Here is a 72,089-nt window from a genome sequence, read left to right on the forward strand (position 1 = left end):
CTTACTGATGGTCCAACTGTGAATAGGGTTGCAAAGGACCTCAAGTAAGTCTAAACTCCTGTGCTCTGGTATGGATAGAGTTCAGGGTTATCAGGCAGAAGTTTAAAAGGGCAAGACTTTGAACTCTAATGGTGAGTCACACTTATAAAGAACATGATCATATAGAAATGACAGGATTGCATAAATGACTCATTCATTCATTCACCAAGTAATTATTTACTAAATGCAAGGCATTGTGAGAATACAAAAATGAATAAAATAATCTCTGAACTTAATTCTGGGTCTCTGGAGCCATTCCAGAGGAATAATCCATATAAACCAGTGTTATTAATAGCAAAATGGCTAGGCAAAACAGGATTGGGTTGCTTACCCACAGACATGCTCAGCTTCTGCTCTTCTGAGTAAGGTAAGAGCCCATTGGCATACTGGGAGGGCTGATCCAGTGGGTCAGATTAACTTCTGGAAGGATGGTTCTCTAAGCCTTCTGGTGCTGCCCCTACTTTTACTAACTTTTTCTTTCTTTTTAAAAACATTACTTATGCTTTATTGTATCTTTTTTTGTTATATATTTCACAATTATATTTTAATCAACAAATTTGTTATATAGGCCAGGAAAAGACTTATGGTGGTAAATTTCACCTTCTAAAAGAATCCCTAGACCCATTAGTATCACATATAATTGACAGGAACATTTCCTAGTAAAAATACCTGCCACATGCAGTTTTACTTCTTGGTTGATACAGTGAGAATTTCAAATAAACGGAAATTTTCATGTATAACACAATTCATATAGGCTTGCGAAATTTTCTATAGAAATAATTTTTATTTGTTAGTTCATAGGTTTAACACCTTTTAAAAATAAGAAACTACAACTTTTGAAATACAAATAAAGCAGCATCAAAAGCTTCAATATTTTCCCTCCCAAATTCCTCCCATTGGCAGTCAAGTTATCTCATTTAATAATTTTATTAAATTATTTCATGACATCACTTTCATGAATCACAGGGTCATAGGGAAACTCAAGATAGATACTGAACTAACTTTAACCTGAGGAAAAAAAGAAACAAAATGCTATCTTTAAAACTGAAAAAGAAATTGTTTTAAACAGCTTTTAATTTTTTTTAAAGAAAAACTGCCAAAGTGAGCAAAGTCAAGAAAAACGATTTTCACCATCTTTCTTTAAATAATTAAAATCATGTCTCAAGTTCAGTGTGCAAATAACAATCAGTATGCTGATAACAAAAAAGAAAGAGAATGGCTAGGTTGAAAGAAGATAGTCAGAATTTAGCTAGTCCAACTTAAACAACAAAAAAGAAACTTCTAATAAGGGTTGATATGATAAATGTGTAAGCTTCATAAGTTTGCAAGTCTTTGTAGCTGCATCCTGGCAAGATGCCAGGCATGAAGATCCTTCTTAAAGTTAGTGGGAAGAAAACAGCAATGGAATTCAGTTTCCACCATCACAAGGCAGCCTTGCTTTGTCCCACCTGAGAATTCAAGTTCTAATAAAAGTTGCATCTCTGTAAAATCAATTCCAAGACTCTGTCTGATGTCCTGTGGGCACACCTTCCATAAGCAGGGTGGTTTCTTTCAAATCGAGGTTAAAGCTGCATTCCCAAATCACTCTCCAGTTTCACAGCATTTAGTGGCAACTGAAATAACAGGTTTCTTTTTTAGGTGGTAAAATAAATAGCAATTATACTGTACAAACTTTCAATGCAGACAACTGTGGCACTCTATTCATAAGTGATTAGTGGCATAAAACATGTAAACATGATGACTATGATGTTTACATTCTAAGTTACTTGCCCTTTTAAAAAAACTTCTCTCTTTATATGGGAAAGTCTGAAATTTTGGCATTACAACGTCCCCCAAGCTCACTCCTTTTTTATTAAGATGCTCAATTGTCTCTATGTCCAAATTATGGATATACCTTTATTTATGGAGCAAATCCATATAAAAATGGCATATGAATCACATGCTGGTTAGATATTTCAAATGTCATATAAGTTCTGCATATAATAAAACTTGTGGTAATATTTCTTCATACAATGAAAAATTATTTTGTAAAGAGAATGACATATACATATATATATGTATATATAAAATCCTCACTAATATCTTGGTCTGGCAAGTTGCATTATTTTAAAGCAAGGTATTTCCTAATATTTTACCTTCCTTCATCAGTGAAATGAGGATAATGCTTGCATTATCTCCTCAAGAGCTATGAGGAAAGCATTTTGTAAGCCATAAAATACTACACAAATATGAATATTATTAATTATATATGTATAAATATTAACAACTATATAGCCAGCTCTATGCAAAATAGTGAACAAGCAAGGTGATATTCAGGCATATGAAGTAAGTAGTTATTAAAAGCTATAAATTTTGAAAATTAGAAATAAATTACCATTACATTTAGATTTTTTAGGCATGTTTAATTCATACAGTGAGAATATTTCAAGTGGTAACCATCAATATACCTAGTTCAGAGCATAGCTTGATAAAAATATTCAAAACTGATTAAATACCTGTTAGCTTACTGTTTAAGTTGCAAAGCTGTAAGCATCACTATTACAAGCTTCTTGTGTCTCTAAATGGATAGCTACTTCTTTACAATTTTCATTAGTATAATAATTGCTAAATAGAAGAAGAAAAATACAAGAGAAATTATTCATCAAAAATTTTAGTTTTGAAAGGAGACTAAAGTTACTAAACTATTTTTAAGATTTGGCTACATGCCTACTTTAAAAATTTTAAAGTCAACTAAAAACCACACTCAGAAAATCTTAAAAGTGCTTGCCCGGTCAATTTTATTAAACTTATTTTCCCAGTAGCTTGTAAAAACTCACTTGGAAAGAACCTGACAGTTACGATCATCCAAAAGATACAGTGTAGGAAGGCCTAAAGAGCTTCTAAGACCAAATTCAGTTTTTCAAAGGAAAAGATTTTATCATACTATCACCACAATTTAACCTATTCCAAAAGGCCATAAAATGAATGTAACAGTGCAGGTGATAATTTTGCACAAGTTGGCCCTTCCTTCTTTTCTTCCTTCTCTCTCTCCCTTCTACTTTATTTTTTTACTATCTTATAACATTAGAGGCTTTAAAATTTATTTGTATCTAATGAATCTACTTAATTTTTAAAAATAGCTATTTCCTTAAAAAGTTCTAGAATAGATTTCTCTAAATTAAGCTATGTTAGCTTTCTTATAAAATTAGGGATGGGTTTCTATAGAAAAAAGTTGTCTGAAAATAACCCTCAAATTCTCATTTAAAAAACAAAAACTTTTCTGCATTTATGGGGTGTGTATGTATGTGTGTGTATGTGTGTACCTATACATATACATATATATGTATATGTATTCCTTTAAATATCTAGGTTCAAGAGCCTTACATATTCTTCAGTCCTACTCCAGTGACTCATTGTAGCATGCAGGTGTCCCTAGGTTCTCTAAGACTATGCCATGATGTAGAGGAGAGGATTCTGGGTAGATGGAGGAGTAGGTCAGAAAATTCCAAGCTCTCCAGATTTTCTCCACAAACAAGACAAAATAGTACCTCAGGGTGAATGTAGAGTGGTAAAAATAAGGAAGAGGTGGGGCAGAACAGTGGTCCTTCTGGGATAGCTGGAGAAGACCTGAGATTTGGTTCCTGTGAAATATAAACACCTCCAGCCAGTTCTGCTGAAACAGTAAGCTGTAAGCCCTGGGGCTAGTTGGGTTGGGAGGTAGCCTGTGCCCCAGCCACAGGAATTTTCACCTCCTGGACAGTGTGGGGAGGGCATCTGAGCCAGAGAACACTGAGGGAACCTCAGCTGAAAAGAGACACCAGGCTCAGCTGTGCTGCTAAAATGCAGCCCTTGGTGAGAAAGAAGCAGCAAAGGACTAGTGAGTGCAGAAACAGTGGCGGGGGAACCCCGTGGGCTGCGGGCATTACAGGAGGGCAGAGTTCTTGGTTTTGGTTTCAGGCTAGAGGGGAGAACAGAAGGAGAATCTGAGGCCAGAGGCATCATCCCCCATGCCCCCGAACTAGAAGTGATTACAAAAAATAAGCTGCCACAAATTAAAAAAAAATGAGCAGGCAAAGGAGAAAGAATCCCAACCATAGAAAGTTACTATGGGAATAGGGAAGACAGGGGTTCATCTTCAGAGGAGGAGACTGAAGCAAAAAAAGGGCCTCTCCTACCCCAAAAAGTAATGTCAAATGGTCACCTGCCCAAAAAGAATTCAAAGAAGAACTTAAAAAAGACTTTAAAAATGAAATGAGATTGAGGAAAAATTAAAAAAAAAATCTAAGAAAAGCAAGAAGATTATGAAAAGAAAGTCAACCAACTAGAAAAGGAGATCCAGAATCTTAAGGAAGAAAACGTCTCCTTGAAAATTAGAATTGGGCAAGGGGAAGCCAGCAGAGTTATAAGAGACCAAGAAGTAATAAAACAAAATATAAAGAATGAAAAAATAGAAGACAATGTGAAACATCTCATAAGAAAAACAACTGATTTGGAGACCAGGTCAAAAAAAGAAAATATAAGAATAATTGGACTACCTGAAAGCTATGATCAAAAAAAGAATCTTGATACAATACAAGAAATAATTAAAGAAAATTGTCCTGAAGTTTTAGAACAAGAAGAAAGTAGAAATAGAAAAAATCCACTGATCACCACCTGAAAGTGATCCTACAAGCAAAACCTACAGGAAGAGCATAGGTAAATTCCAAAACTCCCAGCCCAAGGAGAAAATATGAGAAACAGTGGGAAAAAAAATTAAAATATGGCAGAACAACAATTAGAATCAAACAAGACATAGCAGTGGCGACACTAAAAGACTGCAGGTCTTGGAATACTACATATTGAAGAGCTGGGTTGCAGCTGAAAACATCATACCCAGCAAAGTTAAGCATAATCCTGAATGGAAAGAAATGGACATCTAATGAACTGCCAGACTTTCAGGATTTTATTGCAAAAATACCTGAATTTAATAGAAAATCTGACACACAAGATCCAAGAGAAATACAAGGTAAACATCAAAGACTAATTACAAGGGACTCTGTAAGGACAGACTGTTTACTTTTCATATGAGGAAATGTAAACTGCAAGTCTAAGATTATAATTAGTAATTGGGTAGTTCAAAAGAAAGACTGGAGTAGAGTTGCATATGATGTGATTCTAAAAAGTAATACCATCTAGGAAAAGGTAAAAAGAGTAATTATGTTATACAAATGAGATGCAAGAAGAACTAACACAGAGCAATTAGATGGGGGAAGAGGGCTGGTAGTTCTGGAACCCTATTCTCATTGGGAATAGGTTAAAAAGGAAACAGTACATACACACATACATACATATGTACACATAAACACACATATGCATGCACATATGTATAATACATAAATACATATATGTACACATATATACATATGTATGTATGTATCTAGAAGGATATAAAAGTCTTCTAAATTCAGAAGGAAATAAAAGGCTAAGGGGATAGGGAGGAGGGAGAGGATAGTGAGGGAATAAGATAAGGGGGAGGATAGAACGGTGTCTAGATGAACAAGAATAGGATAAAGAGGGAACAATGTATATATTTGGAAGGCTATAAAAGTCTTCTAAATTCAGATAGAAACAAGAAGTCAAGGGGAAAAGGTGGGGCGGGAAGGATAACAGAGGGATCCTTGGAAGGCAGGTAGGTTAAGCAACAGGAAGGCAAGGTAGCAGTTAGAAGTAAAGCAGAGGAGTCAGGAAGGATAGGAAATAAGAGGTACACATAAACATAAAACAAAACCAGGAGCAGAATTTATTAGGAAAAAAAAAGTAGGGGCAGTAATCATGATCTCAGACAAAATTAAAGCTAAAATAGATTTAATCAAAAGAGAAAAATAGAGAAACTACACTATATGTCAGCCACATTCATCAATATTGTTTTAGACTATTTAAAATAACTACACAGTATAAGGTTGGAATATTGCTGTGGTGTAGGAAATGACGAGTTGGTGGATATAGAAAAATATGGAGAGACTTGGACTTAGGAAGGAAGATGTTATCTACCTTCAGAGAAACAAGGGATAAACAAGTATATAGTATGGTCTTACATAGATACAGATGAATGTATATGTGTATATGAATATAGGTATCTATGTATGTGAGTGTATGTATGTGCATATGTATGTATACGTGTATATATATGTATATGTGTATATACATGTATGTGTGTGTGTGTGTGTGTGTGTGTGTGTGTGTGTGTATCGGAGCTTAATTGTAGCCTTCTTGAGAGAAAGGAGAGGAAGGGGGAAAAAGAACAAAGTAAAAAATGCACAGCAGAGACAAAAGAAAACCTACAAGGAAGCAAAGGAAAGATGGATATCTCTGAACACAATGGGTAGCATTTATTTTACAGGCCTTCTTGAAATGGAAATTATTGCTTTATATTTTGAATCCTCTCTTATGTTCTGCTTTGCACAGCACAATGTTTTTTTTTCTTTTCTTATTTTGCATTTAAGTTTAAAATAAAAAAAATATTTAAAAATAAATAGAGTGAGGAAGTGGAGGTAAAGGGGGAAAAAAAAGACTATGCCAGCAGAAGACGAACTCTAGAGGGTACTGACAAGATGGATAGGCTTTGAGTATGGCCCTGGTACTTTCAACAGAAATAGGGAAATTTGGAAGAGGTATGAGGAGGGGATGAGTGGGAGAAGATGAATGGTAATGAGTCTAGTTTTGGATATGCTGAATTTGAGATGTGTCTGGGATATCCAATTGTAGTGAGTGAGTGAGTGTGTGTGTGATGTTCATAAACCCAAGGGAGCAAACCAGGTTACCAAGAGTGTAGAAGGTGTAAAGAAAAGGGTCAAGGGTAGAATCAGGGGGAACATTGATAGTTTGGGGACATGATATGGATGATGAGGCTGTAACTGAGAAGACAAAGAACTGATGATCACCCAAACGATCACTCAACAGTGTAGATTTTGGTTATAAATATATAATGGATGTTACTACAAAAACAGCATTGGTTTAGATAACCTTAAGCTAGAACAATAATAGTATAGGAAAGAAAAGAAAAAGTAAAAAGAAACCAAGCTTGCTCAACCTCAAAACTTTAAGTGGATTTGAATAGCAAATGGGAAAACCAAAAACAGATAAACTAGGTCAGATGAAAAAAGAAATATAATGAAATAACATCAATGACTGTGCAGTATGGCTAATATAGGAAATTTAAATGAAGGTGAAAAAGAGATATTATACATCAGTGGATAAGCACAAAATGATTTATTATAACATATTAGTCAAAATATCACAACCAAAGATGGTTCACAGGGTTCTCTTGGAAAAGCAAATAAAGGAAACTGACAAGTTAGTTTTATTCTGTTTCCAAAGAACAGCAAAGAACAACCCATGGGTGGCTTGGTGATCATGTATTGCACATTTATTTCTAAAAAAATGATGTAGCCAAAGACTTAAAGGTTCACAATTATATCATGATAATGTTCTTCAAATGGAATCCAACACAAGACATGGCTAACACCAAACAACATCAGAGAAACATTTTTCATTGTCTTTCCCTGCATGTAGCTTTTCACTGAGGTCACCAAGCATCAAAGTAAATACTGATTAAATTTGAAAGGTCTTATCAAGTTCTTTGTACAATTTCTCTACATCATCCTCACTGAAAGATTTTTGGCAAAAATAAGCTATAATTAATTTAATGATACTCTTTTTGCAATATGGTGTAATATAAGATGACACATTTCCCATCAAATTGTTTGTTTGGTTTTTTTTTCCTTTGGCTACATAATAAAATCAATTCCATTAGTTTACTTATTTAAAGCCTTGTCAATGAAAATTTGTGAGCCAGCTTTTCATTTAACTGAGACTTCTTTTTTGTTTTCTGGTTTCATTTCTCAAGACTGGTATGTAATGTGTCTTCTTGCTGCTAACTGGACCAGGATCTCATATTAAGAGTACAAACTGGTAGGGTGATGTTTATAGCCAGGCTGAAAACTGTGATTCTTAGCGCACTTTTTTAAAAATTTAATTAATTAATTTAGTTTTACTTTTCAACATTCACTTCCATAAAATTTTGAGTTCTAAATTTTCTCCCCCTCCCTCTCCTTACCTGTCCCCAAGATAGCATACAATCTGATATAGGCTGTACATATATATTTATATTATATTTCCACATTAATCATGTTGTAAAGAAGAATTAGAAACAATGGGAGGAACTATGAGAAAGAAGAAACAAAAAAAAAAGAGAGAGAGACAGAGCAAATAGTGTGTTTTGATCTGCATTCAGACTCCATAGATTTTTTTTCTAGATGTGGATAGCATTGGCCATCATGAGTCTTTAGTCATGAGATAATATCTGTAAAGCACTTTGCAAAACTTAGTGTTATGTAAATGTTAGTTATTATTACTGTTATTATTATTATTATTAATTTTATTAATTTATTTTGATTTATCAGCAATCACTTCCATATGCTTTTGAGTTTAAACTTTTTCTCCCCCTTCCTCCCCACCACCCTCCCCAAGATGGCACACAATCTGATATAGGCTTTACATTTACCTTCCTATTAAACATATTTTCACATTAGTGAAGTTGTAAGTAAAAATTAAAGCCAATAGGAGGAACCATCAGAAAGAGGAAACAAAACTCAACAGAAGAGAGAAACAAAAAGATAGCGATTCAACTTTCATGGTTATTACTATCTGTGTCTTTTTCTCCATCCTTTTTTCCCTCTGTTTATGCTTTTCTTTCTCCTTTCTCCTTTTCCCCCTCATTAGTGTTTTGCTCCTTTGCCTCCTTCAGTCCCTCCTCCCTTCTATTATCCCTTTCCCTTTTCTTCCCCTTTGGCCTTACTGCTTCTTCCCTCCCTTCTATCTCCCCTACCTTTACCTTCCCCTTTTCTCTCCTATTGCCTATAGGGCAAGTCAGATTTCTATAACTAACTGATTATGGTTTTTTTTAAATATAAATTTATTTATTTTTAGTTTTCAACATTAACTTCCACAAGATTTTGACTTCCGTATTTTCACCCCATCTTGGCCCTACCCCACCCCAAGATGGAATGCATTCTGAATACCCCTTCCCCTAGTCTGCCCTCCCTTTTATCTCTTATCCCCTTCCCCTTCTATTTTCCTGTAGGGCAGGATAGATTTCTGTACCTCATTTCCTGTATTTCTTATTTCCCAGTTGCATGTGGAAACATTTTTTTTAAACATATGTTTTTAAAACTTTGGGTTCCAAAATTTCTCCTTTCCTCCCACCCCACCCACCCTCATTGAAAAGGCAAGCAAGTCAATACAGGCCTTACATGTGCAGTTATGCAAAACACTTCCATAGTAGACATGTTGTGAAAAACTAACACTTTGTGTTTTTCTTTGTTTTGTGGGTTGCCATGGCCAAAGAATTCACTGGCACCTGCCCAGCCTCTTGGTGATGATACCCTCCAAACTTAACTAGGATAGATTTCAGAAAGTGGTATGTTGAAAAGAAAAAAAAAGGCAACCATGAGATTTGACTTTTCAGAGTACAAAAAAAAAGGTTAAAAAGTGACAATCATAAAAATACCCAGGAGATTAAAAATATCAGCTGAACATGGAATACTAGAAGATGGAATTGAATTCATATGCAAGATTAATATTACCAATATTTAAAGATCTCTGATTTTGTCAGTGTGGATCCTCTCTATGCCAACGCAGTCCATCTCTGACTTAAGAGTGCAGCCCTAGGGAGTTGCATGAGACATAAGCTGAAGTGATGTATGCAGAGTCACACAACTGGTGGCAGAGATGGGATCTGAATCTAGATATTTCGGCCTACCAGCCCAGCACTTTATCCACTATGCCTACACAAGATTAGTTTTTGTCTAGGCCTATGACTTCACTGATGTCTCCCAGGAAGATAACTTCTACCAATCCATACTAGAACCTGTTCTGCAACTATAGTAGTCTGAGAACATTGCCTGGGACATCAAGAGGTTACGTAAGTAGCCCAGGCTCACTCAGCCAGTATATGTCAAAAGCAGATTTGAAGCACTTTGCCTCTGCATAAGATTAATGTACAGTTTAACTAAATAATAATTAATACATATTTAATCAATACTGTTAGAAAAATTGCACAATATAGAAAAATTATAATTGTATTTTCATACCACATACACTAAGTCAGCAATCTCCAGTGGCTTACTACGATACCTAAGATCCATTTCAAGCTCCTCTACCACTTAAGTGCTTTATAACTTGGAGCTATCACCCTCTCCATGACTTGAGTCCAGGTACACTGGCCTCTGTCTACTGCAGTGGCTGTTGAGTATGCCAGGAATGCTGTCCCTCTTTCCTCTGCCTCTGAGAATCGACTGCCTCTTTGTGCTTAAAGGTTCTTTCTCCCAACTGTTCACATTTAGAACAGTGCCTAGCATATAGTAAGTGATTTAAAGAGCTTGTTGATTGACCTGCTTTTTATGTATTTTTATATGTACATGACAAATATATTGGAAAAAATTCAACAGATTGGTATGTTAGAGATGGGTACCAGACTGCCACAAAAATGACAAACAGTAAAACTTTGCAGGAATATGAATAGTTTCTATAAAGAATAATGCAATGTGAACAGAAAGCTGGATGTAGTGTACATGTACTAGGTTAACTAAGTAACTAAATAACTAAGGAGAAAATATATTTGTTTGCTCTTAAGGAACTGAAGGCAAAAGATGGCACTAACGTTTGTAGGCATAGTTTATTTTTACTGTAATGTTAATTACGTATAAAATAAAGGATATAATTTTATATCCTCTTAGAAATTATAGAAAAAGGATATAAAGAAACAGCCATCTGAAGAACAGTGAGCTTTGTCTTTTGCAAAATTGAAGTTAAATTAATTAGCCAATAAGCATTTTTTTATGTCTCATTCTATCAATAAGCATTTTTTAGGTACTAAGCTAGGACCACAGGATACAAATTCAAAAACTGAAATTCCCTGTCTTCAGATTCTATCACAATAAAAAAAAACAACAACCTGACACAAATACATAGCTAAAATAAAAACAAAATAAATATAATGCAGCTTTGGGAGGGAGGGCACCAGCAGCTGGAAGAGAGGACCACAAAAGATTTCATGTCAAAGGTGGTATTTGAACTAAGTTTTGAAGGAAGAGCCTCCACTCCATTTCATAGCTGACCCCTAGCCTCTAATTACACAGTCATGACACTAATTTAAACTTTTCTCACTTGTATCCTGGACCACTGCAATAACTTTCTAACTGATCTCCAGGGTTCTAATTCCTCCCCTCCATTCTCCACCCAGATGTTAGAGTGATGTTTTTCTTCAAGTCTAGGTGTGACATGGCACTCTTCTGCTGAGTAAAGCTCTCATGGCTCCTTACTCTTCTCTTTGGTATCTACAGTTCCTGACAGTTTGGCTCCAGCTGACTTTTCTAGCCTCATCAAACATTCCTCCCCTTCACATGCCTCTCTTTCAGTTCATCTGAACTGGCCTTCTGTCTGTTCCTCATACAGAACATCACACTTCCTGGTGCTGTGACTTTGCACAGGCAAACTGAAAGTGAAAGCATCACACAATGTTGCTGTTACTGTGTACAGTATTCTCCTGGTTCTTCTCATTTCACTCAGCATCGGTTCATATAAGGCTATCCAAGTTTTTCTGAAATCTGCCTGCTCATCATTTCTTTTTTTCCCTTAGATTTAATTAGTTTATTTTTAGTTTTCAACATTCACTTCTACAAGATTTTGAGTTTCAAATTTTCTCCCCATCTCATCCCTACTCCATCCCAAGATGGCACACATTCTGAATACCCCTTCCCCTAATCTGCCCTCCCTTCTGTCTCCCCCCCTTCTCTTATCTCCTTCCCCGTCAATTTTACTGTAGGGCAGGACAGATTTCTATACCCCATTGCCTGTATATCTTATTTCCCAGTTGCATGTGAAAATGATTTTTAACATTTGTTTTTAAAACTTTGAGTTCCAAATTTTCTCCCTTCATCCCTCCCCCATCCCACCCCCAACCCTCATTGAGAAGGCAAACAATTCGATACTGGTTATACATGTGTAGTCATGCAAAACACTTCCATAGTAGTCATGTTGTGAAAAACTAAATATATTTTCCCTTAATCCTATCCCATCCCCCATTTATTCTATTCTCTCTTTTGACCCCATCCCTCCTTAGAAGTGTTTGCTTCTGATTACCCCCTCTCCCAGTCTGCCCTCCTCTCTATCGTTACCCTACTCTCTTGTCCCCTTCCCTCCCTATTTTCCTGTAGGGTAAGATAGATTTCCATACCCAATTGAGTCTGTATGTTATTCCCTCCTTAAGTCAAATCCAATGAGAATAAGATTCACTCATTCCCTCTCACCTCCTGTTTCCCCTCCAAGGTAAAAGCCTTTTTTTATCTGTTTTATGTGAGATAATTTACCCCCTTCTACCTCTCCCTTTCTCCTTCTCCCAGTATAATCCTCTCTTACCCCTTAATTTTATTCTCCAGATATCACCTCTTCTTCTTCAACTCACCCTGTGCCCTCTATTTATCTATGTATCTATGTATACATACATACAGTTTTTTCCCTTGAACTCTCCTAATACTGACAAAGGTCTCAAGAGTTACAAATATCATCTTTCCATGGAAGAATGTAAACACTTCAACCTTAATAAGTCCCTTATGATTTCGCTTTCCTGTTTACCTCTTCACGTTTCTCTTGAGTCTTGTATTTGAGGTCAAATTTTCTATTCACCTCTGGTCTTTTCATCAAGAATGCTTGAAAGTCCTCTATTTCACTGAATGTCTATTTTTTCCCCCAGAAGGATTATACTCAGTTTTGCTGGGTAGGTAATTCTTAGTTGTAATCCTAGCTCCTTTGACCTCCACAATATTATATTCCAAGACCTCTGGTCCCTTAATGTAGAAGCTGCTAAATCTTGTGTTATCCTGATTGTGTTTCCACAATACTTGAATTGTTTCTTTCTGGCTGCTTGCAATATTTTCTCCTTGACCTGGGAACTCTGCAATTTGGCTACAATATTCCTAGGAGTTTTCCTTTAGGGATCTATTTCAGGAGGAGATCAGTGGATTGTTTCAATTTCTATTTTGCCCTCTGGTTCTAAAATATCAGGGCAGTTTCCCTTGATAATGTCTTGAAAGATGATGTTTAGGCTCTTTTTTTGATCATGGTTTTCAGATAGTCCAATAATTTTTAAGTTCTCTCTCCTGAATCTATTTTCCAGGTCAGTTGTTTTTCCAATGAGATATTTCACATTGTTTTCTATTTTTTCATTCTTTTGGTTTTGTTTTACAATGTCTTGATTTCTCATAAAGTCATTAACTTCCAGTTGTTCCATTCTAATTTTTTTTTAGGTCATATGCCAAATTTATTGCAAAAAGACCCACAGTCCCAGAAGTTGCTTTATCAATAGGATTTCTGGTAGTGAGCCCAGGCCCCAGGACCACCAAACTTCTTGGACTCGCAGTGACGAGGGTCAGCCACTAGCAGAGTTTGGTCTTACCAGAGAAGGATGTCTTTTATTTCCTTCTTGGAGGCCTCATCCACATATTTCTGGTAATAGGCCACCAAGGCTTTGGAGAAGAGTCGACTGCTGGATAGCATAAATCAGGGCGACGTGGCCTCTTCCTTTCACACGGACTCAGATATCTACTCTAGCAAAACGTTTCTTGCCTAATGGGAGGATAGGCTTCAGCAGCTTGTACTGCAGGATGCGAGGCTCAGTCATCTCCAGTGGTGGCCTATTCACCTTGATCAGCCCATTGCCTCTCTTGCAGAAGGCCACAGCGGTGGCAGTTTTCTTTCTCCCAAAGGCCTGGACAGACTGGAGTAGCCCCTTGGATGGCATGCTGCTGGCAGGTGGTGCAAGCCCAGAGCCAGGCTGGAGGCAGAGGAGGAGGCGGTGGTGGTGGCAGTGGTGGTCCAGAGACTGCAGCTCATTACCCACGCGGCACCAAAGCATAAAAGGGCCATGCTAATTTTTTAAGGAAGTATTTTCTTCAGTAAACTTTTGGACTGCCTTTTCCACTTAGCCAATTCTGCTTTCGAAGGCATTCTTCTCCTCATTGGCTTTTTGGACCTCATTAGCCATTTGGGTTAGGCTATTTTTTAAAGATGTTATTTTCTTCAGTATTTTTTTGGATCTCCTTTAGCAAGCTGTCAACTTGTTTTTCATGATTTTCTTGCATTACTCTCATTTCTCTTCCAAGTTTTTCCTCTACTTCTCTTACTTGCTTCTCAAAATTCTTTTTGAGCTCTTCCATGGACCAATTCATATTTTTCTTGGAGGCTTTGGATGTAGGAGCTTTGACTTTCTTGTCTTCTTCTGGTTGTATGTTTTGATCTTCTTTCTTACGAAAGAAAGATTCTGTGTCTTTTTTTTTGCGCAGTTTACTCATGATCCCAGCCAATTACTTGAGTTATAAACTCTTTGTTAAGGTAGGGGTCTGCTTCCAGTGTGGAGAATGTACTGTTTTAAGCTTAAGGGGTTTTGTGCAGCTGTTTTCAGAGATACTTCTAGGGATCCATAAATTTTCAGTTCTTCCAAGGTGGTTTGAGAAGGGACGAGGTATTTACTCCTTTCTTGGCCTGTTCCCTGGTCTATGAGTGACCACAAGTACTCTTTTCTGCCTTGGAACTATGAGGAGGATTCCTTCTGTACTGCCACTACAAGCTCTACCACGCCAGCACTCTTCCTCACCCCAGGACCGCCTCCCAGAACTATGACCCAGATCCAAGTGTGGGCAAAGCAAGAGAATCCTGCCTCAGTACCAGCAAAGAGATCCCTGTGATCCCCCTCTGATCAGTCACTTGATTCCCCCTCAGTCTGTGGGCCAGAAGCTCAGGAAGCAGCTGCCACCCTGGGGCTGCACCAGGGACTGGGGCTGACCAAGCTTCACAGACTTTTCCCACTGACCTTCTAAGTTGTCTTTGGCATTCATGGGTTGAGAAGTCTGGAAACCACCACAGCTGCCTGTGATTCAGTCCTCTGAAACCTGCTCCAGCTTGGCTGAGGACTGTTTTGCCTGCATGCCCAAGCTGAACTGTGTTCCTCTCCCTGCCCAGCGAGATAGACCTTTCTAATCAACTATTCAGGTTGTCTTGGGCTGGAAATTTGTTTCACTCTCTTTTTCTGGATTCTGTTGCTTTAAAATTTGTTTAGGGCCATTTTTTACAGGTATTTGGAGGGGTTTGGGGGAGAGCTCAAGTAAGGCACTGCTTTTATTCCACCATCTTGGCTCCACCCCCGTGCTCATCATTTCTTATAGCACAGTAGTATTCCATTACATTCATACACCACAACTTGTTCAGCCATTCCCCAACTGATGGGCATTCCCTCAATTTCGAATTCTTTGCCACCACAGAAAGAGCTGCTATAAATATTTTTGTACATGTGGGTCCTTTTTAATGATCTCTTTGGGATATAGACAAGAGGTAGGACTTTGAAGGAAAAGATAAGAAGTTCTGTTTTGGACAAAGCAAGTTTGAGATACCTATGAGCAACATCCATTTTGAAATAACCAAAAGACACTAAATGATTCTATCACGCAATATCCTTATCTACATGATAATTTTTTTCCCTAGAGAATTTCCCACTTTCATATGAGAACCTGATATAGTTCCCTTTGTACTTTAGTCACCAATAAGCTAAGCATTTATTGTAAACATTTCTCTTATCGATCTTAGCTTCTGATGAAAAGCATATACAGCATTATATATTTTGTAACACAATATAATTGAACTCACCCTTCTTTGTGTTTTGATATTAATGCCAACGTGAGACCAACAAATAGAATAAGAAGTACTGTCCCCAAAACAATGCCTAGGCAGAAAAGTAGGAACGTTAAATACCAGGAAAAATGTGACCAATAGGTTTCTTAACTTCTAACTTACGACTTACTAGCAATTCCTTTTCAGCCATAGTTGAATTCTTTCATATTAACATACATCAATTTATTAACAAGCTGTATTAATACATACCTACACAGGGTGCAAGACTGAACCCTGAATGCAAAAAATCTAAGTATCAAAAAGTTTCATCAAATGGTTAAAGAGATATCCACTTGTGGAGGGGACACATGAGTACAAATACCTTTATAACCTACTATCTTGTCTCAGTAGCAACTTTCTAGTTGAATAATTAGAGCTAGACTGGAACCAGTATCAATTTTTTTTTCCTTCCCTCATATATATACAGATGAATGTATTTTGTACTAATGAGTCTTCTATTTCTTCTGGCCACAGGCTGCTTCAAATAGACTATTACTACCAGTTGGACAGAGTCATCAGAACAGGACTACACTAACATAAAACAAATTTTTCTAACATCAAAGCAAGGGCTTTCTTTGAAGTTTTTCTTCAGGTGTATAAAGATCTGAATTATAATTCTAAAGAGTATTACTTTTATATAATGGTTCAAAATGACAAACTGATATTTAGGTAGAAAAAAGGGGACTGAATTGATTCCAGATATTGGCTCAAAACAACCATTATTGCTTTTCTAAAGTTAATCGTTGGAGCAGCTAGGTGGTGCAGTGGATAGAGCTTCGGCGTTGGAGTCAGGAAGACCTGAGTTCAAATCTGATCTCAGACACTTGACACTTACTAGCTGTGTGACCTTGGGCAAGTCACTTAACCTTGACTACCTCACCAAAAAGCAAAAAAAAAAAAAGTTAATTGTTGTTAAAACTTACCACTGAGAACAACAGGACCATGGGAGTCTAGAGGGGAAGAAAAATTCACTGAAAAAAAAACAACCATGAAAATATCCGTTTAAGAGTTTAACACAATCTCAGAATAGATTCTTATAATGTCATCATTATGCTAATGTAAGAACTTTCGGAAAGATCTGACAAAACAGTCATTTTAATACATATATTTGGTCATATGATTTTTTTAACATTATTCAAAAATATCATGACAAGAAAACTATTATAGGGAGACAGCCAAATGAAATGTGTTCAACTTGCAATTTGGAGAATGTAATTTTTGGCTATATATCAGGTAGTCAAAATCACGAATCAGAGATGGAGAGCTGGAAGGGACCTCAAAGATCACCTCCAATCTCCTGCAGATCAGGAGACTGAGGCCCAGAAAGTTAAGGTTACTTGCCAAAGATTACACAGTAAGTGACAATAACGAGGTTGAACCTGTGTCCTCTGATGTGTCACCTTGTATCACACAGCTCCTAATTAAACTGATATATATAACTATCTGCTGATCTGGACAACAACACATTTTAAAGAAGAAATGAAATGGAGGGGGGAAAGACTATCAGTTCAGATTGTGAAATACAAAGTTACTGGTTTTGCATTGGAAGCAAAGTCTTCTTGGGACAGAAAACGTTACCTGCTACCCTAGCACTCTTTTATGTGAACTGAGAGATGCTTCTTTACAATTAGATAACAAGTAATTATCAACCACAGTCTGTGCTAAGGACAGGGATACAAAGAAAGGCAAAAGACAGCCCTTGGCCTCAAGGAGCTCACAGTCTACTGGGGGAGTTAACATGAGGATAACAAGTTCATCCAAGATCCATAAAGAATAGAGGGAGAGTCAGCTCCGAGGGGAAGGCACTAGCAGCTGGGGAGAAGAGGATATGAATCTTGAGGAAAACCAGGGAAGCTAAGAGGTACAAGTGGGGAGAGAAACCATCTTCCAAACAAAAGATAGCAGTGCAAAGGCCCAGAGATGGGAAATGGAGGCTTGTGGGCATTAGTAGTAGGCCAGGTGGCAAGGACTCATTGGCTGATAAATCAATCAATAACATTTATTAAGTACCACATCTAACCACTTTAAAATAGAGATATGTCGGGCAGCTAGGTGGTGTGGTGGATAGAACACCTGCCCTGGATTCAGGAGGACCTGAGTTCAAATTTGGCCTTAGACACTTGACACTTACTGGCTACGTGACCCTGGGCAATTCACTTAACCACATTACCTAGCCAAAAAAAAAAAATGAGATATGTGAGATTTAAACTCCATGTCATATAAAATTAAAGGAAACCTCCCAAAATGCTATCTGAAATTTGATCAGCTTACTTTCAAATATTCAGTGAACTGAACTGCTCCTTCCGTGAGTCTTTCACGAAAAGAAAGGGCATCTCTGATACAGTACAACACTAGAGGACAAAAAACGTAGTCTGATGTGACAGAAGTTCTTATATCATACTTACGTGATTTACAGACTGCCAAAGGAGGGTCCCATCTATGATCTTCCTGACACTGGCTCTGAGGACTGCCTTCTAGCATATACCCTTCATCACACTTCAGAGTAAAGATAGCTCCAAAATTATATATTTTTTTAGTTGATACATTCTGGGCACCAATTATGAACTCTGGGAGGTTACAGTTTGCTTCTGAAATCAAAGAAAAGAGACTGAGATTATTACTATCTTCTAACTTCTTTCATAGAAATACAATACACGTAAGGGTTTTAAATCTATGACAAAAGGCCACCTTTACCATTAGCATGCATCATCTCACTGAAAAGAAAATAAACAAGAACTGGTGATTCTTAAATCATAATCTCTGACATCGCAAAGTGTTTTTAGTCTCTGTGGTACAGATTACTTTCTTTTTAAAATGTTAGAAATACTAATTCTTTACCTGTTTCCTTGGAAGCTGCCTGAGTTGAACAAAATCAGAGCATTTTGGAGCTGGAAGGAATCTTGGCAGCCATCTGGTACAACCTATACACCAAGGAGGTCCTACTATGATACTGATTGTGCACTCAATGCAGCCTCTGAAGGCTAAGATGCAACAAAGTATGGATTGATTCTTGCTGCTTGTGCTAATTTTCGCCTCATAATTAACACAAAGAAAACAGAGGTTCTTTACCAGGCAGCACCACACCATCCACATGTGGAACCATCAGTTACAGCAAATGGAGAAGTTCTGAATGCTGTGGATAAGTTCATTTATACAAGGATGTACACATAGATGATGAGGTTGACACACACACTGCCAGAGCTAGCACACTATTTGCAAGGCTCTGAAACAACATAGGAGAGAAGAAGTATTAATCTGACTACGAAACTGAAGGTCTATACAGCCTTTGTGCTGACTTCATTGTGTGCCTGTGAAACCTGGACAGTATACAAGCACCATGCTAGGAATGTGAATCACTTCCACTGGAACTGACTTAGGAGATTCTGAAGATCACCTGGAAAGACGAGGTACTTGACACTGACATCCTTTCTTGAGCTAAACTGCTAAGCATTCAAACTCTGTTGCAGAGAGTGAAAATCCAATGGGCTAGCCACACTGTTCAGATGCCAAACACAAGTTTGCCTAAAAGACTATTTTATGGAGAACTCACACAAGTCAAGTGCTCATACAGAATTCAGAAGAAGTGATACAAGGCCATTCTCAAGGTTTTCCTGAAGAGCTTTGTATTCGATTGTATGACACAGAAGACACTAGCAAAGGACTGCCCAGTATGGTTTACCTGCATCAAAGAAGGTGCTGTGCTCTGTGAACTAAACAGATTTGCAGTACCTCAAAAGAAAGGTGAGATGTGCAAATTTAGAGACATCTCCACTCCAAATATTCATATGGACCATTTGTGCCCGACCTGTGGTAGAGGATTGTGAGCTCATATCGGTCTGATCAGCCACAATCAGACACACTCTCTGTACCTTGACTCCAACATAATGACTTCATTTTGGTCCTCTTCAAGAATGAAGAACAACCAACCAACTATAATGTACTTGACAAGTAGCCATCCAGACATTGATGGAAGATTTCCAAAGAAAGGGAACCCATCATGCTCATTCTACTTCTGGACGGCATTAATTGTTCAAAAGTTTATCTTGACATCAAACCCAAATTTATCTCTTTGCGACTTCCATCCAATTCTCTTGGTTCTGCAAAATTTCAGAGACTAATAAATCTAATCCCTTCCCCAATGGCAACCCTTCAAATACCTGATGACATCTATCACATTCCCATTTCTTCCCCATAGTCTTCTCTTCTCTAAGCTAAGCAAATGCATTTCCTTCAAACAATCCTCATACCACATGAACTCAAGGCCCTTCACCATCCTGGATGGCCTCCTCTGGATACTTTCTAGCTTTTCAGTATCCTTTTTAAGGCATGGTCTTCATAAGTGAACACGTACTCCAGATGAGGTCTGGTGAGGACAGAGTTATCAAGCCTATCATCTCCCTATGCATGGAAGCTACACTCCATTCTTTATTCAGAGCAAGACTACATTACTGTTTTTTAGCTGCTGTATCACACTGGTGACACTGAACTTGCAGTTCACTAAAACCCCAATATTTTTTTAGAACTGCTATCTAACCATGCTTCTCACATTTGTGAAATCAATCTTATGTGCCCAAGTACAAGAATTCACATTTCTCTCTACTGGAATTGCATTTTATTAGATTTAGCCTAATGTTTTAGCCCACCTAGATTCTTTTGGTTCCTCCATCTGTCACTTGCTGTCATAACTATCCTTCCCAGCTTTGTGTCATATGCAAATCTGATGAACATACCATCTATCAAAGTCACTGATAGAAAGGCTGAACAGCACAGGGCCAAGCACAAATTCCTGGGTACTCCACTGAAGACTTCCTACCATACTGACACTAAGGCAGCAACAATTATTCATTGAATCTTGCCACCCAACCAGTTCAAAACCCATCTTATTTATTGTTTAATTGTCTAATCCATACCTCATTTTTATACACTAATGAATATTGTACATTATGTTTACTTTTTCTTACTAGATACTGAATGCCCAAAAGACCTCTCAAACCTAACATTTGCAACATAAAACTTATTATCTTTTTCCCCCAAACCCATCTCCTCTTTCAAACTTCATTATGAGTGTCTAAACCACTTCCATTCATCCAGTTTCCCAGGTTCATTACTTTGGTCATACCCTGGATTCCTTAACTTTCTCTCATGCCACACAGCTGATCAGTTGCCAGATCTTGCTGTTTCGACCTCAACATCTCTTCCATCTGATCCCTTCTCTAATCACACAGTTACACAGGTCCTTATCACCTCTCACCTAGATTATTGCAGCGGACTCTAGTCTTTCACCACTCCAGTCTATCCTAGACACTGCTGCCAAAGTGAATTCCTTAAGTACAAAACTGATTAGATCATCCTTCTATTCGATAAAGACAAATGGTTTCTATTCCCCAATTGATAAATGTTCAAAGGATATGAATGGGCAGTTTTTCAGACAAAGTAATCAAAGCTATCTATAATCATATGAAAAAATGCTCTAAATCACTACTGACTGGAGAAATGCAAAAGAAAACAACTCTGAGGTACCACCCCACACTTACTATATTTGCTAATAAGGCAGAAAAAGGAAATGACAAATGTTGGAGGGGATATGGGAAAAATGAGACACTAATGCACTGTTGGTGGAGTTATGAACTAATTCAACCACTCTGGAGAACACTTAGGAACTATGCCCAAAGAGCTATAAAACCCTTTGACCAAGTAATATCACTACTAGGTCTGTATCCCAAAGAGATAAAGAAAAAAATTAAAAGGAAAAGGACCTATATGTACAAAATATTTATGTCAGCTCTTTTTGTGGTGGCAAAGACTTGGAAATTGAGGGGATGCCCCATCAATTGGGGAATGGCTGAACAAGTTGTGTTATATGAATGTAATGGAATACTGCTGTGCTATAAGAAATGACAAGCAGGATGCTCTCAGAAAAACCTGGAAAGACTTACGTGAACTGATGCAAAGTGAAGTGAGCAGAACCAAGAGAACATTATACATAGTAACAGCAATACAGTATGATGTGAACAACAGCTATTCTTTGACAATACAATGATCTAAGACAATTCCAAAGGACTTCTGATGAAAAATGCTATCCATCTTCAGAGAGAATTGATGGAGTCTGAATGCAGACTAAAGCATGCTTTTTAAAAACTTTCTTTATTTTTCTTGGGTTTTTTTTGTCTATGTTTTTTTTCACAGTATGACTAAAATGAAAATATGTTTTGCATGACTACACAGGTATAATCTGTATCCAATTGCTTGCCTTCTTAAGGAGGGAGGAGAGGGGGAAAGAAGGAAGTGAATTTCAAAAACTTTTAAAAAATGAATGTTAAAAATTTTTACACGTGCTTAGGAGAAAATAAATATTAAATATTAAGAAAAAAGAAACAATAAGTGGTTTCCTATTGCTATTAGACAAAACAGAAACTCCTCTATTTAGCTTTACAAGTCCTTCACAACCTGACCACAACCTATCTTTCCAGTTTCATTGTAAATTTTCTCCCCTTCCTGTGCTGTGATCCAGCAAACCTGGCCTTCTGTCTGTTCCATCTCCCATATCTGTGCCTTTGTACTAGAATCCCATGTGTGCACTGTACTTTCCCCCCCTCCCACCACCTCTTTCTTACGGCATTCTTCTCTTCCTTCAAGACTCAACACAAATCACCTCCTTTGTGATCAAGGACTACTTTTTTCTCATTGCCTCAAATGCAAGTGATCTCCCTCCCAAACTACCTTTTATTTAACTACTTTTTATTCATTTTTATTTATCTACTTTATCCTATATATCCATATATATGTATATATTATATGTATATATATATGTATATATATATATATATATATATGCACATATGTCTATTTCATTTCTACTGTTCTAATGTGATAGCTCTTTCAGAGTAGGGGCTGTTTCTTGTTTTTGTATCATCAGAACCTAGCACAGTGACTTTGTGTACTAGTCACTTAAAATGTATCTTGAATTTGATGCTCATACACACCTTAACAAATTTGAGCAGGAAAATAAAGACACTTTTGCAATAAGGGAGAAATTCCAGGATAATTCTGAGTCATAACAAGAGAAAGAAGGCACTGAAAAGCAGGTCCCCAAAAGAAAAATGGCAAACTATTAACAACCACATGAAATGCTTCAAGTCTCTAATAAATAATAAGAGAAATACATATCAAAACAACCCTGAAGTTTCACTGCACACCCTGAAAATTGGCAAAGGATGACACCGGTCAATGTTGAAAGACCTATGAGGTTGCCACGCTTGTCACTGTTGGTGAATAAACGTAATAATTTTTGAAAGTGACTTGGAATTATGCAAATCAAGTCACTAAAATATCAATGTTCTTTGACCCAGAGATTCCACTACTACATTTAAATCACAAGGAAGTCATGAATAAGAAGAAAGCTCTTACGCATACCAAAATATTTATACCTTCAGTTTTTTGAAAGCAAAGAACTGGAAACAAAGTTTCCAGTTGGGAAATGGCTAAATAAATTGTGGTGCATGAATGCAGTGCCATATCATTGTACTGGAATAACAATGAATATGATGAAAACAGAAGAGCATGGAAAGATTTATACAACCTATGCAGAGTAAAGTAGCAGAGTCAAGAAAATATATATAATGACAATGTAGCCAGAAAGAACAAGCACAGAACAATCAAGTGTATGCTGCAAAATCGCAAAGAACAAGCATGACTCCAAACAAGACATAAGAAGACACCCCTACCTCACACCTTTGCAGAAATTGGAAGCCCATGGATGTGGTACATTGCACGCATTTTCAGACTATTCTAATATACTTGTCAGTTTGACTGACTTTCTTCTTTTCTTTTCCTTCTAAAAATATTATTTGTTATATGAAATATCTTTTGGGGAGTGAAAAGGGAAGAGATGTCAGTAGAAATTTTGATGATATAAAAAAACCTTTATCAAAGCTAGAAGAGTTGTGGTGATTAGGTAGTAAACCTATTTTCTAAAATTCCTATCCTGACCAAGTTTGTCCCCATTATCCTCCTCTCACAAAATATCTTTGGAAAGATTTTTCAAACCCTATCAAAATTAGTGCCATATCAACTTTTCAAAGGATTTAAGACAAAATTTTCTTCAATTACTCCCCCCAAATCCCAACTAAATAAAAAGGGTTAGGGTTACTCACCTTTACAAAGTGCAATCTTTTGGAACCAAAACCTATTCCCCGCCTCAGGATTCCAACAGAGCTTATACACATGGCCAGTTAATTGGTACCTAGAGACAGATGGTAATATAGCTTCACCTCCCAATGTCCATTCTTATTTGGCCCATGCCATTTAGAGCCAAAGTAGGTACCACTGAGCTAGGGCTTTTGATGGAACATTTAAAGCTTTCAGTGCTTGACACTTTATCAAGAAACACCTCAACTATGTGTATCAGCTTCATTTTCACACATAGAAAAGCCCAAGAGTTAAGGATACTTTAAATCAAGGTCTAGAACTCCACACGTAGTATTGGGTGATAAGAGCTTTTAAAGCAAATCATTAGGCTAAACTAATAATTAATGCATAGAAAGAAGACAAAAGCTCTTATTCAAGCTGTATCAATTCACACTTACCCCTCTTGGCAAGAGGAATTAACTGGAACCACAGGGCTGCCATCAGAGGGCAACTGCAATTGTTCTTCTATGGATTCACATGATGCTTCTAAAGAAGCGAGACTAAGATCACTTAAGGATACCTCAGAATTAAAAAAAAAAAGTAGCCCAATTTGGAACCACTGGTACCTTCACACTGTGGGGCAGAAAGACTCCAAGCGCCTGAACGTGTACAGCAAATTGATTTGTTTCCCAGGAGCAAGTATCCAGGGTCACAGGTATAATCTACACACATGCCAGGAGCAAACTGGCCTCTCTCCCAACCCGTGTGCTGACCATGGGGTATCTGAGGAGGTGGCAGGCACTCTGAAGAAAAAGTATTCTTTATGTAAAAGCATCAACTAAAAGGAATTCATGTTAAAGTCAGTGTGAAACTTTCTAGCAGAAGACCACTGAGTTTCTCTGAAGAGACAGTGACAACCTTGGGAGAGTTCTCTCCTTTCCTATTCAATTGTATAATTGTCTAACAAGATCACATTGGGGTATTCTTGTTTTCAAGAGACATAAGGGAGAAACCATTTGCAAAGCTTTCTACAGTTACTACATTACACTTAGTACATTGTTTCAGAGGACCATGGACTTGGGGACATAACAGAGGTTCATCTAGTGCAACTCACTTTATTGAGACCATTCACTGAGAGCTCCCTCTTCTGCATTCTTCATGTCATACCACCCAGATGTCTTTTGCCACTATCTCCTCTTTCCCCCATTTCACATGAAGAGAAAGCTCTTCTCTATGCCAAAGCAAATCCCTCTACATGTGTAAGTGATCCCATTCCATCCCATCTTCTCTAGCAGATAGTCCCTTCTATCATTCCTACTTTCTAATTTAGCTTCAATCTCTCCTTGTTTATTGATTACTTTTTCTGGACTGCCATATCTACCCCATCCACAAAAACTCTCCCTTGATCTATCCATTGCTGCCAGCTGTTGTACTTTATCTTGCCTGCTTTTTGTGGCTGAACTCCTTAAGGCCATCCATAACTCGCTTTCCTCTCACTATCTTTTTAACACTCGACAATCTGGCTTTCCAACCTCATAATTCGACTGAACACTGCTCTCTCCAAAATTACTAATGAACTCTCTGTTGCCAAATCCAATGGTCTTTTCTTAATCCTCATCCTTCGTGACCTCTCTGCAGCCTCTGAAAAGGCTTATTACTCTCTTCTCTTTAATATTCTCTTCTCTCTAGGTTTTTGTGATGCTAACCTCTCTTGATTCTTAAAGATGTTCATCTATATCATGCCCACTAACCATGGATGTCCTACAAGCTCTGTCCAGGGCCCTCTTCTCTTCTCCATCTATACTATTAAGCTTGATTATTTCATTAGCTCCCATGCATTCAATGATCATCTCAATGTTGATCATTCTGAAATCTAATGATCCAGCCCTAACCTCTCTGCTCTCACACTTCAACTCCCACTCAAACTGGAGATCCTGTAGACATTTTAATTCAACATATCCAAAACTGGACTATATCTTTTCTCCCAAATTTTCCCTTCTTCCAAACTTTCTAATTACTATTGAAAGCATCACCATCCTCATAGTCTCTCAATATTGGAATGTAAAAGTCACCCTTGACTCTTCATCCTCTCTCACCACATAGCCAAATATGCCAAGGCCTACTGATTTCACCTTTGCACCACTTCTCCCACAAACTCCATTTTCTCTTTTGACATATCTACTGCTGTGGTCCAAGCTTTCATTGCTTCAAACCTGGACCACTGTAACAGCCTGTTAGTCTCCTTGCCATAGTCCCTCCCTGATCAATCTATCCTCCATGAAGCTTTTAAAGTGATCTTTCTAAAGCACCTTTTGACCATGTCACCATCCTAATCAGTACACTACAATGGCTCCTTATACTTTCAAGATCAAATATAAAATATTATGTTGGATGTTCAAAGCCTTTTATAATCTGATTCCCAACCCCTACTCACCTTTTCTAGTCTTGTACCTATACTCTGTGATCCAATGAAACTGGCATCTTTGCTATTCCTTGAACAAGACAGCATAATCTCCTGATTCCAGGCATTTTTGCTGGCTGTCCCTCATGCATGAAATAGCCTCACTCCTCGCTTCCAAAACCTGGTTTCCCTGCCTCTCTTCAAAATTCAACTAAAATATCAATCTTTCAATTGCAGTGCCTTCTCAGTGTTAATTACTTGCAATACCTCCTGTAGATTGTTAGTACGTAGTTAATGCACGTTGCCTCCACTCATTGGACGGAAAACTCAGTGAGGATAAGTACTGTCCTTAACATTTCTTTATGTCTTCAGCAATTAAAACAGTGCCAGGCACGGAGTATACACTTATTAAATGTTTAGTGACTGAGGACATAAATGACGAAAAGAAACGTTAAGTGACATGCAGAAGGTCACGTAGGTCTAATACCAGAACTGAGGAAACAGTAAAATTAAAACCATTCGATTATTGGTTTCAATGACGACTTCAATATTTAAATATCTGATTTTAATGACTATTTAAATATTTAAAAATATATTTTAATTTCAATATGATTTTCTAAGAAGCAACTTTTAATATAGGAGAAGACAAAAAAAAATAAAAACAAAATAAAGGCCACCTTTCCTTTACATACATATCATTCACTCACCCTTTTCACAAATTGGCGCTTCAGGATCCCACGTGCCACTGGCGCTACAGCGAATCTGCCTGCTGCCCTTCAGGGTGAAGCCAGTGTTACAACGAAATACCACAGTGGCATTATAGAAATAAGGGGGACCCTGTGCAGATATCTCGTAGCCATTTGGAACTCTGGGCTGTAGGCACTGAACAGAGGAAGCAGAAAGCTCACACCGAGGGGCAGCTGCACTCCAGACCCCGTTGCCCTCTCGGTCACTTGTACAGTGGATGGTGCTCTCTCCAATGAGGTTGAATTTCACGCCTCTTTCTGGGTCAGCGTGCATTTATAAAGTACCTTGGTTCCGTATGGAACATCATCTGCAGAGCTACCCGTATGTTTCCCATTTTCAATCACAGGAGGAGGGGGGCACAGGATTGCTAGAGAAGAAGAGACATGGAGACTCCAGGATTCTGTGACAATCTTGTACACTAACCCAAGGACAGTTTCTGCAGGAAAGACTAGGTCTAAATGAAAACCTAAATGAAAGCTCTTGTAGTTCCTATGACTAATGTGCATAAAAGTGAATGAGTGGAGGTATAAAAAAAAATTTACACAGGAAACATGCCACTGCAAAGTGTCCCTCAGATGCCCAAACGGCTGTACAGTAATGGCCCCATAAACACTAAATGATTATACCCGGTGGAATACTGATCAGGAGCTGCTGACAAGTGCAGGGTTCTCTGCACTTGGGGACTAGGTACCAGGGTCTGCTGACTGCCATTGCTAGTTATCACACCGACAACGCGGCCCATGGTGGCCGTGCTGCCTTTATGGAGCTCTGCTGCCTTGTGCCTTTCTGATAATTCCTTTGACAGGTCCCAGGGTTGACAAAGGAGCATTTCTATCCTGAAGCTTTGGGACGCTAAGCTCACCAAATGACAGCATAAAGGGTGAAGAAAACCCTAAAGTGCTGATGGCGGCCATCATTGTGGCTGATGGAAATCTCTGGGCTTGGACCTCTCACAAACAACAACAGAAGGCGGCAACACCACAAGCACCTTTACAGTGAGGTACAGGAGGCTTCCAGACTCCTTCAGCAGTACAGTGAATGGTCTCTTCTCCTATGAGTGAATAGCCGAGATCACAACTGTAGTTTACAGATGTCCCAGGGTCCAAATATCCCACGTTCCTGCCTGTGTGCCGCCCATGAGGGATCTCAGGAGGGGGCTGGCATGCTGAGGAAAGAGGTTCCCATATCAAACACCAGCAGAAGGAACCGAACAGGCTACCCAGAGCACCAACAGACTAGGGAGAAACAAGCGGTAGCAGCCAAAGGGCCTCACCACACCAAGAGGATCCTCTTGCTTGCCTAGGGATACTGCCACCTTCACAGAGTAGTCTCTAATGCTTTCTGCTCCAAACCCCCCTTCTGTATACAGTACAAAAGAAGACATCCTTGTCACAGGATCCAAAAGAAAAGCTACGCGAAGGTAACAATTTGGATACTGTTTGCCATGATCATTACTTGTTTTATGGGATTACCCAAGGTGGAGAACTCCACACAGCCATCAAAGCAGCATGTTTTTGTGAGTCATGCAGCAGGCCACAGGAACGGCTGATGAACATGGGAAAACCATGAAAGCCCCTCACCATTTCAGTGATCTCCTTTCCCCCAAATAGATTCTCCCAAAAGAGAGAAGTAAAACTTCTGCTTGCCTTTTGGAGATCTCACTCACCCTTCTGACAGATTGGCGCTTCAGGATCCCACGTGCCACTGGCGCTACAGCGAATCTGCCTGCTGCCCTTCAGGGTGAAGCCAGTGTTACAACGAAATACCACAGTGGCATTATAGAAATATGGGGGACCCTGTGCAGATATCTCGTAGCCATTTGGAACTCTGGGCTGTAGGCACTGAACAGAGGAAGCAGAAAGCTCACACCGAGGGGCAGCTGCACTCCAGACCCCGTTGCCCTCTCGGTCACTTGTACAGTGGATGGTGCTCTCTCCAATGAGGTTGAATTTCACGCCTCTTTCTGGGTCAGCATTGCATTTATAAAGTACCTTGGTTCCGTATGGAACATCATCTGCAGAGCTACCCGTATGTTTCCCATTTTCAATCACAGGAGGAGGGGGGCACAGGATTGCTAGAGAAGAAGAGACATGGAGACTCCAGGATTCTGTGACAATCTTGTACACTAACCCAAGGACAGTTTCTGCAGGAAAGACTAGGTCTAAATGAAAACCTAAATGAAAGCTCTTGTAGTTCCTATGACTAATGTGCATAAAAGTGAATGAGTGGAGGTATAAAAAAAAATTTACACAGGAAACATGCCACTGCAAAGTGTCCCTCAGATGCCCAAACGGCTGTACAGTAATGGCCCCATAAACACTAAATGATTATACCCGGTGGAATACTGATCAGGAGCTGCTGACAAGTGCAGGGTTCTCTGCACTTGGGGACTAGGTACCAGGGTCTGCTGACTGCCATTGCTAGTTATCACACCGACAACGCGGCCCATGGTGGCCGTGCTGCCTTTATGGAGCTCTGCTGCCTTGTGCCTTTCTGATAATTCCTTTGACAGGTCCCAGGGTTGACAAAGGAGCATTTCTATCCTGAAGCTTTGGGACGCTAAGCTCACCAAATGACAGCATAAAGGGTGAAGAAAACCCTAAAGTGCTGATGGCGGCCATCATTGTGGCTGATGGAAATCTCTGGGCTTGGACCTCTCACAAACAACAACAGAAGGCGGCAACACCACAAGCACCTTTACAGTGAGGTACAGGAGGCTTCCAGACTCCTTCAGCAGTACAGTGAATGGTCTCTTCTCCTATGAGTGAATAGCCGAGATCACAACTGTAGTTTACAGATGTCCCAGGGTCCAAATATCCCACGTTCCTGCCTGTGTGCCGCCCATGAGGGATCTCAGGAGGGGGCTGGCATGCTGAGGAAAGAGGTTCCCATATCAAACACCAGCAGAAGGAACCGAACAGGCTACCCCAGAGCACCAACAGACTAGGGAGAAACAAGCGGTAGCAGCCAAAGGGCCTCACCACACCAAGAGGATCCTCTTGCTTGCCTAGGGATACTGCCACCTTCACAGAGTAGTCTCTAATGCTTTCTGCTCCAAACCCCCCTTCTGTATACAGTACAAAAGAAGACATCCTTGTCACAGGATCCAAAAGAAAAGCTACGCGAAGGTAACAATTTGGATATGTTTGCCATGATCATTACTTGTTTTATGGGATTACCCAAGGTGGAGAACTCCACACAGCCATCAAAGCAGCATGTTTTTGTGAGTCATTGCAGCAGGCCACAGGAACGGCTGATGAACATGGGAAAACCATGAAAGCCCCTCACCATTTCAGTGATCTCCTTTCCCCAAATAGATTCTCCCAAAAGAGAAGTAAAACTTCTGCTTGCCTTTTGGAGATCTCACTCACCCTTCTGACAGATTGGCGCTTCAGGATCCCACGTGCCACTGGCGCTACAGCGAATCTGCCTGCTGCCCTTCAGGGTGAAGCCAGTGTTACAACGAAATACCACAGTGGCATTATAGAAATATGGGGACCCTGTGCAGATATCTCGTAGCCATTTGGAACTCTGGGCTGTAGGCACTGAACAGAGGAAGCAGAAAGCTCACACCGAGGGGCAGCTGCACTCCAGACCCCGTTGCCCTCTCGGTCACTTGTACAGTGGATGGTGCTCTCTCCAATGAGGTTGAATTTCACGCCTCTTTCTGGGTCAGCGTTGCATTTATAAAGTACCTTGGTTCCGTATGGAACATCATCTGCAGAGCTACCCGTATGTTTCCCATTTTCAATCACAGGAGGAGGGGGCACAGGATTGCTAGAGAAGAAGAGACATGGAGACTCCAGGATTCTGTGACAATCTTGTACACTAACCCAAGGACAGTTTCTGCAGGAAAGACTAGGTCTAAATGAAAACCTAAATGAAAGCTCTTGTAGTTCCTATGACTAATGTGCATAAAAGTGAATGAGTGGAGGTATAAAAAAAAATTTACACAGGAAACATGCCACTGCAAAGTGTCCCTCAGATGCCCAAACGGCTGTACAGTAATGGCCCCATAAACACTAAATGATTATACCCGGTGGAATACTGATCAGGAGCTGCTGACAAGTGCAGGGTTCTCTGCACTTGGGGACTAGGTACCAGGGTCTGCTGACTGCCATTGCTAGTTATCACACCGACAACGCGGCCCATGGTGGCCGTGCTGCCTTTATGGAGCTCTGCTGCCTTGTGCCTTTCTGATAATTCCTTTGACAGGTCCTAGGGTTGACAAAAGAGCAAAATAACAAAAGTTTTGTGTCTTTCTGGATATTACCTATGACCTACGGTAGGTTACCTGATAAATGAAACTCAATTGCTAATATCAGGCCCTAAGATAAATATGGGATTTTGGGGCAACGTATTCATTGAACTTGAGAAACTGAGAGACATGTCATGTATAAAAGTCCATGATATTTCTGAAAGAAACAGATGGCCAACGGAGTGATACCATATGCCTGAGTAAAATAGGCTGGCCGTAGGAATATAATAGGTGATAGTTCAAGGCAGCTAAAAAAAATCAGTCCCAAGCTTATGAAAAAGAAATGGAGAGTAAAAGGAAAGGAAGATAATGTGTTACAAGTAGAAAGGCAATGAAAAGATTAGGTGAGACTTGGACAGAGGAGACACAAAGGAGAAAGAAAATAAATAGGGATAAGGTACTTCCACATATCCTTTCTTGCTAATAAATTAAAATATAGAAGACAGACCACATAAAGAAGCAGCCATTTAATAGAAAATTTCCCTAAAATAGGTATAAGAAATAGCGGAGCAGAAAGGCAAGGGCATGAGGTAAAGAAAATAATGGTGGTACCAGTAATGAACCTCCATTTTGGTGAACCTTGTCCGTGCTTAATCACAGTAAAAATACTGCAACTGTATCCATTTTTTCTTCATTTTAAAATTTAAACTAATAAATTTATTAGATGTAGGCTTTAGGAAATAATTCCTGGCAATTACAACTATCCAGAAGAATAGGTCAGATTCTCAATGGTCATTTGATGTTTATGCTGTAAATGGCATTCTCATTCAAAAACAGATAGGACTAGTTGGCTTATGATGTCTCTTCCAGCTTAAAGAAAGTAAATAAAATAGAATGGTTACCCTGCTCACCTATGCAGATTGGAATCTTAGTCCACACAGCACCCTCTGTAGCAAGCACACACGTACTAGAAGCTTGGCCCCGTAAATGGTACCTAGAGACAGAGTTTTCTATGATAACCATCAGTTTTGCCCTCTGAGACCTACACAGCAAGTCCTTCAAGGAACACAAATGCCCCCTCCAAGTGGAGTGCAAGCTTCCCCAATCTAAGGAAATCATTAGAAAGCATCTTTTTCCTCTCTCTTTCTTCATGTCGGAATGGTCAATATTCAGACAATCAATCAACCACTATTTATTTAGGCTTTTTATGTGCCAGTCACTGTGCTAAGCTTTCTCAATACAAAGGCAAAAGTGGAAAAGCCCCTGCCCTCATGGAGCTTACATTCTAATGGGGTGGAGATAATACAACATATATACACATAACCATGTACAAAATAAACATGAAGCAATTGCGGGAATGGGTTCCCCAGCATTTGGGATGGGTAGGAGAGCAAGGGAAAGCTTCAAGAAGAAGGCAGCACTTGAGCTGAGTCTTAAAGGAAACTGAGGATTCCAAGCAGCAGAGTAGCCAGAAGTGCTGGATGCTTTTCAGGCACAGGAAGGCACATGGGAATTTGATTTTAAAAGTTAAATGTGCAGCTAGTGCCAGCACAAAGGCAAGGAAACAGGAGATGGAGCTTCATGGAGAGGAGCAGCAAGTAGCTAATATCATCACATCCCATAGTAAGAAGATAGAAGTGAAGTATAAGAAACCCGGAAAGGTGGGAAGCAGCCAGGTTGTGAAGGTCTTTAAATATCCAACAAAGGGCTTTCTATTTAGTTCTCAAGACAATAAGAAGGCACTAAAGTATGTGGAGGAAAGTTTGGAAAAGAGGTGGAGGGAGATGAGCTCTATTCTGGATATGTTGAGTTTTAAATGACTAGAGCTTACAAGAGAGACTAGGGCTGGATATAAGAGTCATCTGTAAAGAGAGGACACAAAGAGAATGTAGAGAGAAAGGAAAAGGAGGCTCAGTGCAGACCACTGTGGTACAGCCACAGTACACGGGTGTGGTATGAATCAGTGAAGGAGACAGAGAAGTGTTGTATAGGTAGGAGGAAAAATGGACACAACAATGTCCTAGAACTCCAAAGAAGAGAAATTATACCAGGGGAGAAGGTGGTCAACAGTGCAAGTGCAGCACAGAGATAAAGGAAAAAAGGAAAACAGAGAAAATACCATTAGATTTGGTGATTAGGGTATCTGGGAACTATGAGAGAGTAATTTCAGTTGAGTGACAAGGTCAGAAGCCAGACTGCAGGGTGTTAGGAAAACAGTGAAAAAGCAAGTGGAGGCATTAAGTGTAGATGGATTTTTCAAGAAACTTGGCTGACAAAAGAAAAATGTAGGTTAACAAACTGAAGGAGTGACAGGTTCTAGTACTTTTGGAAAGTACTAGATAGGGAAGACTTGGGCATTAAAAGGCTGCAGGAAAGGAACCAGTAGATGAGGAAAGATTTATGATTAAAGGGTAGGGATGCAAGAACAAGCTGTCCAGTGGAAAGAACTACATAAAGTCACAGCCAAAACAAGTCTTTGCAAGTCTTTTGCAGTGAGCAGAGTTCATATGTAATTCATGTGTAATTCAGCCAAGGGTTATGAATCACAAAGCAACATCACACTCACCCCTTATTACAGGAAAAGGTCATGACTGCCCCAATCCGAAGATGTGAAGGCTCCTCTACCTGCCCATTGGGGAATTTTATTAAAGGATCACATAGTGCCTCTAAATGAACAAGAAAATAATGGCCTAAGTATCTGGCAAGTAATGTCACAGGTGAAATTCAAGAAATGGGATTGGACCATTTTGTACCTTTACACTTGGGAACAGTGGCATTCCAGACTCCTGAAGGCAAACAGTAAATGGTCTTTTCTCCAATAAGCAAGTAGCCAGGTTCACAGCTATAAGTCACAGACAACCCAGGAGCAACTGGGCCACTGTGGCCGTCTCTATGATGCCCATTAGGGATCATGGGAGGTGATGGACAATCTAATGAGAAATATTTATGCACAAACACATACACACATTAAATACCATTAGTTTGTATAGTCACATGACCCAGACACTGAATTTCAGCAAAGAATGCCTAAAAACAGCAAGAAATTTTGGATAAATAGCCATTAATTCACAAGGATCAAGTGATAGCTCTCACTCACCACTCTCACAAGTTGGTAATGGTGATGGTCCCCATGTATTATTTGCTTGGCACCATAGAGTGTCATAACCTTTTATGGTAAAGTTGGTATCACAGGCAAATTTCAAGGTGTCACCATGTCGATATGGAGGTCGGGACCTCAACTTTAGATGTCTCCCTAGGACTTTTGGCCAGAACAAACAGTAGCTCTATTGTAAGCCTCACACCGAGGGGCAGGTACACTCCAGACTCCATTCACTTGATTTTCACTCGTGCAACGAATAAACTTAGTTCCAATCATACGGAACATCTTCAAACAGGTATAACTTATTATAGTCCCATATGAAAATTTTTTCTTGGAAAAGAATGGAAGCCTACCATTGATGATACGAGGAGGAGGAGAATCACAAATAATTCCTAAAGAGGTTAATGAGAAATGATGGACATAAGTTAAGTGTATCAGATTAAAGTTTTGCCATAATCTAAGTTTTGCCACCCAAAAAGAAACCTAACTTGAAAATCTAGACCTAAATTTAAAACTGTCCTGACAACTGATTTACATCTATCAACTGACTAATACTTATAGATTTTTATATAAAATCATCGTCTATGTTAATCAATGTACAAATGTAGATCAAGGTCCAAGTGCAAGTCATATGGCCTCTAAGAAAGAAGCTTGAGTTTCTAGTTTGCCTATGTCTCCTGACTCTGCCTGTCCCCTCTCTTCCCTGTATGCTTGATTCTCAACTACCAAAGGCCTTGCCTTTAACTCAGTTTCCTAAAAAGCTAATTATAATACAACATTGTAAGTTAGAATTAAGGATGGAATTTACAAGATAGCTCTGAGACTACTATTTTTTTAAAAATTTCAAACAAAAATTACTCCATGAAAAACAAAATCATCTAAAGTCAGTTTTCATTTACTTACTACTCTGTTATCAAGAATGCTATAGGATCAAAGTAGGTCTAGCAGTTGCTTATGGAATAACACATAAGGTGACCAGCAAATCCTGGCAGTGACCTCATGTCCTCTGCCCATCTGCTTTCCCACTGGACAGCCATAGTTTGCCACTTTCTTTGTATATCTTACTCCTTTCCTAAATTAGGTAAAAATTGCGGGGAACTCCTAGTATCTCATGATTACAGCCAGATTCTCTTTGGTTTCATGAGTAGCTGTTACTTCAAAGGCAAGGGAACTGAGCTGCCCCATATATGTAGCATAAAGGGAAGGAGCTACAGTATATCAGCATGTCACGTCACTTTAGGACAACTTTTCCACAACAGTCTTAGTTTGCAAAATAAAGTGTGACACATTTACTTGCACACTAAAAACCAAAGAAATTCTAGATGGGTGATACATTGGCAATAGACATATAAGCATGGAGTAAAAATGTGTCCCTCAAAAGCAAGGAAAAGAATCTGGAGGATGGATTTGTGTTTCTACTCACGTTTACAGACAGGCATCTCATCACTCCAAAAGACTCTCCCTCCACCTGAGACACACGTACTAGAAGAGCTGCCATTTAACCAGAACCTGGAGAACAAGGGAATTGCATACAGATCACAAGACCAAACCTCAGCCATAGAGAAGCAGAATCTTCACTACTGGGAGAGACAACATTTGGTCATATATGTTTGCCAAATCTTGTATTCAGTTCAATTGTGTCAGTAAGTTAGTGAACAAGAATTTATTGATCTTTTACTGCATGCCAGGCACAGTGATAAGCACTGAAGATACAAAAGCAAGGTAAAGCCAGTATATCCTCTCAAGAAGCTCACATTCAAATTGGGAGAGACAACAAGCAAAAGATATAAAAGGTAAATTGGAGACAATCTCAAATGGAGGGCACTAGCACAGGCCTTAAGGCCACACTTTAATGCACTGGCATTAAAGGGGATTGGGAAGGGCTTCTGGCAGAAGGTAGCTCTTTAGCTATCTTGAGTAAGTCAGAGAAGCCAGGAGGGAGAGGTGGGGAGGGAGAGCAGAAATGCTCTGAGTCAAGAGATGGTGGGTTCATGTGCAAGAAACAGCAAGGAGGCCAATGTCACTGGATCACAGATTACTGGATCACAGGTGGGGAAGAAGGTATAAGAAGACTGGAAAGGTTGGGGGGGGGACAGGAAATGAAGGGATTTACAATCCAAACAGAGGATCATATTGGATCCTAGAAGTAAGAGGGAACCACTGGAGTTTACTGAGGTATGTGTATGTATGTGTGTGTGTGTGTGTGTGTGTGTGTGTGTGTGTGTGTAGTGTGTGAGAGAGAGAGAGAGAGAGAGAATGAGAGAGAAAGAGACAGACAGACAGACATGATCAGACTTGAACTTTAGAAACATCACTTTTCATAGCTGGGTGAAGGATGAACTGGAGCAGAGAGAGACTTGAGGCAGGGAGACCAACCAGAAGGGTTCTATTGAAGTAGTCTAGGCAAGAGGCACTGAGGGCCTATATTCTGGTGGTATCAGTGTCAAAGGAGAGAAGAGGGGAATGGAAGAGATGTTAGGAAGGTAGAAACAACAGGACTGGACAACAGATTGGATGTGAGGGATGTGAAAGTGAGGAGTTGAGAATGACACCTAGGTTGGGGGACTGGGTCATTTGGAACTTGGTGGTGCCCTCAACAGTGATAGAGAAGTTTAGAAGAGAGGAAGGATTACAGGAAAAAATAATGAGTTGTTTGGGGCATGTTGAATTTAATATAACTATAGAATAGACATTCAGTTTGAGATGTCTAATAGGTAGCAAGAGACTGAAGATTAGGGATCAGGTAACAAGTTAGGGCCATAGATCTGCAAATCATCTGCACAGAGATAGTACTTGAATCCATGGGATCTAATATCCCATGCAAAATAAAGGAAAAAGGGAAAAGTTAGTGGGTGCAGCCCAGATGAAAATCCAGGAAAGGAGACAGAGGAGTTGTCATAACAGAGAGGAAGAGACCCAGGAGAGCAGTGTTACAAAACTTAGAAGAGAATATCACCCTTAGAAGAAGGTGAGGGACAACGTCAAAGGCTACAGAGAGGTCAAGAAGAATGATGATTAAGTCATGAATTTAACAACTAGCAGAAGTACAAATCATTCCAGCGAGTCACATTGTTTTATAACCACCAGTCCATCCCTTTGCTCTTTGCTTGACTGCAAAGCACTAACAAATAGCGCCACCTCTTGTCATCCTGAGCTATATCTGGCTGCTGGACCCAGATGGCTCTGGAGGAGAAAGTGAGGCTGGTGACTTTGTACAGCCCTCCTTCACTTAAGTCCAATTTACTTGCAAGTCAAGGCATCATCTTCCTGCTGTCATGGTTCTCTGAGAACGAAGGACAAGCCACACCAAATAGCAAGGGTCCAATGTCTATAAAAAAGCAGTAGCTTTCACACAGTATAAATATCTGCATTCTTTAGACCATGGATACCTAAAATACACCTTTCAACAACTCCCCTGTGGCAGCTAGGTGGCACAGCAGATAGAGCACCGGCCCTGAAGTCAGGAGTACCTGAGTTCAAATCTAGCCTCAGACCAAACACTTGACACTTACTAGCTGTGTGACCCGGGGCAAGTCACTTAACCCCATTGCCTAAAAAGAAAAAAAAAACTGCAAAACAAAAACAACTCCCCTGCTCCCACCACAGCCCTCCCATTACCAGTAATAGGAGTAATTTATTCTAATATCCCCTTCAATATACATCCCCTCAAACAACATAACAGCAGACAAAACAACTACCAAATACCACTGAAGCGAGGTTGGACAGCATTGAAGAGAAGTTATAGGGTTGTGGCTAGCAGACCACAGAATTCATTTTCTTTCCCAAGGACAGAAAAGAAAGGGGAAGAAAAGCAGAGGGAAAATTTTCATTGTCAACTGCTTTGCAAAGCTCACAAACTGCCATGTGCAGGCATTGTATCTAGGACTCTAGGAGAGGCTATCTCAACTCACCCCTCATCACAAACAAAGAAAACCTTTGTCCCAAGCTGAGGTCGATGGGGAGATACAACACGGCCATTAGGAAGTCGATCCAAGAAGACCCCACATGATTTCACTAGGAGAACAAGAAAGGAATGAGGCCAGCCTGTGAGAAACAAAGAGAAGAGATGCCCAAGAGAGATTCTAGCTGTAGGCACCTTCACATTTAGGAGTTTTATAGTTCCACTTCCCAGGCTCTATACACTTAATGGAAGCAATTCCAATGAGAAAGTAGCCAGGCTACAACATAGGACACAGCCTCTCCAAAGGAAAAATGGTCCTTGGTGCTGTTGCTGTTACCATGGGATATCTCCATAGGTGGCAGACACCCTGAAGAAAGAACAGGAACAAAAAATGCCTTTAGTTGTTAAAGGAGAATAATCTTCCCCAACTAAGTCTCTGGGGTAGGTGAAAGGAAAGTAAAAACATGCAGGTCTAGGTCTTCAGGCCAGAAGTTCTACTGGAGGCACTTGACTCCTTCTAGTTATCCATTAAGAAGGTTCTAATCTATTGAATGATTTGCTTTTTCTATCCTAATACTTGAAAAACTGCATCAGTTCATGGCCTCAAATTTCCTGTATTCAAAAGGAGAAAGCCAGAGCCCTAAGATTACTGCATTATTCTCACAGTCTTTCTAAATCCTTTACCAAACTAGCCATTTCAGTACAAAAGAAACCCATTTAAGTGACCACCATATCTCCTTTCTGTTTGGTAAGCAGAAACGGTTTTCATTACAAAAGGGCATATTTGTGGTATTCCCTTCAATCAGAATCTGATTTCAGCTGCATTCCTCATCCTAGTCCAGTAGGTACAAGCTCATGAAATGCAAACTTATTTTAATTTCTTCCTAAACAAAAACATTATTAGGAAGTTAATTCTGCTGAGAAAAAAAAATTTTCATTTTCCATCTCTTTTTTTGGCTTATTTTCCATTGATCTTTCTAGATTTATACAGATAATGGATAGTACCGATCCTATACTCAAAGCAATAAATGGCTTTCTCAAATTAGATTTCCATTTCTTGACTACATTCAACTATTTCTACTCAATGTTATTTAAATGAATTTTTCATTTTTAAGCTTTTTTCCTGGAAATACATCCATTCAATTTGCTCATTTCTCATTCCTTCTGGCCTGAAGATTATCTCTATTCCCTAGCCCAAGAAGCTCACTTCACTCCCAAATTCCCAAAGGCTTTAGCAAACTCACCCCTGAAGCACACTGGCAATGCAGGCTCCCACTGGCTGTTAGTCTGGCATCGAACTATTTTGCTGCCCTTCATGGTAAAGCCAGGGTAACACTCCAACTCCACAGCATCATTTAATGAGTAGAAACGTCTGAAGCCTGACACCCTTCTTCCATGGGCAATTACCGGGGTCTGGCACATGGCTGGAGTAATACATCGAGGTGGAGGGCTATTCCAGATGCCTACTTTATTGTCTTTGCTAGTACAGAGTAATGTTTTATTACCCACCAGGTCATATAGCTTTTCCCTTCTTGGCCCAGTGTTACATTCATAGGATACCACCATGCCATAGTAAAAATATTCCTTAGTGCTTGTATATCTTCCATTGGAAATGGCTGGAGGTGGCTCACAACAATAGCTGGAGAGAGAATAGAGAATGGCACTCCTTTGGGGATTTCATCTTTTCCCTTTGAAAACAAAACTTCAATTTGGCTTACATTATAAACCACATAGTTGTCCCCCCCCCTTTTCAATTAAAATATATAGGCATGCTGGACACTGTCTACCTCCTCTCCATTAGAAAGGTAACAAAGGAAGCCTCAAAATAAATGTCAGGTCACCTTCTGGTCAGTCATGGCTTCAGGATGGAATAAAGCTGGCATCATTTAACTTTACTGACATGTTTTTGAGCTTTCATGTGGCCCTGTGATATTTCTTGGGGGTGAGGAATAAGCAAGAAAAAGAGTATCCTGAGCAGAATGCAGCTCTGCGTCTCAGGGGCAAAGAACAAACAAGGCCTTCATTATGAGCAGACTTTGATGTATGCACATCTTTCTTCATTTCCATGCAGAAGGAACCAAGTAATGGAAACTACCCCGAGATTATTTTTACTCACGTTCATAGAGAGGTGCTTCCTTCTCCCAAAGGACAGTATTTTCTGAGACGATGCACTGGTTGAGTGAGTGGCCAATAAGTTGGTACCTAGAAAGTGTCTGTGAAATGATCACTCCAAGCCAAGGTAACACTCACCATAAATATGCAACTTCCCTACCGAGATCACAACCTAGAACAGAACTGGCTTCTAGTTCTGATGGATTATAACATGAGAAAAGAACTTCATCAAAACCAGCCCAGCAAAATTGTGCCTCCAGAATCACTAAATTGTGCATACCCTTTGACACAGCTATGTTACTACTAGGTCTATACCCCAAGGACAATAAAGAAAGAAAAAAGAAGAGTACTTTATGTACAAAAATATTTAGAACACAAAAATATTTAGTGACAAAGAATAGAATGTAAGGAGGTGTCCATCACCTGAGGAATAGATGAATAAATTATGGTATGTGAATATAGCATAAAACTACTGTGCCATATGAAATGACAAAAAAGATGGTTTCAGAGAAACCAAGGAAGACTTGTATGAACTGATGAAGAGTGAAGTGAGCAGAATCTGGAGAACAATTTACACAAAGACAAGAACATTGTAAAATTGAATAGCATTAAATATCTAAGATCTCTGATCAATACAATGATGAGTAATGATTCCAGGGGACTGAAAATGAACAGTGTTGCCCACTAGAAGTCATGTATTCACTATGCAGAATGACAAATACATTTTTGGGCACGGCCCAATGAGGAAACTTGTTTTGCCTGACTATGAATATTTGTTACAAGAGTTTTGTTTTTGTTTTTCTTTTTTCCAGTGGGGTAGAAGAAAGTAGGAGAAGAAAAAAAGTTTGTTAATTGAAAATAAAATAAAATTTAATACTAAAAAAACAGACTCGATCCAGAGAAGGCTTAGAGGCTCAAGATCATTAGGAGGAACTAAGGCATTCCTAACTACTTTAAGCCCATAGTTTAACATGTGAAGTATTTTCTGCCTTCTATAGCAGAAGGTATCTGTGAGGATCTGTGAACTTGTTAAAATTTTTTTATAACTACCTCAATATAATTGGTTTCCTTTGTAATCCTATGTATTTGATTTTATGCATTTTAAAAACATTATTCTGAGAAAGGGTCCAAAGACTTTATCAGATTACCAAAGGTGTCTGTGTAACAAAGAAGATTAAGAATCCCCACTAGAGGGTGTTGAAAAGTTGTCTTGGCAAGAAAGGTCAGAGACACAAAGTTTTAATCATTCATCTTCTTTTCTACATTTTCAAAACTGGCAGATGCCAACAGTTCATGTCCCCAAGATTATGGATAGGGGCTTTGATTTTTTTTCTAATTCTTATTCTTCCACTAGATGTTGACTAAAAACATACCCTTCACTGCAAGAATATTTAATTGTTGAACCAAACTCGAGGCCTGTTATTTCCATCTTTCCATTGAGGAGATCTGCAGGAGTTGAACATGATCTGCCTATAAGAAAGAAGCAAGATTTGGGGCTGGGAGTGTTTTTGTTTCTATACAGAGTTCCAACTTGAATGTTGCTTGATGACCAGCCAGCCTATCCACTTCTGATTGCTATAAAGTTTCTGTCATTTTGACAAAATCCACCTGATCTCCAAACAATCAATTAACAGCTAAACTACCCTTTAAAAACCCACTGCCACTGATGTGAATCTCTGGGCATGAATGAAAAAATGTCACTGATGACCAGATACACTATATCATTCCCACATCAAGCTTGTTGAACTTCTTATTTCCAGAGTAAGGGAACCGTGCAGAGCTGTCCTCCACAGTTGTAGCTTCACTAACCACAAGGTGAAAATGCCCTGTTTCCATAAAGTACCTTCCTCCTACACAGTGAAGAGAGAACAGGCCAAAGGTGGGGCTATCTGGTCTTCCTTCACCTAGGAAAAGAGGGGCATGTGGAGAAGCTGGGAACCCTAATCTCCAATGAATGAGCCCTAAGCAAAAGAGGTAAAAAAAATTCAATATCCTTTCCAACCCTCATCTCTATCAGGCAAAAGCTGAAACTGCTGATCCAGAAATTCAAGCAATGGGATGGCCTAGTAACTTAATTAACTCAGTGTCATTTTTGAAGCCTACTAAGTGTGGATACTAAAAGGCCTCTGAGCAACATAACCCCACCTACTGAAGCTTTCATTTTCGCATATGCACTGGTCTAAGGGCTTTAAGGAAACTCAAACTACATATCTATTTGCAATTTGAAAAATGTAACTCATATATATGCATTGATAGATATATCACATCTATGGTTACTCACGTTTACATATGTCGTCATTTACACTTGACCACGTTGAGTTCTCAAGGCAGATGATGTTAAATTTTTTTGTCATGTACCCAGGGCGACATTCATAAGTCAAAGAATACCCAATGTCAAACACAGACTTGGAGTTAGATTTTAGAACTGCAAAATTTAACCATGGTGGGGAGTGACATTGACCTAGAGACCAAGACAACATGTACATCAATGCTTGTTAGCTTCTTCAAGTTGGAAGACTAAACTTTCTGCTTCCAATTCTCCTTCCTTACTAATTACTTGAATAGCTTTAAGCTCTGAAATGGGAATATGACATGGAGAAAAATTTACCCAGGAAATCATCATCCTAGAAACCAACGTGAAGAAAACCATAGATAAAGATTTTAAAGCAAACTCAGACATTCAAGTCTATCTGGGGATAGACCCTACTGAAGGAGTGTGGGCAGCTATGTGAATATTTTAAAGTCTATATAAGTAGGAAAGTTAGGAAAATTTGAGGTTCAGATCTTGCCTCTGGCATCTACTTTGTGATCATGAGCATGTCCCTAGGTTTCATCTTCCCATCTTTAAAATGAGGATAACAATACTTGGGGTACCTACTTTACAGGATTGCTGTGAAGATCAAATGAGAAAATGTATGAAGTGACTTGTAAACTCTAAAGTGTTAATGTAACTGAGGAAGATTCAGGCTTGACTCCAGTGTCCTCTGAACCAATCAAAGTTTAGAGCTGGCTTTCTTCTTTTTTTTTCTTTTTAGGCAATTGGGCTTAAGTGTCACACAGCTAGTAAGTGTCAAGTGTTTGGTGGAAGGCTGGATTTGAACTCAGGTCCTCCTGATTCCAGGGCTGGTACTCTATCCACTGCACCACCCAGCTGTCTCAACTGGTTGCCTTCTTATGACAATGTCTTCTTGATGTTTACTTTAATCTCATTTTGCTGGATTTTTAGGGAGGGGATTTTTTAAAGAAACCCACAGCAGCTCCCAGAAGCAGACCTGCCTACATATATAAAATATGTTATATATCTATATCTATATACCTACATCTATCTATTTATCTATCTATACATCCCTTAAATATTTCTTGCCCTGAAACAATTTCAAATTCACAGAACATTAAGGACTGGAAGGAATCATCTAATCTTACCTCTCTTTATTTTATAGAGGAAGAAACTGAGACTTTCCTTCTCCTCAATCCCACCCCCTCTTCCCAGCCCCTCAAGTTTTTCCTTTGAGATTATGCCCTATTTACATTGTAAACATATCAAACGAACACAGACATTTGCATGTTGCCTACCCCTTTACACTGAGAGTTCTTGAGGAAAGTAACTATATTCTGGCCTTTCTTTTCATCCCCAGTACTTAGCACAGGGCTTGGCTCATAGTAGGTACTTAATAAATGCTTGTTGACTGACTATAGTGATTTCCCCAAGGTCAGCAATTACAATACTTACACTTTCCAAATTAATCAACATCTCATTTGAGCTCCCAGAAGAACTCTGTGAGGTATTATTATTATTATTATTATTTCTATTTTATGCAAGTCAACAGCAGATCAGAGGTTAAATGACTTGCCCCCAGTCACAAAGCTAATAAGGTTCAGGGGCAGATTCCAACCCAGGTTTTTTCCAACTCCAAGTTCAGAACTCAATTCTCTAGAACACATTGCTTAAGAGTGGAGCATTGACTCTAAGTACCATAGAAAGGGAAGATTAGTTTTAGCTGCCTAAACTGTATAACTACAGACTGGTCATAAAAGAAGCAGGGCTTGAGACAGAGGCATACAGAAAAAGGAGGAAGGCATTCTAGGCATGTGTGTAGAAGGGAGATCAACCAGATTAAAGCAGAGGATGTGTTGGAAACAGTAGGAAATAAAGGATGGCTTTGTGATTATGTGATGACTTGAAGTGACCATGATACCTGGCCGAGATTTACAAAGCCCCTTACAAATATCATCTCATCTTATCCTCACACAGCCCTTGGAGGTAGTTGTTATTATTAGATCTATTTTACAGATGAGAAAATTGAGGTAGGCAGAGGTGAAGTGACTTGCCCAGTATTGCACAGCTAGTAAGTGGCTGAGGCAGGATTTAAGCTCAGGTCTTCCTGACTCCAAGCTGAGTACTCTTACAACTGCTCCCATAGCTGCCTCTACAAGATGATAGGAAATTATCCTGTAGATAATGGGGAATTATTAAAAATTCTAGAGCAAAAGAATATCATGAGTATTCTTGAATGGATGTTGCTGAATTGATTAAAAAAAGCCTTATTTTTTGTTTGTTTTAAAGGAAGATCAATCTAACAATACTATTTGACATAGTGTGACTGAGACAAATAAATTGTTATAGACACATCTCAGCAAGATAGCTTAATCCAGACATGCTGGATTGGGGATGATTTGCCAGAGGCCACGCAGCTAGTGTTAAGGATAGGTTGAAAACCTAACACCTAGTCCAATACTATTTCCTGGGGGCTGTAAGGAAAGGGGAGATCATTTGAGTTAGGTTTTGGATATGCTGAATTTCACATTCCAGTTGAGATGCACTGTATATAGCCAGAAATTACTCTATATGAGTTATGAAACAGAGGTGAGAAGTTCAAGCTTGAGAGGTAGATTTGCATAGACAGGGTAGCGAAAGTCCCAAGTATATTACTGAATGAACATTATTACCTATCTTTTGTCTGGGTAAGTTCTCCAAGGGTGTAAGTATATAGGGAGAAGAGAAGGCTAAGTTAAGAACCTTGAGGAATTACCCATAATTTAAGTGCCTGGAGGAAGATGTGTCAGCAAAGGAGACAGAAATAGGAGGAGGAATATTGAGAGCCAAATGGTTCCATTTCATATCACATACAGTATAGTAATAAGTCCCAACAACTGGTTTGCTTAATTAAGTCCTGCCATTTCTACTGCTACAATCTCTCCTACTTATTTCCTCCAACATTCTTAAAGTTATACCATCTTCATCTAAGTCCTTATTACTACTCCTGAAGTAACGTAATAGATTCATATTGCCTAACTACAAGCAAGTCGCTAGATGGCCCAGTGGATAGAGTGCCCTGCCTACAGTCAGGAAGACTTATCTTCCTGGGTTCAAATCTGGCAACACTTTCTAGCTGTGTGACCCTGGGCAACTCACTTAACTCTGTTTGCCTCACTTTCCTCATCTGTAAAATGAGCTGGAGAAGGAAATGGCAAACCACTCCAGTATCTTTGCCAAGAAAACCCCAAATGGGGTCACGGTAGAGTCTGACACTAACGAAGAACAACCCTTATCACAAAACCAGGACATTTTCACTTTTACAATGTACTTGATACATTCTTCAGTTATGATTCATTCAAATTAGAATAATGCCAGAAACAATTTAGCAAAAGCTGAATGAGGCCACCTAGTACAGGGTGTACTATTAAAGAAATACAATGCTGGGAGAACTATATACTCTTTGACTTCTAATCCCAAATGTTTGAGGTTTAAAACTTCATTCTTCATTCATTCCACCCCAATGCATGATGAGATCAAAATTCTGAGGCAAGTACTTCCGCCTTCATCAGGCAATAAGGAGCGAGAAGTCCAAGTTTTCCTTTTATTGGACAGAAAAAGCTACCTAGCCTAAGGACTAGGAGGAGCTTGGTATAGTCACAGAAGCACAATAATGACCGACACAAAAGGAATGATGCCTTCGAGACAAGATGCTAACCCTAAACCAAGATATGCCAGAATCCCAATTCCAATCTCTAAACTCTAAACAAACCCTTTAATTCGATGACAGGCTCTCGGAGCTGGAAGGGACGTCCGAGGCCGCCAGGTCCAACCCACCCCAAGGCAATCCAGACCAGAGGTCCTCCACCTTTTTTCGGGGGAGCTCCCTCCTGGGGTAACCCACGCCGCTTTTGGACAGCACGCCTCCCTCTGCGCTCTGCACCTGCCTGCCACCCCCCGAGGCTCCCGGTTCTGCCTTTGGGGGGGACACGCAGCGAAGTCTGCGGAGAGGCAGGGGAGATGGGGCGGAGGAGGTGGAGGACCACGCGCAGCAATCCCTCCCGGGGGCCGGGCATGCGCGCTGAGCACGCGACGGGCCTCGCCTCGCGCCCTGAGGTGCTGGCTGGCGCCCCGAAGCCGCCCCCTATCCCCTGCGGTTGTTTGTACTCTCCTTACTCACCGCAGGCTCCCGGCGCGAGGAAAGCCAGCAAGCCCCAGAGGAGCGGAGCGCCACCCATGCCGCCTGCCAGAGCGAAGTCTCGCGGTCTGAGCACGAGGAGGGGACAGGCCTGAGAGGAGATGCTCTGAGCCCCCGACACTCGCCGCACCTCAGTTAAATTGAGGCCGCACCTGGCGCGGGGCCAAACCTCCAACTCTCCCTCCTTCTCACCCTCTCTCGCCCCCCTTCCCGGGGCGCGTGGCGGGGACGTCTGTGATTGGCTCGCCGGGCGTCCGCCCTCCTCCCATTGGCTCTCTCTCGGAAGGGACCCGGCCAACCAGAAGCTGGCGCTGATTGGCTCGGCTTGCCCGGCTAGCGGAGGTTTCAGCAGCTCCTTTCGGTACTCGATCTCTACTCCGAGCCAGAGCTCTTGCGGGGTGTAGGAGGAAAGATTCTTTAGGAAGATGCTGCATAGACTGCAAAGCGTCTTGCTCTCGACGAAGCAACCGAATCATTTAGTGTCAGAGGCAGGGCTTGAACTCGGGTCTTCTGCCTCTCAAGACTGCAAACCGCCTCTAGGCTTTCCAGGGTATTCAGTATAAAATAGTATAAAATAAAGATAAGGAGGCATAGAGACACTAGATTTCATTGATATAGGAAGCTTCTCGGGCGAGAAACTTCCCTCCCCCAGTGCAGACTGGCACCTTTTAGAAAATTCAACCTAGAGAGAGGTTAAGTGATTTGACTTGGGTCACACAACATGAAAGTGTCAGACTTGAACCAGATCTCCCCCGGTTTGTGCTGTGCCCCACGGGGCCCCAACACTCCCAAATGCTGCCTGAACCAGATTAAAATGTAATTGGGAAATATTACAAAATAATTGGAAATGACACAGTTAAACAGATAACGTTAATATGTGGTTTTCTATGGCAATCTATAGCCCACAGGGATCCTGGTGTATGGTTTAGTGGCCCTGGTTTCTATTTGTGTTTGACACCACTGCATTACACCATATTTCCTCTCAATATAATTATATAGGTATTCAACTAACATTTACTAAGCACTTCCTATAAGTCATTGTTCCAAGCTCTATTTTATATTTATTTTTAAAGTGCGTGTGTGTTTTTGGAGAATAAACTGAACTTGGACTCAGAAGTCCTGGGTGCATGTATGCCACTTACTAATTGTGTGTCTTGGAGTGTTCAGCTTGGAGTCAAAGAACCAGAGTTTGATTCTTGGCTCTTATTTGATCAAGTTGCTTGACTTTTCTTCTGTTTCCTTATCTGTAAAATGAGGAGAGTGCTTCATAACCTCTGTGATCTTTTCTAGTTCTAGACTCAGGTCTAGTCATAGCTCAGGTATGTTTTAACTACTCTGTGTCAGTTTCCTTATTTGTAAAATAAAAGGGTTGCACAGATGACATCAAGGGTCCCTTCTGGCTTTTCAGGACCTGTGATTCCATCAATGTAGCACATGTAGACTCCCTCCTTAGATACAAATTGGGAGGCAACTCACCTGTAACTTAGTGTCATGGAGAGTTGCCTAGGACACAGCAGAGGACTTGCTTATCTGTGGGTAGGATTTGAAATCAAATGTTCCAGACCCCAAGGCATGCCATTTATCAACTATGCCATGCTGCTTCACATTTTAATTCATAATGTACCTGAAAAATACTGAAATAACATTGACTCATACCTGACAACTTCAGTTACCTGGTACCCAGCCAAGGACCTTGACAAAAGAGACAGCTATGTTAAAGCGGAAAGAACACATAGGTCTTACAATAAGAAGACATGAGTTTGAGTTCTGCTTGGGTAATCCTGGTCAAATCACTGAAGGTCACTGAACCAAAGATTCACCTCACTTCTAGGCCATCCTCATGTCAAGCTACCTGCTCTCCAGACTCTACTTTCAGCTCCCACCCCTGTGGTTCTGGACCCTGATGGATGGGCATTTGTTCACCTGATCTTGCCCAGTCTCTGGCTGGTGCTGTCACTTGCTGACTATCTCCATACCATCCCCCACATGTCCCCTTTCCGACTCTGGCTCTGAGAACAGTAATGAAATCAACACTACCATTCTTGGAAAGAACATATCAATCATTTGCCATATGACTCCAGTTGCCATTCTTTTGGAATTCCCTGTCCAAAACATTCCTCAATGACCACCATTCTCTTATATTGATTACCTTGCTAGATAAGAATATTAGTTCCTTGAGGGCAGGGACAGATTTACTTACTTGTATTTGTATTCCCAGAACTTAATACAGTGCCTGGCACATAATAAGTGCTAAATAAATGCTTTTTCCATTCATTTATCTGGAAAAAAAAGAGAATAATAATAATACTTGTATTATCAATCTCATAGAATGTTGTATGGAAAGTCAGTAACCCTTAAAATGCTATATAAATATAAGCAATTTCTGGGCACAGTAATTGGAAATCAGACCATTGAAAGGCAAAGGGAGAACAGAGATATTCAAGGGCCTCAGGCTATAAGGAAATGCTTTTTGGAGAGGGTATAAGTTAGATAGTAGCCTTTCCCAGCTCCATTTCATCCAATATACTTCTCTAATACTATTAACATTCATAATGCACAGGTCTTATCATGTTACTCTTTCTGCTTGCATCCTTCAATGCCTATGGAAGAAAGTCCAACCTTAGATAAGTATTTGAGACCCCGGACAATGTAGTGCCAACATAGCTTTCCAGTCTTATCTTGCACTACTTCCCTTCCTTTCTGGCAAACTAGAACATGTCCCCATGCTTTTCTGTCTCCGTGTATGTTCATGCTACTTTTCCCTATGCTTGTTATGCTTCCCCTCATGTCTGCCTTTGACATTTTACTTAGTCTTCAAGGCCTCATATGCTTTCCTCCATGGAGCATTCTCCGAATCATTCATCTGTAAGTGGTCTTTTCCTCATTCTTCCTCTTCCATTCTTATATCATTTTGTATTCCTCTTATGTTCTATCATATTTTAACTTATACTACCTTTATACTACTTATGTTTGTGCATTCCCCAGAACGTAGCTCAGGAAATACATTAAGAGAGATGTAGTGTTGAAGATTAGAGAGGGGGATTATCCCATAGTAATCTTTCCAATACTTCAATACATCTAAAATCCTGTGTTTAATTCTGTGCACCATATTTTGGAAATGAAATCAATAAACTGGAGAGTGTTTAGAGAAAAGCAACTAACATGGTAAAGAGCTTGGAGATTACACCATATCAGAATTTGCTTAAGGACAGGAGTGAAGAAGAAAAGAATGAGAGGGGATGTGATAACTACATTCAAGTATCTGAAGGATTGTCATGTGGAAGAAAGATTAGTTTTGTCTTACCTAGTCCTCAAAGGCAGAACCAGGAACACTGGGTTAAAGATGCAGAGAAGCAGATTTAGGCTTGACTTCCCAAAGTTGAATGGGTAACCTGTGTGGGGGTTGTGGATACCCTATCCTTAGAGATCACTAAGCAAAGACTAGACGACACTTGTTGGTATGATGTAGAAGAGTATGGGTTAGATTAATGCCTTCTATAAAATTGTGCATACCTATGATCCAGCAATACCACTACTAGGTTTGTATCCAAAGAGATGATAAAAATGGGAAAAGGACCCACATTTACAAAAATATTTGTAGCAGTTCTTTTTGTGATGGCCAAGAATTGAAAATTGAAGGGATGCCCATTAGTTGGGGAATGGCTGAACATGAATGTAATGGAATACTATTGTTCCATAAGAAATGATGAGCAGGCAAGCTTCAGAAAAACCTGAAAAGACTTATATGAATTGATGCTGAGTGAAGTGAGCAGAACCAGGAGAACATTGTACACAGTAACACCAACATTGTGTGATTAGCAACTTTGATAGACTAAGCTCTTCTCAGCAAAGCAGTGATCTAAGACAATTCCAAAAGATCGTGATGGAAAAATGCTATGCACATCCAGAGAAAGAACTGTGAACTGAATGTAGATTGAACATATTATTTCTCTTTTTTTTTCTTTCTCATGGTTTTCCCCTTTTGCTCTGATTCTTCTTTTACAATATGACTAATGTGGAAACCTGTTTATTATGATTGTACATGTATAACCTATATCAGAATGCTTGCCTTCTTGGGGAGGAAGGAGGGACGGGAGGGAAGGGATAAGGAAACGAGGGAGGGAGAAAAAAAATGGAACTCAAAATCGTATAAAAGTGAATGTTGAAAACTATCTTTACATGCAATTAAAAAATACTATTAAGTGGGAAAAACTAAACAAAACAAAACAAAACAAAAAGATTAAATGCCCTCTGTGATTCTTTGTTGAGCATGTAAGTAGATGAATGAAAATGGAATATATTATAGCAGAGCGCAAATAATTTGGTTTTTAGAGTTGAAATATCTGAGTTCTAGTCCCGTCTCTTTGCCTTCTCAAATGAGTGTCTCTGTTTCTCAGATTCTACATTTATAACATGTATTAATTACCTCACAGGGTTATTATGAAGGAAGTGCATTGTAAACCTTAAAATACTATGTTATTGTAATTAAACGAATTCTATTGTGCCCAGCAAGTGCTTCATCATTGCTTCTTGAATGAATGAATCCTAAGGCCCACCTGCTGTTGTTAAAGGGTAAAGCCATCTCATTCAAATGCCATAAATCCTTCTCTGGATGGGCAGAGCATTGGATGTTGGTATGTTTATCTCAAAAGACAACTGGCATCTAGCAAGACATTCTTCCACCAGAGATAGCCAAGTGAAGACTAGGTTGGCATCTTTTAGGGGCAGGCCATTAGAAGACTCAAGCACACTTTCACTGGGGTGGGCTTGGAAGGAGGTGTTTCAGTTTGAAAAGTAAGAGGCTGTGTGCCTAGGAGTGCAACCCAGGTTTCAGTAGCTACCAATAGGTCATCAATTAGGTCCTTTCATAAGTCTGGGACGTATGAGGACTGTTCTTTGGAAAGCGATACTCAGATCTGGATTCAGCCTAGTCAAATAAGGTAATGAGCTTACAATTTCCTTTTCCTGGACCACAGGTGCAAATGACTATTGCTGAGACATTTGCCCTTGCAGACAAAATCTATATGGTGTGACGGTAGACATTATACCTAGTGATAACTATCCTTCTCACTGAGCTTTAGAAGATAAAAACTGAATTAGGCTTACAATGTGAGCACACACATTTCTGGTTAGAAATGATGCTGTATATATGGCAAATGTAGATTTCTAGGGGCACAGTGATTTGTGAAGAATCTTGGACTGTGACTCATCCTGTTTCTGAGGACAGTTTCTGTTTTCATTCCTCTAATGACTCTCCTGTTACTGTCCCTCAGGGGTACAGGATATCCTAGGGGAAGGAGAAACTAGTGCCTTATACACCAAAAGAGGTAGCTGACATGGTGCAAGGTACCATGAAAGAAGGAATTAAGATTTCAGATAGAACCATTGGATTTTGTGAGATGGCTCTCCATTTCCGAGGAGTTAGGAAGAGGAAAAGAAAGGGCAGCTCAATCCCAATATTATTTGAGGTAGCCTTCTGCTTTCAACATATCTTTTCCAGAAAACTCCGGTTAGGAAGTTCTCTTTAAGTAAAGGGCACTTGAGGTTCTGGTGAGTCTACCTATCAATCAGAATCTCCCATCCATTCCCTTTCTAACTGTGCTGAAACATATCTCCTCCCTACAGCCATCATTAGTTACTCTGCCAACTATCCAAATCCTAAGGCTACCACATTCTCTAACATTATGGCCCATTATGGATAAAACACTGGAGCTGGAGTCAGGAAGACCTGAGTTCAAAATCTGCTGCAAGTACTTACCAGCTTTGTGACCTTGGGCAAGTCACTTGACTACTCTCAGCCTCAGCTTCCTCATTTCTAAAATGGGTATAACAAATCCATGCATCTCACAGAGTTGTTATGAGGATCAAATGAAATAACTTAGATAAAGCACTTTGCAAATCTTAAAGCACTATATAAATGCTATCATCATCATCGTTATTATTCCAAAATTCTTCAGAACCTGGCAGCCAATTTCTATGGGACTTGGCAACTTGATTGCCACTTATCTGGCTTGCTTTCCACCCTATCTTTTGCCTCATGTCTAGAAAATGTAATGAATTCATAATTTACATAAAAGTCTTAAAGAAGCATTTTTTGCATTTTATTTTAACGTAAACATCACTTTAGGACCTCTCCCCCTTTTGATATAGCTTCATTCCAAATATATATGCGTATATATATACATATATGTAAAATATATATCTTTGAATATATTATACATAAGTAATATTTAATATTTTATATAATATATATTTAAAATCATGCCTAAGCCCATTAGTGAAATGAGAATAATCATAATTACCCAGAAAGTGCTAAATTTAGGTGTTAAAGTGGGTGTTGACACATGATAGAAAAGAGATTACCATGAGAGAAGAAAGTCTTACTTTCTCCTAATGCAAAGATCTAATGAATTTGAAAACTTATTCCTGCTTTTCTGTGTCCCATTCTGAAGACTGAGTTTAAGTATTACACTAGTGTGTTATACAACTACTAGTTTATTTTCCTTTATCTAGAGTTTTGGGCCTTGAACCCAGAAACTTATGCAAACAGTTGAACTTAGAAATCTGGAAATTTGTGAATAAAAGTTTGGTTAACTTCAAAACAAAGAGGAACTCATCTGCTTGGGGGTTTCCAGCCTGACTTTGGTTCCTATAGTGTTCTGGACCCTTAACACTGAGTTCATTCAGAAGTCATTCAAAATGATTGTAAAGAAGAAATTTCCTCCCCTTCTAGAAGGCTGACCATGGTGACACAATCAGCAATAGTTTTCAGGTCATGGCTAGGAGAACCAATAAAGATCATTTCAGCCTTAGGGAATGGTCAGCTAAAAAGAAAAAAAAAAGCATCTTTGTTACCTTAGAATAACTTTCTATGATCAGTATTAATAATTGGTTCTTTCTCCTTCCTCCCTCCCACCCCTCACCTCCAGTCAATATTAATACTGAACACTGTCTAGCAGTGTTTTCAGATGTTAGGAACACAAAAGAAAATTGTGTAATTCAAGTATTTGAACTTGAGAGTAGGGAACATTTTCAGGGACTTCCCAGGGCATCAAACATTTTGCATATGCTTTTACTACTTTCTGTTCCTTAGGAACTAGACACAGAGAGGCCATGTCTTCTCTTGGGTTCTTCTGCCTCTCAGCAGAACTCATGGATTTACATGTTTAAATTTTTGCCTTAATATCCCTCACCCTAAGCATTGTTTAACTACAGGTTACTGACACAAGTACCTAGTCATTCCAGCAGTGATGAAAAGTGCAACAATACTACACCTTGATGTTACCAGTTATGCCAAGAGGGTGTCACCTCATCATTGCCACCAGCAATTGCAATGAATAGGTTTGTATATGCCAGTGTCTTTGCAGGGGCAGTGGTAGTGATGGTAGGAAGCTCTTTAGCTTCTCTCAAATCCTACTCATCTGTTCTTTCTTTCTTTTTTTTTTTTGGTGAGGCAATCGGGGTTAATTGACTTGCCCAGGGTTACACAGCTACTAAGTATCAAGCATCTGAGCCTGGATTTCAATTCAGGTCTTCCTGACTTCAAGGCCAAAGCTCTATCCACTGCACCACCTAGCTGCTCCTCATCTGCTCTTTGGGTGGGGTTGATCTTTTTTTGGGGAGGGAGGAATTTTTTTTTTTTGGTTTAAAAAATTTATGCACACACATATTATTTCTAACTTCTGGCCACAGATTTAATTACCATCTTAATGCCTTTACTCTCTTTGCACTATTGAGAAGTCCTTCTTATTTGTCTTCCTTGGACATCTGTTCCCCTCTCCCCCACTACTTACCTTTGTATAATTTCCAAAGTTATTCTTAGCCTCTTTGAATAGGTACATCTTAAAAATTAAACCAAGAATTAAATGACCACCTTTCCTAAGAAAGACTTTTTCTTTGTACTCTGATCATTACTGCCCTTTATATAGCTTGAGATCAGGATTTATAACTGGTCAGTACAGTGGAAAGAATGCTAGATGTGAAATCAGAGAACCTGTGTTCAAATTCTGGTTCTGTTACTTAACATCTCATTTGTAAAATGAAGCAATTAAATTAAATAATGTTTGTGTTCCCTTCTACACAAAAATTTTTTTATTTTAAATTTTTGTTTATTTTACTCTTTTTCAGTTCTCAAAGCTTTCTATGTGTCTCTTTTTTTAAAAAAAAATTTTCATTCTGAATGTCAACACCAAAATTTGCAAATTTTAAAGCACAAGATAACATAGCAGCAGCAAAGGAAGCTTATACTAGCTGCTGCCATTCCTTAGATCTCTAATCCCACCCAAGTGCCTATCTCCCTATTTCTCTTTCTTTTGGTTTTTAATAGGGATGGGGCATGGGAAAGGAAGGTTTACCAATAGCAATGGAAGAAAAATATGACCATTGTAATATTGTAAAAAACATGAAGAAGACAATAGAAGGAAGAAGAGTTTTGAAAGAAATATATAGAATTTATTACGTGCTTTTTACAAAAAGCAAGCAGTATGAAATGGAGATTTATGGGTTCAGGTAGAATTTTCTTTTTGTATTACGGAGTGTTTATGGAAATATGGTGTTTATGTAAATTTTGGCACTGTGCTAAACACTTTTTACAAATATTTTCTGATTTGATCCTCACAACAATCCTGGGAGATCAATGCTATTATAATGCACATTTTACAGTTGTGGTTAAACTCTTTTGAGGACAGTTTACAATAGGTGCCTCCACTTTCTCTCCTCTCCCTGTCTTCTTAACTTCTTACAGCCTGCCTTCTGACCTCACTATTCAGCCAAAACTATTTCCTCCAAAGTTATTAATGATCTCTTAATTTCCAAGTCTAATGACCTTTTCTCAGTCTGCATTCTTTTTGACCTTCCAGCAGTCTTTGGCACTGTCAGTCATTCCCCTTTTTAATGCTCTCTTCTCTCTAAGTTTTTATGACACTACTCTCCCCTGGTTGTCTTCTGATCTATCTGACTGCTCCTTAGTCTCCACTGAGTAATCTTCATCCATGTCATCATGCCTACTAACAGTGGGGGTCCCCTAAAACTCTGTCCTGGGCTCTCTTTTCCCTCTATACTATTTCAACTGCTGTATTTTTAAAATTCACTTGATGCATACAAAATTTTTCTCCAGCCCCTCAGTTTTATTCTGTGTTTGTCTGCTTTTTAACTTTTTCTTGTAAGCACATTACTTCATGCTATGACAATTGTAATAGCCTCCTGATAGGTCTAACTGCCTCAAGTCTCTCTCTACTCCAATTCATCCTCCATTCAGCTGCTAAAGCTATTTTCCTAAAGCACAGGTCTGATTATGTCACATGCATACACTCCTATACCCCCACTCAAGTGGCGTCCTATTGCCTTAAGGATAGAATATGAAATGTTCTGTTTGGCATTCAAAGCCCATTATAACCTAGCTGTCTTCTACCTTTCCAGTCTTCTTATACCTTATTCCCCTTACATACTACATACCCTTTGATGCAATCCTCTGTCCTTTGTCTCCAGGAATTTTATCATCATTTCTATCTGACTAATTTTTTTTTACCCTTATCTCTTTGTGTACATTTAGAGAAAAACGTCATAATGGCCTCTCTGTTGTTATTTGGCTTTTGTTGTTTTTCTTGGTTTCTGTATTTGTTTACCCTTCTTATATTTCTGTTGCCTTGGGTATTTGAGAAGCAAATAAATCTCTTCAGGTGTGTTTTTTTTTCTTCTAGAAATGTTTTGAAATTATCTTTATTATCAAACATCCATCTTTTTTCACTTATGGTTAGGTTTAGATTTGCAGTGTATATCACCTTGGAATGTATAAGCTGCATTGCTCATTGGAACATATTATTCCATTCTCTCCTGCATTTTCTGGTGGGTACAGAATAATCTTGTGTTATTTGAATTTTTTTCCTTTATATTCTTGGTCACTTGCAGAATTTGTGGTTTCTTAATAAAAGTATTAAATTTGATCACTGTGTCTTATGGCCTTGCTTTTTTCTTCTTTCTGGAGATGATCTGTGGATTCTTTCAATTGGTATTTTGTTTTCTATGTTCAGAAGTTCTAGGCAGTTCTCCTGTATTATTTCTTGCATTATGGTATTTATGTTTTTTGATTTGTTGTATTCTTCTAGGAGGCCTATAATTTTTAAATTGTCTCTATGCCTTCTGTCTTTGAGATCAATATGTTTTACTTATATAAAGATTATTAAAAATTAGGTGGTTTTACAATTATTTAGTTAATAAAGCTAAAAATCTCAACCATTACGGAAAGTAGGGAGCATTATGCAGTGATTTCCATCAAGTATATGATGTTTGTATGTCCTCCTGAGCACAGTAAAGTGGCAATTGAGGAGATAAGGGGAAAGGGAGAGAATAAGAGGGAAGATAAATTAAAGGAGGGATTAATCAGAAGCAAAACAAACTTTTAAAGAAGGGGTAGAAAAAAAGAGAAGGAAATGAGAGAACAAGATGGAGGAAATACACAGTTATCAGTCATAACTGTGAATATGAATGGGATAAACTCACTCTTAAAATGGAATAAACTCACCCTTAAAATGGAAGACATTCAAACTATCATAGTCACATAAAATATTCTAAATCACAAATAACTAGACGAATGAAAACTGAAACAACTCTGAAGTATTACCAGATTAGAAAAATTGACAAAAAGCAAAATGACAAATGCTAGAGGGACTTTGAGAAAATAGGTTGGTGGGATTATGAACTGGAAAGGAATTTGTAACTTTACCCCCAAACTATCAAACTGTGTATATATACCTTTTGACTCCAAAATACTACTACCCCAAAAAGATTTTTTAAAAAAGAGGAAATGGACTGATAGGTAGAAAAATATTTATATAAGCTCTTTTTGTGGTGACAAAGATTTGGAAACTGAGGGGCTGCCCATCAGTTGGGGAATGGCTGAACAAATTATGGTATGTGAATGTGATAGAATACTATTGTGCTAATGGTGAAGAAGAGGGTGATATCAGTGAAGCCTGGGAAGATGTGTATGAACTGATGCAAAATGATGTGAGCATAACTAGGAAAACAACCTACACAATAACAACACTATTGTAAAGATAAACAACTTAAAAAGATTAGGAATTCTGATCAATACAATGACCAGCCATAATTTCATGGGACTCACTATAAAATGGGCTATCGACCCCCATATAGAGACAGGACAGATTCAAAATGCAAACTGAACCATTTTTATTATTATTTTTTGACATGGGTAATGTGGGAATTTGTTTTTGTTTGACTATACCTATTTGTAATGGGGGTTTTTTTCTTGCATTCTCAATGAATGGGTGAGGTTGACTGTAAGAGCAAGAGAATTTGGAACTGAAAATAATGTAAAATTGAATTTAAACAAAAAATTATGTACACAAACATCCTATATTTTGGTGACAAAAAAGGAAAAGAGATCCTAACACAAAGGGAAAATTTCACTTCAGAGGTATCATTGAGACTTAGGATGAAATGTATATCTGGACCATTCCTCAAGATGGGCATACCTTATTCAAAAGAAACAGAATAGTTAAAATGAATAGTACTAAGGTATGCTCATGTGAGAAAATCTAAGAAACAGAGGAGGGAAACACAATGGAAAATATTTGAAGGAAGGTCAAAGGAAGAAGAAAAATGTTTTATCATTTGAGTATATTATATGTCACTGATATTAAACTTGAGTTTGACATCATAAAAATGGATCCCTACTGATTGCATATTTACTTGGAAAACCACAAATTAACAGTATCTATGTTGTTTTTTTATTTGTTTTGTTAAACATTTCCCATTTATGTTTTAATCTAGTTCAGGCCTTTGAGATTTAAATGAGGCTTGAGTTTGACACTTATGCTTAAACCACCTGATCAGAAAGAGGAAATAGATGAATGTGGTAAACAGATCAAAAGCTGGTACAGAGTGTGTAGTACTGATAGAGGACTACAATTAGCTTTATGCCTGTTGGAGCTCTCTCTGCCAAAAGTAGAGTGGCCAATAACTTCATAATTTGCCTTAGTGATAATTTCATCTTTCAAAAGGTGGAGGAACCAAAAAGGGCAAATTCTATTATGGATTTGATATTAACAAGGAGGGAGTAAGTTTCTGGGGTGGAAATTATGGGAATCTTGGGATTGTGGGAGAATAAACACTCTATCCTTGATTTTATGTTAGAGGAGAAGAAATCTGGGTATGGTCTCATATGTTTGTTTGTTTTGTTTTGTTTTGTTTTTGGTGAGGCAATTGGGGTTAAGTGACTTGCCCAGAGTCACACAGCTAAATAAGTGTTATGCATCTGAGGTCAGATTTGAACTCAGGTCCTCCTGACTCCAGGGCTGGTGCTCTATCCACTGTGCCAACTAGCTGCCCCAGTATGGTCTTATATGAACCCTAGATTTTGATAACTAGTTCTTTTCAAAAATTTAAATTTTACAAGCTTTTATTATCACTCTCTGACTTCTCCCCACATTGAGCAATATAAACAAGAAGAAAGAAAAGAAGATTCCCATAACAAATTTGCATAGCATAGTAAAACAAATTCCCATGTTGCCTATGTTAAAAAATGTGTCTCATTCTGCATCAATAGGTAGATACCTTCTTAGTTTCAGGTTTTTAGCTACTATGAAAAGGCTGCTGTAAATATTTTTTGTACATCTGAGGCCTTTTGTTCTTTCCTTGATCTCTTTAAGGAATAAGCTTAATAGTGGCACAGCTGGGTCAAAGTTTATATACTGCTTAGGAACTTTTTGGACATCATTCCCAGTTGTTTCCTAGAATGGCTGGCCCAGCTCTACCACCAGTGCATTAGTATGCCTCTTTTCCCACATCCCTCCAACATTTGTCATTTTCCCCTTTGGATATATTTGCCAATCTGATGAATATGAAGTAGAACCTCAGAGTTGCTTTAATTTGCTTTTGTCTAACGATAAGTGATTTCAGACATTTTTTCCATATGGTTATTGATAGCTTGGATCTCTTCCTTTGAAAACTGCCTGATCATATCTTTTGACTATTTATCTATTGAAGAAGAATCAATAGTCAATAAACACTTTTTAAGTATATAACATGTGCCAGGCACTGTATTAATACTGAGGATACAAAGACAGACATGATAGTGCATGTCCTTAAGAGAGCTCACAGTCTAATGGAGGAAGACAACATATAAAAAGAAGCTGAAAAGTTGGGATATGGAGTTGGGGAAGGTTCCCAGGCATAGAAGATGATGATGTCCTGAAGTTGGAGCGGGAAATGACTTGAGCAGGTGTTGAATTTCATTTCATATTATAGAATGGTGAGTTTCTGGAGATTATAAAATCCAGGAGGTCAGACGGATGTGAAATGATGGGGTAAATTTCCTGAGTGCTCTCCTAAAATGGCTCTTAGTATTATAAATTTTAATCAGTTCCTTAGAAATCATAGATATGAGACTGTTATCAAGCAAACTTGCTGTAAAGATGTTTTCCCAGTTAACTGTTCTTCTTCTAATTTTAACTGCATTAGATGTGTTTGTATAAAACCTTTTAAATTTTATGTAATCAGAATTGTCTAATTTATCTCCTGTGATCTTTTCTGTCTCCAGTTTGGTTATGAACTATTCCCCTCTGTCTATAGATCTGAAAAATAATTTCTTCCTTCCAGCTCTAGTCTGCTTATGATGTCACTTTCTTTGTCTGGATCATTATTTACTTGGAGTTTATCTTGGTATATGGTGTGAGATGTTGGTCTATGCCTAATTTCTGCAAAACTACTTAGTAGGGTAAATCAGACTTCAGAGTTCAGAGTAGCAGTAAGTAGCCTCTCTTGTAGTAAAACATTTCAGGAAAAGCTATCCCCACAGGGATGGGAGATGCTCAAGAATGTAATTCTGAAAACACAAAGGAAATAATTCCGATAAGAAGAAAAAATGCAATTTATGTGAAGAGGCTGATATAGATGCATAGATAATTCACCATGCAACTTAGATTTTAAAAATAAATATACAGTGGATGGTATCAAAACCAGGTAATAAAAGATAAATATAAGACCTTGGTAAGGTCCTGTAAAAATAGTGTTAAGGGGACTTCTGCTTCTGGGAGCCAAGATGGTGGAGTGAAAAGGTAGTTGCTCTCACTCTCCCTATCAACCTCTGAAAACCCAGAAAATATCACCCTGGAAAAAAAACCCTGGGACACCTGAACTAGAAGAAAGACGAGGAGCAGCAGTGCAGCAGCCCAGCAAATGGGTCTCCCAGTGCCTCAGCAAAACTAAGGGAGGCAGAATTACAAGGGGCCCCAGGGGGACAAGTACCCTGCAGCATTCATCTGAAAGGAGGTGAAAAAAACAACCTAAAGACTTCCTAAAGCCCCAGGCTTGCTGATTCCAACCCAACACTAGGTGAGCTGTAGGAGCCCTGAAGCCTCCAATTGTGAAGAAATCCTGAAGCCCAGGTGGTAAGCAGGCAAACACCAACACCTGGACCTCGAGTGCCTCAGTGAGGGCGGAACCGTGGAAACCAGCTCAGAAAACCACCAGGTCTCGCATCCACAAAGGAATCTCCCAGTGCATTAGCAGAAAGAGGGAGACAACACTGCAGGGGCCCCAGGCAGATAAACACCCTGCAGCACCCATCTAAAAGGAGCTGAAGAAAGCTAAAGGAAAGGAAAAGCAGGCAACCTAGAATTGCCTGAAAGTTCCAGCCTTGCTGATTCCAGCCCAACAAGGTAAGCTGCCAGAAACCTACAGCCTCCAATTCCCAGCATAAGAGGCCCCAGAACAAAGCCAGTGACCAAGACCTAGGCTCCCAACACAAGAAGCTTGGGTCAGTACCCTCTGTTCCCCAGCAGGAGAGCTCAATCTCTTTAAAGGCCAGGGAATAAAGAAACACCATGAGTAAAAAGAAACGTACCATAGATTCATATTATGAGAAGAGTGAAGATCAAGACAGAAATTCTGAAGAGGACAACATTGTCAACAAACCCACATCTGCAACAACAAAAGGGAATATGAACTGGTCTGAAGCCCAAAAAGCCTTCTTAGAAGAGCTCAAGAAGGATTTTAATAGTCAAATGAGAGAGGTAAAGAGTCCTTCAAAAATACAATTGGCCAATTGGAAAAAAAATACACTGAAGAAAACAAGTCCCTAAAAAACACAATTGGCCAATTGAAGAAGGAAGGACAAAAACTAACAGAAGAGTACTGAAGAAACAAGTCCCTAAAAACACAATTGGCCAGTTGAAGAAGGAAGTACAAAAACTAACAGAAGAAAACAATCTGTTAAAAACTAGAATTGGACAAATGGAAACTAATGTCTCTATGAGAGAGCAAGAATCAGTCAAACAGAAACAAAAAAATGAAAAAATAGATGAAAATGTAAAATACCTCATCAGTAAAACAACCGACCTGGAAAATCGACTCAGGAGAGACAATTTAAAAATTATTGGACTACCTGAAAATCATGATGAAAAAAAGAGCCTGGACAGTATCTTTCAGGAAATCATAAAGGAAAACTGCCCAGAAGTCCTAGAACCAGAAGGGAAAATAACCATAGAAAGAATCCACCGATCACCACCTGAAAGAGATCCCAAATTGACAACCCAAGAATATAATAGCAAAATTCCAAAATTACCAGATGAAAGAGAAGGTGCTGCAAGCAGCCAGAAAGAAAGAATTTAAATATCATGGAACCACAGTCAGGATTACACAGGACCTTGCAGCTTCTACATTAAAAGACCGCAGGGCATGGAACATGATATTCCTAAGGCAAAGGAGCTTGGAATGCAGCCAAGGATCAATTACCCAGCAAAAATGAGCATCATTTTTCAAGGGAGGAGGTGGATATTCAACGAAATAGGAGACTTCCAAACTTTCCTGATAAAAAGACCAGAGCTCAACAAAAAATTTGATCTTCAAGTACAGGACTCAAGAAGGACTTAAAAAGGTAAATGGGACAGAAGGATACAATATGTTGTTAATGGGGGGGGCTGTTTAAACCCCTACAAGGGAATATGAGACTTGCAACCCTTGAGAACTGTATTGTTATTACACCTTGTTAAAGGAGTATACATAAAGAGGGTGGATATTAGTTGACTTTGATGTAATGATAAAAAAAAATCTAATCAAGTGGGTTAAATGGATCCAAATAAGTGGATCAATCTGATCTTAGAAAATGTACTGAGAAAGGAGGAGGCAGACAAGGGTAAATTACATTACAGGAAAAGACACAAAATCCTATTACAGCAGAGGGAAAGAAGGGGGGAGCATTGTTTGAACCTTACTCTCATCAGATTTGGCTCAAGAAGGGCATAATATAATCAGTTAGGTATAGAAATCTAACTTGCCCTATAGGCAGTAGGAGGGAAAAGGGAAAGAAAAGGAGGGGGAAAGAAAAGGGAGGGGGGAAAGAAGGGAGGGAAGCAGCAGTAAGATTAAAGGGGAAGAAAAGGGAAAGGGATAATAAAAGGGGGAAGGGACTGAAGGAGGGGTGGTCAAAAGCAAAACACTAGTGAAGGGGGAAAGGAAAAAGGAGAAAGAAAAGCATAAATGGGGGGAAAAGGATGGAGAAAAAGACACAGATAGTAATCATAACTGTGAATGTGAATGGGATGAACTCTCCCATAAAACGGAAATGGATTGCAGAATGGATTAAAAACCATAATCCTACAATATGTTGTTTACAGGAAACACATTTGAAAAAGAGTGACACATACAGGGTAAAGGTAAAAGGCTGGAGCAGAATATATTATGCGTCAGCTGAAGTGAAAAAAGCAGGGGTAGCAATCCTGATCTCAGACAAAGCAAAAGCAAAAATAGATCTAATCAAAAGAGATAAGGAAGGAAACTACATCCTGCTAAAAGGCACCATAGACAATGAAGTAATATCATTACTAAACATATATGCACCAAATGGTATAGCATCCAAATTCTTACAGGAGAAGTTCAGGGAGTTACAGGAAGAAATAGACAGCAAAACTATACTAGTGGGGGACCTGAACCCCCCCTCTCGCACTAGATAAGTCTAACCACAAAATAAACAAGAAAGAAGTTAAGGAGGTGAATAGAACATTAGAAAAGTTAGGTATGATAGACCTCTGGAGAAAACTGAATGGGGATAGAAAGGAATATACTTTTTTCTCGCAGTACATGGCACATACACAAAAATTGACCATGTACTAGGGCATAAAAACCTCACAATCCAATGCAGAAAGGCAGAAATATTAAATGCATCCTTTTCAGATCATGATGCAATAAAAATTATATGTAATAAAGGGCCATGGAAAGATAGACTAAAAAATAATTGGAAACTAAATAATCTAATCCTAAAAAATGATTGGGTCAAACAACAAATCATAGAAACAATCAATAATTTCATTCAAGAGAATGACAATAATGAGACAACATACCAAAACCTATGGGATGCAGCAAAGCAGTTCTTAGGGGAAGTTTTATATCTCTAAATGCTTACATAAATAAAATAGAAAAAGAGGAGATTAATGAATTGGGCATACAACTAAAAAAACTAGAAAAAGAACAAATTAAAAATCCTCAACTAAACACCAAATTAGAAATATTGAAAACCAAAGGAAAAATTAATAAAATTGAAATTAAGAAAACTATTGAACTAATAAATAAAACTAAGAGCTGGTTTTATGAAAAAACAATAAAATAGATAAGCCTTTGGTTAATTTAATTAAAAAAAGAAAGAAGAAAACCAAATTACTAGTATCAAGAATGAAAAGGGTGAAGCTACCACCAAGGAAGAGGAAATTAAAACAATAATTAGGAATTATTTTGCCCAACTATATGCCAACAAATTTGACAATCTTAGTGAAATGGATACATATTTACAAAAATATAAATTGCCCAGATTAACCGAAGAGGAAGTAAAATACTTAAATAACCCCATCTCAGAAAAAGAAATTGAACAAGCCATTGATGAACTCCCTAGGAAAAAATCTCCAGGGCCAGATGGATTTACATGCGAATTCTATCAAACATTTAAAGAACAATTAATTCCAATACTATATAGACTATTTGGGAAAATAGGTGAAGAAGGAGTCTTACCAAATTCTTTTTATGATACAAATATGGTGTTGATACCTAAACCAGGAAGAGTCAAAATAGAGAAAGAAAATTATAGACCAATTTCTCTAATGAATATAGATGCAAAAATTTTAAACAAAATACTAGCAAGTAGATTGCAGCAACTTATCACAAGAATAATACACTATGACCAGGTAGGATTTATACCAGGAATGCAGGGTTGGTTCAATATTAGGAAAACTATCAGCATCATTGAGCATATCAACACAAAACCAACAGAAACCACATGATCATCTCAATAGATGCAGAAAAAGCTTTTGATAAAATACAACACCCATTCCTATTAAAAACACTAGAAAGCATAGGTATAAATGGAGTCTTCCTTAAAATAATAAATAGCATATATCTAAAACCTTCAGCAAGCATTATATGTAATGGGGACAGGCTAGAAGCATTTCCAATAAGATCGGGGGTGAAACAAGGATGTCCATTATCACCACAATATTGTACTGGAAACCTTAGCTTTAGCAATAAGAGAAGAAAAAGAAATTGAAGGCATTAGAATAGGCAAAGAAGAAACAAAGCTATCACTCTTTGCAGATGACATGATGATATACTTAGAGAATCCTAGAGAATCAAGTAAAAAACTACTTGAAATAATAAACAACTTTAGCAAAGTTGCAGGCTATAAAATAAACCCACATAAATCATCAGCATTTCTATATATTACCAACAAAGCCCAACAGCAAGAGATAGAAAGAGAAATCCCATTTAAACTTACTGTAGACATTATAAAATATTTAGGAGTCTACCTCCCAAAACAAACCCAGGAACTCTATGAACACAATTACAAAACACTTTTCACACAAATAAAATCAGATCTAAATAATTGGAAAAACATCAGTTGCTCATGGGTAGGCGAGCTAATATAATAAAAATGACAATCCTACCTAAGCTAATTTACTTATTCAGTGCCATACCAATCAAACTACCAAAAAATTATTTTATAGAGTTAGAAAAAATAATAACAAGATTCATTTGGAAAAACAAAAGGTCCAGAATATCAAAGGAACTAATGAAAAGAAATGCAGGGGAAGGTGGCCTAGCAATTCCAGATCTTAAATTGTATTATAAAGCAGCAATCATCAAAACTGCTTGGTACTGGCTAAGAAATAGGGAGGTGGATCAGTGGAATAGGTTAAATATGCAAGACACAGTAGTCAATGACTATAGTAATCTATTATTTGATAAACCCAAAGACCCCAGCTTCTGGGATAAGAACCCACTGGAAAAGAGTATGGCAGAAACTAGGCATAGACCCAAATCTCACACCATATACCAAAATAAAGTCAAAATGGGTTCATGACTTAGATATAAAGGCTGATACCATAAGTAAACTGGGAGAACAAGGAATAGTTTACCTATCAGATCTATGGAGAACAGAAGAATTCATGACCAAACAGGAGATAGAGAACATTATGAAAAGCAAAATGGATAATTTTGATTACATTAAATTGAAAAGTTTTTGCACAAACAAAGCCAATGCAACTAAGATTAGAAGGAAGGTAGAAAATTGGGAAAGAATTTTTACAACCAGTCTCTCTGATAAAGGCCTCATTTCTAAAATATATAGAGAATTAAGACAAATTTATAAGAACACAAGCCATTCCCCAATTGATAAATGGTCAAAGGATATGAACAGACAGTTCTCAGATGAAGAAACTAAAGCCATCTATGGTTGTATGAAAAAATGCTCTAAATCGTTATTGATTAGAGAAATGCAAGTCAAAACAACTCTGAGGTACCACATCACACCTATCAGATTGGCCAACATGACAAAACAGGAAAATGATAAATGTTGGAGAAGATGTGGGAAAATTGGAACACTAATACATTGTTGGTGGAGTTGTGAAATGATCCAACCATTTTGGAGAACAATTTGGAACTATGCCCAAAGGGCTACAAAAATGTGCATACCCTTTGATCCAGCAATAGCACTTCTAGGGCTATATCCCAAAGAGATCAAACAAATGGGAAAAGGACCCACATGTACAAAAATATTCATAGCAGCTCTTTTTGTGGTGGCAAAGAACTGGAAATTGAGAGCATGCCCATCAGTTGGGGAATGGCTGAGCAAGCTGTGGTATATGAATGTAATGGAATACTATTGTTCTATAAGAAATGATGAACAGGCTGACTTCAGAAAAACCTGGGAAGACTTATATGGTCTGATGCTGAGTGAAGTGAGCAGAACCGAGGACTTTGTACGCAATAACAACCACGTTGTGCAATGACTAAGATTGTTAAACTGAACCCTTCTTATCAGTATGAGGGTCTAAGACATCTCAGGAGGCATCAGGAAGGAAAATGCTGTCCACATCAAAAGAAAGAACTATGGTTGAATCACTATCACTTATTTTTGCCTTCTGTTGAGTTTTGTTTCATCTTTCTAATGGTTCCTCCTATTGGTTTTAATTTTTACTTACAACTTCACTAATATGAAAATATGTTTAATGGGTATGTAAATGTAAAGCCTATATCAGATTGTGCACCGTTTTGGGGAAGGTGGGGGGGAGGAAGGGGTAGAAAAATTTTCAACTCAAAAGCATATGGAGGTGATTGTTGATAAATCAAAATAAATTAATTAAAAAAAATAGTGTTAAGGATGCCGAAGTTCTGAATGTGCTAAAACAAGTAAAGGTAGCTAAAGATAACAGAAAAAGGTTTGGGTTGTTGTTTTAGCTATATTGGGAGAAAAAGGAAGATCCAAGAAGAGATAGAACCTTTGCTTGGGGTGGATGGGACAATGATAGCAGACAAGAGAAAAGGAATTCTGTAATTTTTACTTTGTTTCTGTTTTCTCTGAAAAGAAAAATGATCTTTCACATTTTAATCAATGGATTGGATAAAGGCATAGATAGTGCAGAATTCACAAAGCTAGAGGGATCATTAACACGGAAGAATAAGAATCAAAGAGAATTTTGAAAGGCCAGAGCACTGGGTTCATTCTAATAAGATGATATTCAATAGGGATTAATGTAAAGTCTTTTACTTGGGCACAAAAAATTATCCTCACAAGTATAAGATAAGGGGGTATGGAGAGACAGCAGTTGTCCTGAGAAAGATATAGGGTTTTTAGTAAGCTGTAAATTCACTACGATGTGGCAGCCAGAAAAGCTAATGAGATATTGAGGTACATTAAGAGGGGCATAGCCTTCAGAATAGGACAGCGTCAAATCCCACCCCTCCTTCCTGGAGCACTGTATTCAGTTCTGGGCAACAGAATTTAATAGAGACATTGATAAGTTGGAGGCTGTCCAGAGAAGGACGACCCGGATGGTGAAGGGACTTTGAGTCCATGCCATACTATGAGGATCATAATATTATGAGCACAATTTGAAGCAAATGAGTATATTTAGCTGGAGAAGAAAAGACTCAGAGGCGGCATGTTTGCTGTTTTAAGTGTTAGAATGATTGTCATGTGGATGAGGGATTAGGCTTGTTCTGTTTGACCCCACAGGATGGATGTGGGAGTGATGGGTGGAAGTGGCAAAAAAGGCATATTTACGTTCAATGTCAGGAAAAACTTCCCAACAATTAGAGCTTCCCAAAACTAGTTTGGACTTCCTAGGGAGGTGATAGGGTCTCCCTCCCTGTAGGTCTTCAGATGAAGGGTGGATAACCATCACTTGTCAGGTAAAATTTATGGAGATTCCTTTCCTACGAGTTAGACTAGATGGTGGTCCTTTCCAACTCTCAAATTCTATGATTTGGAAATATTAAAACTCTCTTTTATTTAAAAAACATTTAATTATTTATTAGTTTTAGTTTTCAACATTTACTTCTATAAAATGTTGAGTTCTAAATTTTCTCCCCTTCACTCCCTTTCCCCTTCCCCAAGATGGCATGCAGTCTGATATAGGCTATACATATATGTTCATATCAAACATACTTTCACATTAGTCATATTGTAAAGAAGAATTAGAATCAATGGGAGAAACCACAAGAAAGAAGAGACAAAAAAAGAGAGAGCAAATAGTATGTTTCAATCTGCATTCAGACTCCATAATTCTTTTTCTGGATGTGGATGGCATTTTCCATCAAGTCTTTTGGAATTGTCTTGGATCGTTGTATTGCTGAGAAGAGCTAAGTCTATCAAAGTTAGTCATTGCACAATGTGGCTGTTACTGTGTACAATGTTCTCCTGGTTCTACTCACTTCACTCAGCATCATGTGAGTCTTTGCAGGTTTTTCCGAAGTCCTCCTGCTCATCATTTCTTAGGGAACAATAGTATTCCATCACATTCATATACCACAATTTGTTCAGCCATTCCCTAATTGGTGGGTATCCCCTCAACTTCCAATTCTTGGACACCATCAAAAGAGCTGCTATAAACACTAAACCTCTCTTAATTAGTGTTTTGGACTGCCATATTACAGTATTCATTCATATTGAACTTGCAGTCCACTTAAGTCCAAATTCTCTTTCTCCTTAAATTTTATCTACATATGCTTCTTCCATCAGCCATTATATAACACTTGTCCTTGACTCAATTGCCCATTGTATTCTTAGACAACGGACTCAATTTTACAGAAAATGTGTTGATCTGGTCTAGCTCAGTGAGGCTTCTACCCATAGTGTTCCATAGTGTTGACATAATGTTGAATTTGCATTCAAAGTATGGATGAAACATTCTAGATATATATCAGGAGCTAGAAGACTACCTTTAGGAATAGGTGAAGCCCGTATAAGAAGGATAGGCTCTATTTGAACCACAGTGGCAGTAAGTGAATTAGGGAACACTTACTGAAATGGTGGGCTCTGTGAGTTCCTACTTCTAGCAGCAAAGGTCTTCTTCTTCTTCTTCTTCTTCTTCTTCTTCTTCTTCTTCTACTACTACTACTACTACTACTACTACTACTACTACTACTACCACTACCCATAGTGTTCAACTTGTAAATCTTGTGATTTAAAATGGACTGTCAGTTAAAATGATCAAGTAGCATTCCTCTGGAGACCAATTTCTGAGTTCTAAATTCACATAAATTATTATTATCTGACCTACAGCTCTTCATCTTATTCAGAAGAATAACATGAGGGACTATTAATTTGTGGCTAAAATCTGGGTAAGTAAACAGTATCTACAACATTTCCCTGATGTATCAGTCTAGAGACTCTGTCAAAAAAATGAAATTAAATTCATCTGGTATGACCTTTTCTTGATGAAGCCATGTTAAAGATTTGTGATCACCTCTCTTTTTTATATGTTCACTAACCATCTTATTAAACAATGTGTTCTAAAATTTTGCCAGGAATTGAAATCAAGAATATTGGACTATACTTCATATTCATTCCTACCTTGGGTTCTCCTTCTACCTTTCTTTCTAATCCTTTTTGTTTCCTTTACCATGGTAGTCCAGGTCCTCATTACTCTTATTTAGGCTATCACATTAACTCCTAAACAGTTTCCTTGTTTCCATTTTCATCTGTTCTAGCTTATTATATAAATTATTGACAGAGTAATGTTCCTAATACAGCTGACAGCTGCAGCCAATTGCCTCACTTCAACTATTATCCCTATGTGGATGACTTTCCAGACTTGTTCTTCTTGGTGTCAAAGGACAGAATGAGGAGTAATGGGTGGACATTGCAGAAAGGCAGATTTCAGTTTGGTTTAGAGAAAAACCTTTAATATTTACCGCTTTTTAAAAGTGAAATGGGCTACTCAGTAGGCAGTTAATCCCATTGCATTGGAGGTCTTCAAGCAGAGGTAGGATTACCACTTGTCAACTATATTGAGAGAAAGTTCTTGGTCAGATACTATGTGGACTAGATGGCTTTTGAGGCTGACTCTTAGATGCTATAATAAGCACAGGGGATGGTATTGTTGATGGGTCCTTTCTCCCCAAGATATGCTCTTCTCAACAATGGCTATGGGGGAAGGCTAGAAGTAAGGTTGTTGGCCTGGGAGGTTCATAATTTAGTTTTTTTTTTCTTTTATAACCACCAGTACAATTCTTCCTCACTTTTAGGAATGCCACTGAATCAGTGTTGCTCTCTATAGAAAATACATAGGCACATTTATACCATTCATAGCCATATTAATAAGACCTTTATTATTCTGTTATGATCTTTGTGTATTAGCAGTCTATTCCCCTTTAGTTAGAATTTCAAATGGAGGGAAAAATGCAGGCAGCTCTATGAGGCCTGTGATGTCTCATTCAAAAAAAACAACAACTCAGGGCTATTTTTTTTTCCTGGCATTTGCTAGATAATTTAAGAGACAACTCTCAGAGAAGATTTCTGCCCATAACACTTGGAAGGTGTCCTGTTAGTATTAATAATCCCTTGCCTTTGCCCCTATAGCTAGTCAAAAAGGTCCTTTCCTCTTTCTTCAATAACAACCCCATAGAGTATCCATCTAATCCCAGATAGCCCTATAGCACTTGGCATCGTGCCCCTTCTTAGCCAGCCTTGAGTAATCAAGAAGCATTATATTTTTATACTTAGATCTTCCTCAACCCATTACTGTGCTCAAAGATCTCAAATGTAGATGTGAGAGCAGAGGTAGTAGATAACACTTTGTAGCTCACCAGTTACCATCCTGGAATGCCCAAACAGGAGAAATCATCTCTCTATGTCAGAACTAGGACTTTTCCTATATAAAAGGAAAGACTAGGAGGCCATCGTTGGAGATGCCATATCATTACCCCAATTCAGACAAGGATTTGGAGGACTTGCTCCCATCTACAATCCACCTGAGGTCCAAGCTGGCTGTACAGAATGTCCTTTAATAAATCTTTTGATGGACATGTAAGTCATGCATGACTCTTTTCCCTTTCCCTTTGGTGTGGACAGTATTGAGTTTCCACTTGATTACTCATTGGTAGAAACTTTTGCTGTCAGAAGTAGGAACTCATAAAGCCCTCCACTGCAGTGAGTGTTCCCTAATTCACTTACTGCCACTGTGGTTTAGGTAGAGCCTATCCTTCTTATATAAGCTTCACCTATTCCAAAAGGTTGTCTTCTAGCTCGATATATCCTTACATTGTTTCATCCATATTTGAGATCTTAGAATTCTATCCTTTCAGGATTCATGAAGTAGGAAGTATCTCAGTGAGTAGTAGCTTGATTTAAGTCTCCAGGTCCATACTATAATTTCCAAATCATTAGTAGCTCAAAATGGGCTCAAACATGAGTAGTACCTCAGATCTGCCACAGTAACTAGATTCTCCCTAAGCCTTGATACTATCATGGCTCCATGTCTTGATTTATC

At 38.8% G+C, this 72,089-nt stretch overlaps 1 protein-coding gene and 1 pseudogene across 1 annotated transcript; both read right to left on the minus strand.

The window, feature by feature from the left end:
• Positions 1 to 803: 803 nt before the first annotated feature.
• CR2 (complement C3d receptor 2) lies at positions 804 to 46,940 on the minus strand. The gene is given in 31 exon segments (XM_078155775.1): positions 804 to 1,652; positions 2,535 to 2,643; positions 15,754 to 15,829; positions 16,701 to 16,748; positions 18,183 to 18,365; positions 23,931 to 24,019; positions 24,363 to 24,450; positions 24,531 to 24,707; positions 27,013 to 27,315; positions 27,318 to 27,419; positions 28,041 to 28,217; positions 28,719 to 29,375; positions 29,486 to 29,611; positions 29,748 to 29,924; positions 30,424 to 30,558; positions 30,561 to 30,872; positions 31,238 to 31,270; positions 32,162 to 32,244; positions 33,817 to 33,916; positions 34,004 to 34,180; positions 34,348 to 34,518; positions 34,521 to 34,742; positions 35,774 to 35,859; positions 38,262 to 38,364; positions 38,447 to 38,529; positions 38,531 to 38,618; positions 39,496 to 39,890; positions 40,364 to 40,453; positions 41,737 to 41,833; positions 42,645 to 42,824; positions 46,798 to 46,940. Coding segments are annotated over 30 exon segments (4,710 nt in total). The 5' UTR covers positions 46,856 to 46,940; the 3' UTR covers positions 804 to 1,652; positions 2,535 to 2,549.
• On the minus strand, positions 7,252 to 15,747 carry LOC144457805 (small ribosomal subunit protein uS9 pseudogene; annotated as a pseudogene).
• Positions 46,941 to 72,089: the final 25,149 nt, after the last annotated feature.

Source organism: Phascolarctos cinereus, unplaced genomic scaffold (assembly GCF_003287225.1).
Source record: "Phascolarctos cinereus isolate Bilbo 61053 unplaced genomic scaffold, phaCin_HiC Scaffold_5;HRSCAF=322, whole genome shotgun sequence".
In the NCBI taxonomy this organism is placed as follows: Eukaryota; Metazoa; Chordata; class Mammalia; order Diprotodontia; family Phascolarctidae; genus Phascolarctos; species Phascolarctos cinereus.